The following is a 72089-nucleotide window of genomic DNA, read 5'->3' on the forward strand; positions in this document are numbered from 1 at the left end:
AGATCAATCCAAAAATATTTTTGATCATTTTATATGTATTTAGAAGTGATTTTTATCGCTCTTTGTGTTCATGTTTTGTGCTTACATTGTTTTTTATTGTTTAAACATGTTCTGTGTTGAAAAACAGGTGTCAAAGTTTTTTTCGCAACTTACTCGCGACTCACTGGCAACTGACTTGCTAGTCGCGAAAGTTTTGGCGACTCGCCAATCACGAAACTCCAGTCACAAGTTTCATCTAGAAGCTTTGGCGACTCACTCGTGACTCGCGAAAATTTTCGCGACTGAAATTCGCGACTCGCCTAATCGCGAAACGCCCAAAAACAGCTTGTTAAAGGGCTTTTCGTGGAAAATTGTTTTAAACCTCTCCCATCCACTTTTAAACCCCTCTTTCAATATTTTTACATCAAAACTCAATCAATTTGAATGGTTTTTCATTCCATTAACATCTCTAAGGTAAATTTAAACTCTTTTCATTGTTTTGGATCCTTGGATTATGTTTTTTTGAGATTTGTGCTCTTGGTTGGGTTTTTCATCATAGGGGTTAGGAAAACTTATTTTTTGTCAATTTTTTGTATGGAATTGGTTTCTTTTGTTGATTTGCTTTGGATGTTGGCCCCTTATGGCAAAAAAAGCATGTATTAAGGGTGAATTTCATGATGCTCATGCATTGTTTCACATTGTTGTTTATAGTGTGCATACTAGGTGTTTGATAAAATGTCTCTTAGGCATTTTCTCGCTTGTTTGGACTCCGATGAGTACCAAACCTTGGGGTTTCTCATGTTTCCTCATTAGGAACATGTTGGGTTCTTTGGTTATGTATTTAACACACCTAGCCCCGCATGTACATTTTCCATGCATTGGTCATACATTGCACTTTACCACCTCTTGCACACACCTTACTACCCTTGTCGTGCATTGGTCTATACCTTGTTTCTTCATCCTAGCATGTCATGTTTATTTTATACTTTGTAGCAATTTATTTTTTCTTAGGTTTGAGCTTCATTTTCTCATTCATCTCACACCCCTCATGCATCATTATCCTCGTTCATGCCTTCTGATACTTCCCAAGAAATTCTGATAGATTCAAAGGAATTCTAAAGAGTCAGTGGGCTGGAATGTCTCCGGATGTTCTTGATCTAGTAAGAAGAGTCCTGAGAAAACAGAGAAAGTCAGCGGAGAAGACCAGTGGTGGCCGGCCTTTGATTCTCCGATGGTAAAGTTAGAAAACTGGAGGATAGGAAAACTGTGTTTTTACGTTTCTCAAATTCTCTCCGGAGAAAGAAAAAGGAAAAGATCCCCTTACCTTTGCAGAGACAGGCCTTTATATAGCAGTAGAAATCAGTTACTTCTACCAATCGTTGTAGAGTTTGGAGGATTCAGTGTATAACTTCCATAACTGCCACAAGGGTTACCTCTTCAGATCTGCGTTGAGACTTAAGCGATACAACTTTTGGTTGAAAGGGTGTTTAGTCCGTCTGTGAATTGACCTCGTCCGTCATTAATGATGGACGAGGTCTAGCTCTATTACCCATCTCGTCCGTCATTACTGAAGGACGAGATATGCAGCCTGCTCGTCCTACACTGGACGAGCGTACATGGGCATTAGTGGTAACGGAGGGACGAGGGTATTAAGCACAGCTGAGCACTGAGGTGGACGACCATAAGGACGAGTGTTTGAACTTGGATGTTTTCTGGCACCATCACCTTCATCTCTTGCCCTCATTTCTTTTTGACCCTTTGTCTATTCCTGACAAAAAGAGGGAAAGTATACTCTAGAGAGTATATTGGAGAGTTTTTGTCATTTCTGTATGACCCTTGTGCACATTCTTAGGGAGAGAGTCTATTTCTCGTGCATATTTGTAGGGGAAGAGATATTCCATAGAGGAGATGCATATACCAAGGGGGAGAAGACTTTGAGCTAATAAGAAAATTTTGTTTTGGTGTTTGATGTTTGATCAAGTTACTCACATGTTTCACATCATGATTACTTGATCGTAATTTACCTGTTACATTATACTTGTCCTTTTATGACTTGCTTTACCTTGAGGGTCTAATACGTTTTGTGCAAGTGTTTCAGGTTACAGGTACATATGTTACAAGTGCATCACAGCTTCTCATCAATTTGAAGGGGAGAAACTTTAAACACTTTTAGTTTATTTAAAATACTTTATAGTTTGTACCCATATTGCTTTTGTGAGCTTTTAGGGTGTTTCTATCCATATGTGTAGGCTTTTATGATTTGTACCATACTTATGCAGCCTTTATGCTATGTTGCTTTGTACTTCAAGCTAAATGTTATGTATTTTCCTTAAGTACTCTCACTCTTGTGCCCTTACAGGATTTTATTCCTAAATGCATATACTTCATGTATTGTGCATTGGTTGAGTATTGGTCATTCAAGTGATTTGCTTTGTACTTATCAGCTTGAATGTCCTGATATTCATTCCAAGTGAGAATGAACATTGTGGTCACTATCTTACAGTGATTGCTTGGTCAAACCATGATTTATTACTTTATTCCATTTTACTTGATCGCATTATGCTTGTTCCATATGCATTACAAGTTTTCTGCATACAATGATATTATTGTGTTATTGTGTTTCAGAAGATGTTTTGGTTTTATGGTTCAAGAGCTTTACAGATTCTAGAGTTAGGTGTGAGTGAGTTTTCCAACTGTTCCCAATTCACGCGTTAAGTCTAGAGTTTGTTTTAGGTTTTTGTCACGGAATAGCCAAAGGGGGAGATTGTAAGGTTGAATTTAATCAACCATCTTGTTAACATTATTCCGTACCAAATTTGCTTGTATTTTAGCATTTAGTAACCATGTATTTAGGTGGGAATCTTGTAAGGGTAGTGAGTGAAAGAGTGTAAAGAAATGCTCAAGATTGTGCAAAGAAACAGGGACTCACGACTGGATCTCTCGAGTGCCTCGTAGCTTGCAAGTCGCCAGAAGTTGCACACGTGCCAAGCATGCCAAAAGCTGAAGAGTCACGTCAGCTGTTGCACTACAGGACAAAAGTCCCAAGCTGGTCAGGCCGTTAGCTCGCGACTCAACCCAATCGCGAGGTCAAGTCGCCAGAACACTCTGTTTTGAAAAACCTAACGTTTCACATTCCATTCTCACCCTAGTATAAATACCCCTCATTCCAACGAAATGTAGAGAGCTTCTAGAGAGAATTTTGAGAGAGAAACTCTAGAGAAAAACAAGGTTGCCTCATCCATAATGTTCACCCGAGAGACTTTTCAAATTCCTCTACTCTCTTCCTCTCCATTGATACATCCTTGAGAGGTTCTTGACCAAATCATTTTCTCACCATACTCACGTCTGTGAGAAGGTTCTTTTAGTGCTAAGGGAAGCAGTTTGGAAGGGACCAATAGTTATTGGTCGATGCTATGGGCTATAGCGGAATCCGGTAAGCTAGAGAAGAAAAAGGTTCGGAGCAACCACGTTAGAGCAAAAAGTTTGGAGGGTTTAGGTACCTGGGTAGATTAGACTTGGAGGGTCTATTGCTGTTCATGTATCCCAACTACATTTTCTAGTGGATTATTGACCGCTTGGAAGGTGGCGAAGAGGTTTTACACCGAGGGCTTCGGTTTCCTCTTCGATAACACATCGTGTGTTGTCCTTGTATTCGCATCTCTCTTCCCTTTATCTTTACCATTTAATTACTACTATGATTGTGATTATTTATGGTTTAGATTGTTTATCAATTCTGTTATAAGCTTGTTATCATTTTCCGCACATACATTGTTTGATATAAAGCTTGAATTGGTAATTTGTTGTTTGAGGGTCTAAACATTCATAGTGTTTTCAACGCTATTTGAACTATCATTGTCAGTTGAGCTAACTAGAACCCACGTATAGATAGTATCAGATAAATATGACTAGTTACAAAATTTCAAATAACACTAGGGAATTAATGTCAAGTGTTATTTGGGTGCAAGGAAAAAAGCCAAACAGCAAGAAGGAACCATCGATAACCATTGAGACCTCAAGTATAAATTGAAGACCCATTTTTTAGGAAGAGACCTCTTACCACTCACTCAATTTATGCATCTCTCACTTGCTAGTTGTTATATTATTTCCTTTGTTTCTAGTTTAAGGATTTAAGATTCAATGTAAGAAGTTAATGCAAATAAGTAGTCTGATTACAATCATTACTCTTTCTTTTTCTTTTTTCTTTTTTCTTTTTCTTTTTTGGTTAACCATGATAATTGCATAAAACTAAGAATTAACAAGTCTATTACAACACATAGAAGCTTTGTCAAAAGCCAAGAGGCTTGCCACCACAAGAATCATTACTCTTTCATTTATGAAGCATTGTCATATTGTTAAATTTGTAGTTCATTAGATCCTTTAAATCCTTAGTTCTTTTTTTTTTTTTTAGAAGAATGCCTGTAAAACTTAAATTGAAAAAAAATTAGTCATAATCGTCTAAAAGAACAGCATGTAGATATGGAGAAACTTCCTTCAACCACATCTCTAAACCTCTAACCATGATTTTAAAAACCAAACCAGTCCGAACAATTCAATTAGGAATCAGATATCAATCCAGTCTAGTAAAAAAGCCCAAAACTGACCAAACCAGTCAAAAACAGGGAAAAATCAAGAAGCGGAAACCAATCCGGTTTTGCGCCTGGTCTGGTTTCTAAAACCATGCCTCTAACATATCTAGCATGTTTAGTTAGGGTATGAACTACAACATTACCTAGTCTACGAGTATGAGTGACAGAGATACTGATAAAGGCATTTATAGTAGGTTTCATTAACTCCAGTAGATGACCAAAGGAGTCTAGAGATTCATTCGTAGTATTCACTATTCAAAGCATTTATGACCACCTGGGTCACCCTCCAAGATAAGAGCAAACAAGTCAAGATCCTGAGCAAAATGAATTGCTCGTACCGCTACTAGTGCTTCCGCATCGTCGAAGGAAGGGGGAAGATTAATTTTTTTAGATAGTGACGCCTTGACTCTACCCTTACTATCTTGAATAACAACTCCAAGGCCTGCTACATTTAAGTCTCTGAAGGTTGCTCCATTGAAATTAACCTTTAAAAGCAAAGCAATGGAAGGGTGCCAACAAACACAAGCTGGAGGTTGAGTCAAATATTGAGTCGGTTCTTGGATTATGATGGAGAAACTCAGCCAGAGCCTAGGAAGCTGATGGAATGACATGAGAGATCGGGTACTCACAGGAGCTTCGTAGCTGGTTTCTACGGTACCAGGTTCTCCAAACCATGCTTTTAAAAAAAGGGTCCGGTCCAACTAGTTCAACTGGGAACTAGGTACCACTCCGATCCGAAAAAAATTCCCAAAACCGGTTAAAAACCAGGAACTAGAGGCAAATTCGATTTTGCTCCCGGTTAGGTTTTTAAAACCATGATCCAAACCAACATAGAGAATAACTTCAACTCTTTTCCTTCAACCTTGATGTACCAAAATAAATCCACTAATTTGTCAAAGATTCTAGTTTGGCAGAACAACCGAATTGAAGAAGAATCCCGTATCGGCGTGAGAGCTGGACAGTTCTAGAGAGTATGTAAAACATCCTCATAAGAGTCCTCCACTAGAATTCTACGTCGACTCAACATCCTTAGTTTAATTGTAATTCACTATTTCTCATTAATACATAATGGTAGTTTCCTAGACTACTAGATTTTTAAATCCTTCAACTTTTCAACAAACTTGTAGCTTCATAGATTTCTCAAATCCATAGTTCAATTGCAACTTATGGCTTTCAATTCTAAATGGTTTTAAAAAATTAAATATTGGTGATTTTTTTTTTAACAATTTATTTGCCTTGAGTAGTTTGAGTATTTTTTTTTTCCCCCCGACAATTTCCTATGAAATCTCTCTAATTTGATAAAACGGTACTACTTTTAGTTAATATCATATTTTATTTCAAAACAATTGTTTGGCTAATCTCTAAAATCAAGATTACAAGGGATATGCTTCCTATAGTTATCCAATCGAAGAGACAAGTGTAAGATTCCTATCCTGACACGATGCGCACTCTTGGAGACAATATGCTATATGCATGCTCATGACATAGCATTATTGTAATGAAAAATTGTTAGGTATTTACGAAAAAATTATGCTCATTCTTTTCACATTCATGATGAATCCCACCATGAATTTAATGAGTGGACTCTACCATAAATATAAGAAGAAAAAGAACAATTCTCCATATTCTAAAAATACCTAAAAATTTCTCAATGATACTGTAAATTAAACAAAATTAAGGTTTCATGCTTTTATTTTTCTAATAGATTTATTTCAGCGTAAAATGTTTTTATTGTGTAATTCTTTAAATTAAACAAAATTAAGATTAGGCGTATTTCATATGGAGCTACACGTACTTCTCTCTGCTATGAAGTCTTGAAGTAAAGCTTCATTCATGGCATTTGTCATCATCGGATCTACAACATTTGTGACTGTGACTTCATTTATTCCAACTGTTCTCTTGCTTCGAAGTTTGAAGAGGCCATGAAAGAAACCAACTACTTCCTTTGCTATTTCTGACCTACTTTCCAAGGACTTCAATAGTTGGATCAGTCCATTGTCCAATTGTACTAGATCCATCCTGACACCCAACAATGGACATATGGCATCATCCGGATGGGTTTGGTGCAACTGGATAGTGGACTCAACCCTTATTCACTTTTCAAATATCCAAATACTTATTATTCTATCCACAATGGTCATTGACCTCATTTCTCAAGTGTCTATGAGCAGGGACGAAGCAGGAATTCTGATCAACATCCTTTACAACACCGGTCTTAATTCTTGTAATCTTTGAGGGGAGTCAAGTATAGAACTCATGCCGAGTTGCCGACAGGTCACCAGTTGGTTATTACCATTATATTTATCCTTTAAATATAAAGTAATATAATTCAAAAGTGAAATAAGATAAAATGTGGTGTGGTGTAGCTATGACATAAAGCATTTAAGCAACAATGAGAGATTTTATAGTAAATAAACCTATGAGTCTAGTAAAGTGACAACCAACAACACTAATATTAATTGTTACCTGCTACAATGGTGTCTAAGAATACCATGTACCATGTAGCTTTTGGTGACAAGTACGATTACAAATGTAACATATCCACCAACATTTTTGAATGAATAAGTCCAACAAACTAATTAAAAAAATCGAGTAATGTTAAACAAACATATTTAGCAAATTAAAGTAAAGAGAGTTTAACAAGGTTAAGAGTACATGTTCAACAATGACAAAATAAAATAGTTTTAATAATCAAGTAAGAAGTGTCCAGCAATGAAAATTAAAGAGATTAACACATTAACACAAATATCTACAGCACAATAACATAAACTTCAACAGTGAAATAAAATATTAATGATGAATATCAGAGAAAAGATAATAAGCTAAATTTTAATAATTGGACGGAGAGGAGGAGAACATCGCTATGGTAATGCATGCCAATAGCAGATAAGTTATTCTGTCAATTCTTTTTGCAAAAAGCATATATCATTTTGTGTAGATAATGACCAATAGCTAATTAGTCAAGAGTGATGGAGAATGAAGCAAATAGTGAGCTATGATTATTAGAAATTTGCTTATTGTGAAGTTATGGAGCTACTAAAACATTTTAATGATGGTGCTAGAAGCATAAGAAATGTTCTTATGTGGAATTGGTTAACAAAATTGAAGCTTTTGGTGATGGATAAAAGAATTTTAAGAAGAAGAATGAAGAGAGAATCAAAGGTCTGAGATTTGCTAGCTTGGAAAAACAAATATGATCTTCCTCCTACTAAAGATGTTGTTGAAAGGCCAACTTGCTTGTGAGAAAATGAAATGTGAGAGTTTTGTGTTAGGTAATAGGTAGTGAACACGTATGGATGTGTGAGCTACTTATGATTTTTGCTTGAATTAGAGGATTAGTTATGTTAATCTAATCCCCTAAAGTGTGGGCCTTGAAGTTCAACCCAAGTTGGAAATAAGATATACGACAAGGCCCAACCCTTGTGGTGAAGTAACATGGGTCATAAGCCCAATAACTTATGGAGAAAAATAAATGGGTTTATACTTGTTTGGGCCAATATTTTATACCCAATATTGTTTGTATTTTTTAGTCCACTATAAAACAAAGGCCGAAAAAATAACCCTTAACAAAATTCCTTTTAACTAAAATAATAGATAGATTATATAATCATCAACCTTTAATATCTCTTTTTTTGTTGTTGTGAGGAAACCTTTGATATCTCTTTAACTAGCATTGACATTGTGATAGAGGAGTCACTCGTACATGAGGAAGTGGTATTTGTCATTAGATGCAGCCTAAGCAAAATTTATCGCATGAGATTAAAATAATTCTCCATATGTGTTTTTGCAAAGAAATATGAATAAAACAATTAAAAGAATATCTTAAATTCCAAAGGTTTTTTGGGCCCCACCCATGTCCACGGAGTGAAGTAATGTCGGCCAAAAGCCCAATAACTTACAAAGAAAAATAAATTGACTAATACTTATTCGGGCCCAATAATTTATACCCAATACTTGTTTGTATTTTGTAGCTCAATATGAAACAAAAGGCTAAAAAAAAAATTCCTCAACAAATGTCTTTTTAAATAAAAAGATAGATAAACTATAGAATCACGTTAAATTATTTAAACCAACCCTTAATATCTATTTAACTAGCACATGAAATTGTGTTGCTTTCAAAAAAAAAAAAAAAAAAGAAAAGAAAAAAAAGAAAGAAATTGTGTTAAAGGAGTCACTTGTAAATAATAAACATAAACATGCGGAAGTGGTATTTGATTTTGATCTAACTTAAGAGAAATTTTATCACGTCTGATTCAAATAATCCACCTATGTTATTTGGAAAAAAAAATCAAATAATTAAAAGAATCAAATTCTTTTTTCTTTTTTCTCTTTTTGGCATTATTTCACATTATCAATAAGAGGGTCAAAATCATATGATGCATGACCCATTCAAGTAAATAAATTAAACAACGTTGGTCCGAGAATTTTTCTTTTTCATAGCCAAGTAGCGTAGGACCTTTTTCTTTTTTTTTTTTTCTTTTTTTTTTTAATGGGAGTCATGTAGACCTTTAGCTTAAGCTAAACGCAAAAATTAGAAATATGAAATCATACATGTTTGATACGACCGTTGTATTAGAATCTATCATAATTGATAGGACCGTACTCTTCTCACCAAAAAAAAAAAAACAAAGATAGGACCGTTCAATATTATCCTCACAACTCATCTGGGACCCAAAAGTTTTAAAAAAATAATGAATTTTTTCTTTTTATGGTAACTCCGCAATCTTTGGGTTAATATACAATGCTAGCACTACCCCAAAAAAAAAAGTCCACAACTTTTTTTTTTTTTAATTTATTTGTTACTGAAAATGATAACAACGTCATTTCGTTTATTTGATTATTCAATTCAATCATTTGGTTTAATTCCATTAAAAAACTTAAGGTAGAATTACAATAACTATACTTAAATTTTACTCTATAAAAATAATTTTGCACCAACTAGTAAAGTCTCTTATGGTCAGAAGGGGCAGGGGGGCACCTGCCCCCTCTGAACTTTCAAATTTTTTTGACTAATAATAACTTGAAATACCTTATTCCCCCCCCCCCCGGGCGGCGCACAAAAGATAAAAAAAATATCTATGAACACAAAAACAATTCACGTTACCTTTCTAGCTCCTAGTAGTAGTAGACTTCTACTCCTAGTACAATTCTATATATAAAATCAATGAGTCCCACTTAGTAATGATTTTTAAAAAAAATAATAAAATAAAATAAAATAAAAAACTCTGCATTGATGCATTGAATAGTAGTCTGAACACAAAAACTTGATGGACTAAACAAAAACGTACTACAATTTTACAACTATAAAATAAGAAAAATTCTGGTGCCACGCTCAATTACACAACTTTGTTCACAACTCGTCCATGTGGCGAGTTTTGGTTAGTGGAGAGGTGTCTTCATATGGACCCACCATCACCCTTCTACCAACCACAACTTGCCACATGGGCAGTTGTGGGTAAGGTTGTGTAATTAGGTGTGGCACCAAAATTTCTCATAATATAAAAATGCAGGTACCACTTGGTAATGATTAAAAAAAAAAAAAAAAAAAACAACTTTGCTAGAATAGAAATCAGTACTAGCATAGAACTCTGGGAAAAAAAAGTATATATAATGCAAACAAAGCATGCCTCCCATCAAAAAGAAAAAAAATTCTTTTCATACCATCCTCTTTCTTTGGATCTCAGAGTTTCTATGGAGTTTTTAAAAGCATTCAAGTTGGGCTTTTAAATCACACATTCAAATATTCATAGATATGCATACTCTTAATACTTTTGCTTTGATTTATTTATTTATTTAATTTTTTGAAGAATCAAATTATATGTTTAAACTATTTATATTTAGATGGATCTCTTGATTTGACTATTATTAACCATAAATTTATAATCCAAATTATATGTTTAAACTCTTTGTATTTATAATGATCTCTTAATTTGATTATTCTTAACCATAAATTGTATTTATTTTGTTATTAATATTGATTAATTTTTTTAGATTAATTTTTTACTTCCAATCTTGTCTTTTAATCTTGCCCCCCCTGACCTAAATTTCTGGCTCCGCCACTGCTTATGGTTGTATAAGATATTTGAAGTTCAATTCTCGCCTACACCAAAAACTAATTGGTGTCTTGGTCTGATGATAAATAACTATCATTAGAAGCGGACGCCATAAGTTGAAACTCTCAAAAAAAAATGATTTTTTTTTTTTTTTGAGAAACAAACACACGCACAAGGGAGAAAGAAAAATGTTCTAACATAAAGGCACATCACAACTCCACATGAATATGGATTCGAATCTCACATACACAATATATATATATATATATATATTGTTTGGTTGTATTATCTCAAATGGTTGCAAAAAAAAAGATTTTCAGATGTTTTTTATGACGTAAAATGCAAACATTTTCTTATTTCACAACCTAATCAATCACCATGTAAAACTCCCGAGGTTGGTGCTAACCCAATTGGATTCACCCAAAACTATATAAAACTTGATTAGCGCAACAACCACCATATTGGGGCGTACAACCATTATAATTTCAAACTGTTGTTTTTCAAGGATGATAACCATTGTTAGCATTTGACATTGTGACCCGGGATCCATATGTGAGAGAAAGAGAGACAGGAGGGATGGAGGGTTTGTACAAGCCAAGTTAAAAGACGTTAATGAAAACGTTTTCTTATCTCACAACTCACAAGGTTAGTATAAACCCCGATCGAATTTACCAAAAAAAAAATGTCAACTAGTGCAACAAGCACTATATCGGAGTACACTACCACTATAATTACAAAACCATCATTAACATGTGACATTCAGAAATTGTGCCCCTAGAATCCTTATGTAAGAGAAAGAAAGATAGAAGAGATGGAGGGTTTGTGCGAGCCAAATTAGGAGAGAGAGAGAGAGAGAGAGAGAGAGAGAGAGAGTTTGTGCAAGCCAAGATTAAAAAATATTTTTCAAAATTCTATTGAAATAAAACATTTTACAACTTTTTATACCCAAATTTTTCGGTCAATAAAAAAAATATTATCAGATTTGACCTAGAATTTACAACGAAGCTTTAGAGGTAAAATTTTTTTTTTTTTTTTTTTTTTTTTTTTTTTTTTTTTTTTTTTTTTTTTTAAAAACAGAAAAGAAAAAGAAGAAGCGACCACGTTTCCACATGTACGGTAGAAGATGGAGATCTAACATTGATAGAAAAAAGCAGTCTCTTTTTGAGAACGTGAACGGCACTCATTCAATCATGCCTGTAAAACGTAGGGCTGAGATTACATCACCGACTGGTCCTAATCATAACGGTCCTCTTAAGTGGGCCCCACACCATATTCTCTCTCTACCAATCGCCCCTTCCGTTCTCACTATTTATACCTTTCTCCTTTAAACCAAAATAACCCTGCAGCTCACTCTAGAGAGAGAGAGAGATAAGAGAATTTTGAAACTTTAAAAAAAAAATTAATTAATTAATTAAGAAAGAAATCAACGGTGAGGATTTGATTTTTGAGATTGAAAAGATGTCGTGGCAGACCTACGTTGATGATCATCTGATGTGCGACATCGAGGGTCAGCATCTCACCGCCGCGGCCATCATCGGCCACGACGGCAGCGTCTGGGCCCAGAGCGCCACCTTCCCTCAGGTCCTCTCTCTCTCTCTCTCTCTCTCTCTAATCTTTCAGATTTTTTTGGTTTTGATTTTCAGAATTCGGTTAGATCTGGTTGTTTCAGTTGTTCGATTTTTATTTTTCTGAATTTTTTTTTTCTTTTTTTTATTTTTAAATTGATCTATGTGGAGGATTGGTGTTTTTGAATCTGTTTGTTTTCTCGGTAAATTTTATCAGGAAAATGTTTTATACCTTGATCCGTCTCATTTCTTGAGGATCTGGATGTCACTGTAGTTCCGCAATTGATTTGGATGGAATAAATGTGATTTGATTTTGAATCTGTTGAAATTTTAGGTTTTGGATTCGGGATTTTTCGGTGAAATTCGTTGGATTGGAGAGGAAAATTTTGAATTTTACGATTTTGTTTTTTTCTTTGTATTGATTTGGTCCCCGATAATGGATTGGTTGACTAAACTGGTTTGACCGTCGAATTAAGCTTAGTTGCGTGGATGAACAAGTAATATGAATGACTAGATCAAAGGCATTAGGGAATGCTTTTATTCGCGATTGATTTGTATGAAAATACACGCAGATTCATATGAAATTAATGCAGTTTTGGACGAATCAATGAGTTTGCTATGGTAATGTCGATAATTACCACATTGATTTGCTTTTGGACTTTGTATTAGTTTATCTACGAGTTGGGTATCTCTTTATGGCCTGGAAAATTTTACTTTCATGTGAACGACCCAATTAATCTATTAAGAGTCCATAGCTGACCCCGTTGTTTTTGGACTAAGGATTTGTTGTTGGTGATAAAAATCGGATGGTGATATTGGTTTCTGATTCAAAATTGATTCTGAGTTGTACCATTTAAGCTTCCATGTTTTTATTGCTGGATTCGCGACCTTTTTGGTAACTTTTTATGCATGAAAGGGCTTAGAATAGAGAGATTAAAGTCGGTTTTACATTTCAAGCATATTTTATACTTTTAGGATATGCTTTCTTTTCTTCTATTGTAAAATCTAGATGTAGCTGCAAACTAACGGTGAGTTTTTTTGCAGTTCAAGCCGGAAGAAGTTGCTGCCATCATAAAAGATTTTGATGAACCTGGCTCTCTTGCCCCAACTGGGCTACATCTTGGTGGCACAAAGTACATGGTTATTCAGGGAGAGCCTGGAGCTGTTATTCGTGGGAAGAAGGTGTTTTTTTAAGCTCTATTAATCCTCCCGTTTTTCTTTCATTGTTTCTTTTACATTTGTTTATGATTGATGGTTTTACCTTAATTCTTTTGTTGATCTTGAGGCAGTAGCTGTTATTCATGAAAGGTGTTGTATGCTCTTTTCATTCTTTTTACCCCCCTTTCATTTTTATGTTTCTCTTACGGTGGTTGATAATTGATGATAATAATGTTATTATTGTTTGAGCTATTTTGTATAAAATCTTCATATAGTAGCTGTATAAGATTAGTTGTTAAAAGTATGCAGAAACATTAGGGGCATCTTAGCGCATACCGTAGTTCCACACCCATGTTATGTGACACTCGGAAATAATGTAGACCTTATAAAATATTGGCAATAGGGGTTAAGTACTCTATAAGATATATTATGTAGGAACTTGCCTTTCCTTGATGCATAGATGAAATAAAATTGGATGCTTCAAATAAATTTCCTTGCCATGCTACAAGATTGGGATTGGAAAGCCTCAACTCCTGAGCCCATGCTTGCACACAACACTTGTATCTTGAGTCCTTGTAGTATGTTTTCATATATTGTAATCTGCCAATTAGTCATAATAATTACATTGTTGAGATCCCTAACTGATTCCTTGATAATACCCAGGTTCATTACCCGTAGACAATGCTTAGTTGATTTTTACTTTGCTCTGTGTGTCTTAATATGTTTTTAGGTATCTTTTTTTTTTTTGGTATTGGCCTTTTATTGGATTCTCATTACTCTGGCTGTTCTGGATTTCTATCTTTTCCCAATATTAGTTGTTCGTTTAATAATCCAATGAGCTCTATCTCAACCAGCACCTCCTCCCCTTATATAAGTGCTTGGTGGAGGGTGAGGTGGTGGTTCAAGACCCATTGAAACATTATTGATAAAATCTTACCTATTCTTCTGTTTTCATTTATTGAGTGTATAATGATTTTTCAATGTGTGGCTAAGGTTATACAATTTCTTATACGAACTTGGTCATAATTACTGTGCCTCATGGACTCATGGTTGTTTCACCTTTTGACTTTCAAATTATTATATGGACCCCTTACATGCACCTTGTCATGGACTCTTGACTTCTTATGCAACTTTTGACTTATAATTTCTTATATGCACCCCGTAATGTCCCTGAAAGACTCAATTGAGAGCTTTATCTTCTACTTTAAGGTTATTGTGAACCATCAATCATGTACCTGGCTACCCCTTAAAACAATAATAATAGAGCAAATGAATCTCATATGTGGGACCATCTCTATTATTCCTAGTCATCGTTGCTCACAATTTGCTAGTCCCTGTCAATAACAGTCTCTTGTGCAGACAGACAAGGACACCACACCAACACATTGAATTCAAATTGCTTTTGCTTTACTTTCATAAAGCAAGAGCAAGTTCTTTGAAGACATGAGTTGTCCTTGAGTACTATTGGATCTATAAACATGTCCTGATTTCCTTTTTCATTTTTCTTTTGATGATGAAGTTTGCATAATCAGTCCACAAGGGCGGCGGCCCCATTCATAAGTGAGTACCAAACCCCATGCCTTTTACAAAAAGGATTCCTCATAATCCTATTTCAAAGCCCCACCACTTTCCAAATTGGATTCCTAATGAAGGGTGAAATTTCTAATAATACTGAGAAAAAGTTGCTGAATAAAATCTTTATGAGAAATAGTTTACAATCCAGAATTTTCACTAGCATTTTTAATTCTTTTCGTGGGGTGACTTTGCTTGTCATATTTAGTTTGATGCATGCCAGCTAAATTTCACATTAAGTAATGGTTCATGTGGTCGCATTCAATTATAAGTGCTTCCTCTCCTTTATTCTTATTCTTGCTTTGGCCAAAATTATATATTTTTATTGTTGCATTTTTATATATATATTTATAGTTTTGTTGGTCAATTTGCTATGCAGGGTGCTGGTGGTATCACTGTGAAGAAAACCGGCCAAGCTTTGATTTTTGGTATATATGATGAACCTTTGACCCCTGGACAGTGTAACATAATTGTCGAGAGGTTGGGGGATTACCTGATTGATCAGGGCCTGTAGGTTGCTATTTGCTTCATGGTTCCATATTGTGGTATTTGGTTTTGGGCTTGCATCTTCTTACTTCAGTCATGAACTGGCAGTGGAATTGTTTCTGAAAATAACCGTGTGAGAAACAGAACAGTGATTTTTGGTGCATTAGGCTCATTTCTATTTCTCCAATTCCCATGTTTTCTTAACTTATGTGTATGTATTTCACAACTGTTTTGTGCGTATTGAGTCTGCCTTTTTATAGTATCGAATATCCATGGATTTCTTTTATATCATGATATGAAAAGATTTAATTTTTTGGATTCTTAAATGTGTGATTTGGAATATGTCTTTGGCTTGCAAAGGAATATTTGAGGCATGCTTGTAAAGAGTTTCTTCTTCCTCAATAATAGAATTCGTTTAATGCTTAAAATTTTAGGCAACCTTACAGGCTTTTTAGGCTTTAATTTTCAGTCATGGTTGAAGTGTGTATTACATGATTTATGACTTAAAATTAGATGATGAGACTTTCTGTGTACACCCACTACTACCTATGTTCCGATAAGGGGTAAAGATAACTCCGCTAACCACCACAGTCCAATAAAACTGTGCTTCTTTATGGTATGTTCTGAAGAAAGGTGAAGGTAGCCGCATTTAGTTTGCTTTTAGAAAGATGGAGGTAGAGGATACTGTTTTATTACCGTGGCAGCAATCCTTTTATGAAAATCCTCTTGAAATTTTGGATTTGTTATGAAAACTAACATTATATAGAAAAGAAACAAACATTTTATAAAAATGGATCTTGCTTTCAAATGTTACGTTTACGTTTTTTCTTCCATGAAAAAAGATCCCCTCCAATTGATAACCAAGAATTGAATTATTTTTAATACTTTATACTTGAACTTTTCCATCTTATAATTGGAATCGGCAAAGTGTTCATATAATAATAATAATAATAATAATAATAATAATAATAATAATAATAATAATTGTATGGGTCAAAAATTCAAGACCCAAAAGATGATTGGGCTTGGATCAATGTTCATCACAATTAATTTGTAGAGATGAGTTTTTGGACCAACTCTTGGACTCCTAAAAAGGTAGATTTTGATTCAAAGATAAATAAATTTAAATTTTAAATTTAAATTTTTTTTTTTAAAAAAAACAATATAATTGGGTTTAAACTAGTTTTTTAAGGATAATATGTTTGATTTATCTTCCTTAGAATGGCCGAAGAGCTTTTTACACTTGATAGATTACAAATATAAGTATTTTCTCTCTCTGATAGTAGGGATCTGATCCCTGTTCATTGGAGATCTCTTATCTTTTATAGTGCTTCTGCTTCGATCTTGATCTTTCACATAGAGGGTTGTTGACCCTCCTTCAGAATACTTGTTCCATTCTTCCTTTTGAGGCCATGTTAAGTAGATTACATTCTTTGTTGGCACTGTTTAAGTGTCATTTAGCCATTAATGCGACTAGTATGATTGGTGCAGTGCATTTAATGTGAAAGTGATAGATGCTTTTTTGAGAAACTTCCCCTTGACCTTATCCATTCTAGTCATTATTGTCTCCCTCGAGTCACATGCCCCAACCTCATATAGTTTTCATCTTGCTTTCTTCGAGTGATCTTCGTCCAAGCACCTCCCGGGGCAAAAATGCCCTTCAGCTAAAGGCTTCTCCTTCGGTCCTCTTGGGCCTACTTGTGTCAATTTAGTTGGTAATTGGGTCTTTATGTTGCTTGGACCAGGCCCAATGGTACCAATTCTACTGACCTCCCACAACAACAGCCACTACGACAACAATAATAATAATAATTAAAAATAAATAAATTGGCAAAGCTTTCACTTCCCTGTACTCACCAAAAATACCCCAATATATATTTCTAATATTCACTTCATCCTCTAATTCGTGGGAGATTAAGAGACATAGTCATAATGGGGTGCACTACTCATATAATAAGTGCATAAAGCCATTTCGTCAACAAAACAAAAAAATTGCATAAACCCATAAACTAATATTTTGTTTTTTACTTCTTCTTTTCTTTTTCTTTTTTTTTTAAGGGAATTAATATAAAATAATACTTTAATGTACAACCATTCCTTGAAAAATTTCCACATATTTAAAGTTCAACATATTTTAAAGAAGTAAACTAGTGTATTGATGCATTTGCTAAGTTAAGAACTAACCAATCTAATGACTATTTGTATTTTGATAACCTACCGCATGTGGTGGAGAACTTGCTGGTTTTTTATGAGACTATGCTAGTAGCTTTTTTGTAACAGACTCATTTACAATTACTCAATATTTGCAAAGCCATATTACCAATAATAATAATAATAATAATTTCCCAAAAATAAAATTAAAATGTAAAAAATAAGCCCGGAAACATTTTAAGCAGGCCGAGTCAAAGTCCAAGCCCATTCTTGCCCGCTCCAATAAAAAAATGACCACAGAAAAGGGTACTTTAGTAATTACCTCCTCATGCTCCATAACACACAAAACCCTAATCGTAGCTTATCCCTTCACCTATCTATATATACCCCAAACACTCACTCAGCCTCTTAGGTCTCTCTCTGTCTCTCTCTATTTTCTGTGTTATGGGTTTTGCTTCAAATGTCTGTTTTAATGTTTAATCTTAGTTTGTATATAAATAAAACACAAAGGTTTTGTTGTTTTAGTTAAAGCAGGGATTGTGTGTATCGGCGTTGTGCAACAAAAAGTGCACTGTGTCCGAAAGAGTTCTCTGCAACATTGATCTGGGGAAGGTGGGCAGTTGTGTTTCATCTTTACCGTTGATATTTTCAACAATCATCTTCCCCACATGGCCTTTTTTTTTTTTTTTTAATTATATCTTTATTTTCCCTTTGATTTTTTTTATAGGCCCATTTATTTATTTTAAATGTTTATTTCGGAGCAATCATTTAACATTATATTTGAAATTGTTCTTTAATTGTTTAATCTCCTTTTTGGATTGTCTAAAAGATTTAGTTTTTTTTTTTAATAATAGAAGCTGCATTGCACATTTCATATAATAAATTGCTAGGGATAATATGCTTGATTTTTTCCTGATTGATTTGTATAATTGGGAAACTTAACTCTTGTTTCCAAACCCCTCGTTTAGTTAAAATCCCCCCAAACTGGGGGAATTTGAAAAGGGAAGAAAGTGGAGGATTTAATATGTATTAAAAAAAAAAATTAATTGTGAATTTTGTGATGTCAATTTATATATATATATTTTTTGAAAGGGAAATGTTAATTGATTATATGAGCTATATTTCTAGAACAATAAATGCAGTTTATATATTTCAGGACCCGTTTGGTATATGCATATTTAAATAATAGCTTTTAAATTTTTTGTGAAAAAAAATATATATAAAAATACTTTGTTTAAAAATTAAAAATATGTGTTTGATCTCTCGTATCATACAAGCCTCTTATTAACAAGAATTACAAGATCCTTTGTTAACATGATTCTTTTTAAAATTAATAAAAAAAATATTATAATTGGTAGTTTATCCTAATCATTTTCCTTTTGAAATGAAAATTAATGATAATTGAGGAACCAAATGAGAGAAAAGAAAATAAGTTAAATTTAATTAAAAAAATCTATTACTTGCACCCATTTTTTTTCCTTTATACTTTTTCTCCTCTCTTCTATTCCCTTTCCTCAAACTATTGTAGAACGGATGTGTCAGATGCTTTTCTTAGGGATGAATTAGATTGACTTAGTTGGGTTGAGACAATTTTGTTATAAAAATTGAGTTTTAATTTAACTATGTTGATTTAATATGCGTTAAATAATTACAATTTAATCAATTGATCATATATTTACTCAATTGATCATATTTCAACCTCATCAAAGTTAACTCTCAAAATGTAAAAATAAATTGGATTAATGAATTGTTTAGAATCTCAAAATCTAATATAAATTCAATTGATTTAAGTCATTTGGATTGAAAATCTTGTCTATCCCGAGCTTTCAAAAAATTTAGAACCCAATCAAAGCACACATGGAATCGGATTGGTTGACCTGTTGAGTTCAGATGGATTTATTGGTTAAGTGAGATTTATCAGACTTTATTGGGTTCTCAATAAATAACCGGACTTTTATGTGTTCCCTTTGCGACAACCTCAACTCCTCTAGGCCATTATAGAATCTGTTTCTTGTTAAAATAATTTATTTTCAATTGCAATTTTTTTTTTTTTTGGAGAAGAATTTTCAATTGCAAAGTTCATTTGAAGTCTTGGATGAATGCTCTATTTAAGCATTTATATGATGGAAGATATGCGAAAGAAATTTTAAGAATAAAAATGTTTTTTTTTTTGGTTATAATTTACACTTTATTCACAAGTTAAACTTTACAATGAAGTGAAGGACCTTATAGTTTAATTGATGCTTCTTTGCATTTCTATTCAAGTTTAAAATTCCTTCACTCTAATATTGAATTTAAAAAATAAATAAACTTAGAACCTAAAATCTAACTCAAAAAACATATAACAGCATTATGCTAGTGAGCACCCAAATCAGAATATATAACATGATCAATAATGCAATAGTGAAATTTGTTGTGGAAAAAAAAATGGTGGCCATTGATATTACATGATTTGTTTATCAATTGAATCATTTTTGGGGCATCTACTTCTTATGATTAAGTTTTATAATTTTTTTTAAATTAAAAACATAGGTTCTTATAATCAAGTTATGGCAAGTGTTTTGTGTGGCAACATTAAGTTTCTGAAAACATCATCAAGAGATTCTAGTTGAACTATAAGACTCTTGGCAACCCTCAACCTGCTTTTTTGTGAAAACTCTTAAGGTAACCCTCTAATTTTGAACAACCCTCACTTATTTAGGATATATTCATTCTTAATTTTCCTTGTGCTAGTATTTTAAGAGCAATATATTGGGAACAATTTGTTCTCGTTATAATTGTGTTTATTTCTTGATTTTCTTTAATACTTTGGAATGCTTTTGAAATTTTCTAGCTAAGAACCTTAGCTATTATTAGTCTTTGATCAATGACAACATATAAATGGAGGTAAATTGGAAGTAGTAGTGCAACCATAATTTTGTTTAAAACTACTCATCTGCTTTTGCTTTAATTTAATGTCATTAAAGGTCCTTTTATGACACTTTTTTTCCTAGATTTTCAAGCAATTCTATACTCGTGGATATAGGAGCAACAAAGGAAGACAGAGGTGGTATTTTGTGTAAAGCAAGAAATGGCAGACCTCTTTACTCGGCTGTGACTTTAGCTAGACTTATCTCATAAAACAACGATCATTCTGCTTGCTGTGAGAGAAGCTTCATTTAGCCTTAAGGAGCTTTGGATTTAAGTAGACATCCTTTTGACTAGTTGGAGTGAAGTATTTTTGTTCTGAAGCTATATGAGAAAAAGTAACTAGGGAAGGAATGCAATAGTGATCTTAACAAGTTATGTAAAGCTACTGCTCTTTTTTGAAGATTTGCAGATCCTACCTATTATTGTGGCAGAGCAAAGAAAGTTGGCATCAGAGGAGGCCTCTTGGTCTTTTGTAGATAGATTTGTTTTGTTGTGTTCTCTTTTTTATCTTGTTTTGTGTACCGATGTGTTTGAACTTTCCTTCGTTTAAATAAAATTTTCTTGATACCCAATTGTTTGAATAAATTATTGCTCTTCATATGAATTCATTGGATTTTTTTCCCCTTAAGTGTAGAATGATTTTGTTGTATAAAACCTGTGATACAATCAGAATGAATCATTTTGTTGGATAAAGAAAGGACTAAACCATTTCGAATTTCAGGAATCAGATTCAATCTCATAAAGTGAGACAATTGTGTAGTGGGATGAAGAAGTTTACTGATTGTAATCATAATGACCATGATAATGACAACAAACTTTTCACATCTAACAAATATATCTCATGTACCATAAGAAGGCTTTGTCTGATTGGAACTCTCCCTTATATATAACTTTTTAAACCTGTTATGTACTGCATAGAAAGTATTATATGCTGAAATTATCTTCTCACTGCTGAAGAATTGAATAGGTTTGTAACAAATTAGCTGGACAGTGGACAGTAACATAGTGGACAGCAAGAAGTTTTACTGATATAATGAAGGGATTGGGGACCAATAGGAAGATTGTGAACCCATTACAAGTAGAGTACCTTCTCTATGATTAGGAAAATGAGGTCCAATAAGGAAAATAATGGACATGATATATAAAAACCTGGGTATCATAAAATGACACTAAACAATAGCATCCATTCAAATTTGTTGGCAATCATCCATATCTTTTGGCATTAAGAAGTACCAAATTGCAAATACAATAAGGAAAATATAAATGACAAAAAAAAAAAAAAAAAACCTTGGGTATAGTAGAACATAACTGAAAATAAATAAAATTCCAACATGTCTACAAAATGAACATATTTCATGATTAGCCACGACTTCCTTTCTTTCCATTCTCACTTTCTCTCCTAAATGATGGTGGTGCATCAACTGATTCCTGACTACCAAGTATGTTGAATGTCTCCCTATACCTTGCAGTTTGACTAGCAGCCATCAATGTTTCTTTGGTTATAGAAGAGTTTCTTTTCCATGAAGGTGGTGGACCCCATATTTCTGGAAGTGGTACATTGCTGACCCAAGGCTTTATTTTGCCCACAGGTGTATCAATTGCTTTTCTCCTAGGCTTCTTCAGCTTTTTACCTCATGGTAGTGGATCTGACTGACTATTTTCAGCATTGGTAGATGTTGTGGCTGTAGCAATTGCAGTTGATTGTGCATTTGCACCACCTTCCGAATGTGCTTGCGCACTTGTTGCTAAATGTGGTGGTATTATTGACTGTAAAGGCTGATTTTCATATGCACTTGCATGTGCATTTATGCTTGCATCAGCACTAGCACCAGCACCAACACCAGCACTTGCACTTGCACTTGCACCCTCACCCTATCAAAGCAATAAAAGACAAATATCACAGTATATCATAGTTTGAATTTTTTTTAAAGATAGTAAGAATGGCAAATATCACTTTTATGTAGTAACTAAAATTATACCATAGTAGGCTATGTGAAATTACTCTGTTGTTGACTAGTAGGCTGCCTTTGATTGCCACCAACTTTTCCTTTGCATGTCCTCTTGTTATGACCAACCTCTTTACAATATTGACACTTCATAACTAGACGCCTTCTTAGTTTTGAAGATTATGGCCTCTACTCATTAGCATCTTTCTTTCTACGCTTGTTAGGCCTACCTGGAGGTCTCTGTTTACGTGGAAGTCCCACAGGTTCAAACCCAGCATCTTCCCACATATCTGGCCCATTCATAGGCATGACCATTGGCTCATAACATGCATGGAAGTCCCACAGGTTCAAACCCAGCATCTTCCCACATATCTGGCCCATTCATAGGCATGACCATTGGCTCATAACATGCTGCATAAGTTTGCATCTTAAGGCACTGGTTGACATAGAGCTCCACATGCTCTTTTTTGTAAAAAATACAACTGATTGCATGACAACAAGGCACTCCAGTCAAGTCCCACCTCCTACAAGTGCAAGATTTATCTGCCAAGACAACAATAAATTGCATTGCACCATAATGCACCTCAAACTTGTCATCTCCAGCCCATGTTGACATCCAATTACCACTATCATTTATGTTCTTCTCTAACTTCGTTCTAGTTACTTTACACAACTTATCTTTAGATTTTATCATCTGATCCTTGCATGATTGGAATTTTCTCATTAGATACAATCTTAAATCTTCAACCAAATGAATGACTGGCTTCTCTCTAGAATCTAAAATAACTAAGTTGAATGATTCACACATGCTATTAGTCAATGAATCACACTTAGATACACACTAAAAGCATGTTTACACCACTATGAAGGTGAATGACCACTAACCCATTCAAATGCTTGCGTGCTAACTGATTTCATCTCTTTCATTGCCCTGTCCCATTGCTTATAATAAGTTGCAGTAGTTATCCTCCAAAAAATATCCCTTAAGATCAAGCCAAAATATTTCTTCTTAAAGTTGTTGTACAAATGTCTAACACATAGTCTATGGTCCACCCCAGGCATCAACTCCTTAAATATGGGTATTAAACCCTACATAACCAAGATAAACACATATCAACAACAAATAAATAATGGACAAACTATGAATAAACAAACATCATTAAAAGTAAGTTAAATTTTGGACAAACCTTTTGTTGATCAGAGATGAATGTCAATCTACACTGTGAACCAGTGTTAACATCACTTATAAGCTTTAATATAAACTAAGTCCACGAGTCCTTCGTCTCAACTTCTACAACGGCAAATGCTAAAGGGAACAATTGATCGTTAGGGTCTGTAACCACAGCAGTCATGAGTTAGCCACCATAGTGTCCCTTCAAATGGCATGCATCCACACCAATAAAAGGCCTACATGCAACAAAGCCCTTCTTACATGCATCTAAACAGACATACAACCTCTGAAATTGTGGACATAATGTCCTCCCAGGCCTCTCAATCTCCTCAATAGGTAAGTTAGCTGTAACCACATTCAATAGGACTGAACTACCTCTATTTGTCCTCAACAACTCAGCACAATATTCGCGAATGTTGATAAAATGTGTTGTTTGGTTGCCAGTAATCATGTCTTGTGCACAAACCTTTGCCCTATGTGCTTTGCTCCTTGAAATGTGAACAACATATTTTTCTTGAGCTCCTTTTATAATTGTGGAACTTGTCATGTTTGGGTGGTCACTCAACTCGCCCACCAATTTCTTCCCCAACCATTTACTAGTGCATCTCATATTCTTAAAAGTCCTAGTACAAGTATGTCGACCATAGTATGTTCTCATCTGAAATGTCATTTCGTCCCTCATCTTTGCAACATATGCTATCCACTTACACCCATCTTGACAAACTACCCTCACTTGAATTTTTTCATTTTTTTTTTTAAATCGAATACCCCAGCCCCCATGAACTGCATAATCAGTTACAGCATTCTTAAATTGTTCAAGTGAAATAAACAACGTTCCCTTTACAAAGTACGTATGTTTTGGGTTTGTAGGAGGTATGAACACAGGATAAGGAGGTATAGCATTGTTGTCTTCATCATCGTCCATACTTAGAAGCAACTCAGATTCCTAAGGCTGGTCATTGTCACTAAGACTAGTTATGATCTTGGCATTTGACCCCGTCGCCATGTTACTATCTCGTTCTTCGCTTGCTTGGCCTAAATCAACTTGTCAAAAGCATCATCATCACTACCACTTGAGTCTTTAGAATTGTCAGAAATGTTTATATCATCACCCTCATCCATATCACAATCATATCCCTTAAACACATCATCAAAAGATGCATCACAACCAACCCCACCAATAGCTGCAACAGATTGAGTGAAATTTCCCACATCATCAATTATGTTAGGCACGTCCAGACAATGCTCTACATACAACTCTATCACCTTATGGCCTTGAACAGCATCTACCATTCCTATAGCCAAATCATCATTGTCAGTAGTTATAGGCCTAAGCCCACCATCCTCCAAGCTCACCATAGGCATCCTATACCACAACTTACCATAACTCATATATCCTAACCTCCCAACCATATTTCTCAATTCTTGGGCAGACCAATAATCACGATCATAGCCATCAAAATAATTTATAGCAACCCCCTCATACCTAATTGGATTGTTCAGAAGTTTCCCACCATGATGAACTTCCACAGAAAATTTATCCATTCTTGCACACAAAAAAAAAAAAAAGAAGAAGATACATCCACATTAATTATATTTCATAATTTTATTAATGTGTGGTATTTTTGAAACATACCAAAATAAATTAAGGACACATGATATTATGCAGCGAGTGTAAACATTGAAAAGCCAGAAAATTTATTCAATGGACAAATCAAAAACTGTTAACAAATCAAACACTCAAGCAATAACAATGAAAACAGCACAATACGAAACTACCACTTTCAAAAAACGTAATAAAAAATTTTGTTTTTTCTCAATACCCAACATATTGAATGGATATTTTATATCATGAAAGACAATTTTGTGATGAAACTATGGAGTAGAGAAATGGGTATAGGGAATTGTGGAGGAAGAATTAGGGGTTTGGGAATGTTTTATTGTTATTTGGATTACTCAGAGACAGAGAGAGATGGACGAACCTGAAGCCACTGGAATAGAGAAGGGAGGAGAAGAGATTTTGAATTTTAGGGAGAGTGTTTTACATGGGATTGTGACTGTCCCTGTTTAATGAAATAAACAAAATTCTGAATCAAATTAAAAAGATTTGATTTGGGTTTTTTTTTTTTTTTTTTTTAAATTGACGTGTTCTCTACCCAAAAAAAAAAAAAAAAAAAAAAAACTAATATGTTAGACCAAGTGGTGGTTGATGTGGCAAATTTTTTTTTTTTTTTTTTTTTATTTAGGCTATTTGACACGTTAGATTTTTTCATTCAAGAGATAATAGCAGAGATAAAATTGACACACCATTGAAAAGCTAGGGACCAAATTAACACAATAGAAAAATTATAGACTAAATTAAAAAATAATGTAAAAGATAGGAACCAAATATGTAATTTATCCAATCTTTTTTCATTCTTCTCAAGATTTTAAAAAACTTCGTTGAAATACAGTATAAAAAAAGGAAAATGAAAAAAACATATATTTTTGTAGACATACATACAGGTATATTACAAATTTGAACGAAAAATTCGGGACTAAAGAATGGTTATATTGTTAAGTTATTTCTTATATTATATTTTGATTTAGTAGTGTACTTATATTATTTTAAAATAATTTAATAAATTTAGTGTATATTTTTCTTCAAATTCTAGTTGTGTATATAACAAGTGAGTGAAGGGCATAATGTTTAATATAAGGGTCATCAAATAGCTCATGGCCCACAGCCTGACCCAGAAACCCGACAGCCCACCGGGCTAATAGGCGGCCCAGCCCGTTGTTATTGAGGCCCATGGGTAGCCCACTAGCCCAGTGGGTCAGGCCATGTGCTAGTTTTTATGCCCATGGGTACCCGGTGGGCTAGCCCAGTAGCCCAACCCGTTGCCCAGCTCGTTGGCCTAACCTATTAGCCTAGTTTAATAACTCATAATTCATAACAAAAATATATAGGAAGTGTATGAAGGATTGATCTTGAGATATCATAGAGGAATTTCTTAAAAGAACTCCCTCAACCACTAAGATATCCAAAGTAATTGTGCTAAACTTAGTTTACTAAATATATATTTTTCTAGTAGTCTATCAAATTTGAATTAACCATTTGACATATTTTTTTTATTAAAGATAAAAAATAAAAATAAAAAACTATTTAAAGCCTTAATAAATAAAAAATTAAATAGGTTTTCATCAACAAAACAAAAATTTAAATAGATTTGACTGTAAAAAATTTGTAATTAAGTATTAAATTATTTAATTCTTTCCTTTAAAAAAATAGATTGATTGTTTCCTTATAAAAAATTGATTCTTTCTTTATAAAAATAATAAAATAATATGCTAACACAAGTCCATGGGTGACCCATTAGGCCCAACTCGATAGCCCAACTCGCTAAAAACAAAATGGGCATTGTCCATGGGCAGGGTCATGGGCTAAGGTTTTCTCTTTCGGCCTAACCCGACCCGGCCCATTAATTAGTTAATAGCCTATTATGCCCAGCCCATTGTGCCTATGTGCCAAGTAAAAATGGGCCGGGCCGGCCCGACCCGGCCCATTGACGACCCTTAGTTTAATATATTCTTTCATGCAGTAACTTAATAGGGAAAAAAAATTATTTATTTTCTCATGTTACTACAATTTCAAAATAATATTATTTTTTGTTTATTTTATATCCAGCATATAGATTATATCAATAAGATCTAATAACTCAAATTATAGAAACATATTTACAAATGAAAATTTTTCAAGAGTATAATAAAAGCATGAAAATGTTGATGTTTAATATAAATAATAAAATATAGAACTAAAAAAATATGAATTTTGATATTTTAATTATTATACATAATGGCATGTCTTAACAAAATAAACAATTATACTCTCAATAAAGGTATTGAAATTAAATTAAGTTGAAATATTTTTGTATAAGTATAATACAGGAAATGTTTAATACGTTTAATTATATATATAAAAAATAAAAAATAAAAACATGTACTTTTCATGGTATTTTTGTTTTATACAATAAACAAGAGTTTTTATTAACAAATTCATAGTTATGTGTAATATATGATACTAACCTCAAAGCACACACATTGTATGTGCTCAGATGTTTTTCTATTTTTTTGGATAAAAGTTACATTTATTATAATTTGATTTTTTTAAAAAAAAATTTTCAAACAAATAAAAATGATAAATTTTAGAGATATTTTGAACTTGTATTTGAAAGTGGTGTATTGAGATAGAGAAAAGTTTGAATAAGAAAAATAAGATAAACTTGAGGGGGAAAGAAGGCTAAGTTTGAAAACATAGTTTTTTATATTTTTATTTTTTAAAATTGGGGTGTTTTACTTTTATTCAAATGAAAAATGAATAAAAAATGCTAAATTTTAGGGAATAAAAAAATGTACGGGGAAGAAAAAAATCTTAAATTTTAGGAGTTTTTTTTAAAAAAAAAAAATTCAAAATGAAGTTTGTTATTTGATATTTATAACCCTATTTCTAAGAAAAGTTACCCTTCATTAATGAGAGGAGAGAAGAGTAGCGGGGAGGAGAGTACAGGGAATGGTTATTCTCCACCTTATTTAGTGTTTTTAAAATTAAATAAGGAGAAGGGGAATAATTAGTTTTTTCATAGTTTGTTATTTTATTAATATAATAAGAGTAAATTTGGTAATTCATTTGGTCAAGCATTTCTATGTTCTACTCTCCCTCCAAATCTTTCCTATTTAGGGGAATTAAAAATGAGGGGTTAGAAGTAGTTAGAATCCCTCCCCCTCCTCCCATAAAAAATATTCAAATAAAGTAATTTAACTTACTCTTCATTTCTCTCCTCTATTCCCCACTACTCCTCATCCATCCAAACAAGCTATTAGGTTTTTTTTTTTTTTTTTTTAAAAAAAATTTTAAATTGAGGTGTTTTACTTTTATTTAGATGAAAAATTAATAAAAAACGCTAAATTTTAGATAATAAAAAAATGAACATGAAATTTTTTTTAAAAAAAAAATCTTAAATTTTAGGAGTTTTCTTTTTGAATTCGAAATGAAATTTGTTATTTAACATTTTTAACCTTATGTAGGGGCCAAATTGGTGGACTCAAGCCCAACAAGTCCAATACAATAAATTTATAGAGAGTGGGTAGAAAAATTGGACTTTAAAGAGTGTAACAACAGTTGAAGGTGATTTAAGGAACGAATAAGTAAAACAAGTATGGATTTGGGCAAGTAATTCAATCATCGGCACTAGTCCGAGGAGCTTTCACTTCTTATTTCTTGACTGATAGTGACAATGGTTACAAAGTTAGCTCAGGTTGCTATGACGTTTCTCTGGTCAAAATTTCGATCCATTTTCTCAGAGCTCATTCGTTTTTATATACTACTTTCCTCTTTCATCTCTACCATACACGTGCATGTCAGATTTACTGTTGTTGATCTTTGTAACATCTCTTCCCAAAGCTCTTAGGTAATAACTGTGAGTCTAAAAAGCTACTGCTCCAGTATGACTTCCACATTTAATGCGGCTAGAGTGTTAATTGTAAAGCATTTAATGTGAAAGCTGTGACTTTTCCTAGAATTGCTCTGCCGCCATGCTCCATAGTGTTTGCTTGTTGTATTTATATTCTTCCCTTGGGTACTTTGGAAGACTATTTTTGTCGATAAGTCTCTTTATATCAGTCTCAACCTTCGCTAGTCGAGGACAAAATTGTCCTCGGCTCGGTTCCCTGGGCAGCCATGATTACTATTGCCTTCCTCATATGCGACTATGGGCCTCATCATGGACTTCAGGCCTCAGTATTGAGGGTGGACGCATATTTTTGGGTTTTATGACCTCACACCTTATTTCTAAGATAAGTTACTCTTTATCAGTGAGAGTATTTTTAAACATTATAAAGTTCAGCCTAAAAATGAGGACCCTCTAATAAATGGTATAAATAAAGGCATATTTTACTAAGTATGCTAGACAGAACCAGAAGTCTGAACTTAGTCTATGGATTCAACCAGTCGCATGCAATATTTTTCTTTTAAGCTGAGTCATCCTTTAGCATAGTGGTCCTCGTGTCACTCCTATGCTTTTTTCTTTTTTTTTTTCTTTTTTTTTCCTTAATAATAATTGATAATTGATAAGCTGTTACTGTTAGGTACCTTAGGGGACAATATAAAATTTATGGGTGTGGATAAGATTTGATGTCTAAGGCCTAACCTACAGCTACAGCCGTCAGGTGATGTGAGAGGGCAGAGGTGAACTTGTCTATCAAACACCAAATATAATGACACACACCTTCAAGTCAACTCCCTATTAATCTCCCAACCAATTCCAAATTCTCTCTCTTTTGCACCCAGTCTTTCTTTTCTTTTTCTTTTTATAATCCAGACCTTCGTTAACACCAAAAAAAAAAAAAAAAAACAGCAGAAGAACAATTGCACCCAGACCTTTTAAAAAAAAAAAAAAAAAAAAAAAAACAGCAGAAGAACAATTGCACACAGACCTTTTAAGTTCCAACAGAACATCGGATTGAGATATGGACCATATGGTATTGCATTGTGTTGAATTGCTCTCAATTTGAGAGTTTAAAAAAAAAAAAAAAGTAATATTCAATTAGAACATTTCAATGAAAAAATTAAAAGAGAAAAGTAAAAAAAATTGGTGAAAGGAATGAGAGTAATTGCACCCTAATTTTAATTTACTTTTAAAAAAACCCAATTATTAAATTTCGAAAATACTTTTAACATCTAGACTTGCCTAGACTCGGTTTTTACATTTTAGGATTTAATTAGCACTGCGTTATTGAAGGAAAATCTCCAACAATAAATTTTATTACTCAAGCAAATAGTCTCCATTTGAGTACAAAAGTGCTTATACTTTGACTTAACCCTAATTTTAATATAATTTTAAAGAAACTCAATTATTAAATTTCGAAAATACTTTTAACTCTAAAAAAAATACTAATAGCCTAATTAACTAATAACACATAAAATAAAATATATAATTGACTTCTAAAATAAAAATAAAAAATATTTCTGCACTTCTCGCATAAGGGTTGGAGCTTGGAGTGATGCCTGGATAGGTCACGAGGGTGGATTGGGTAGGTGGGTAAAATCAACACATATTCAAACAAAATTTTGTTTTCTTTTCTAATTTTTTTCAAACGCGAAATAAAATTTTCTTTTCAAAACCAACCAAAAAAATAAATAAAAAAGATTTTTGTTCTCATCTGTGAAAATCAATTTGCAATAATTAGTATCCGTATAGGGGAATGGGAATTCAAATCCTAATCCAAAAACTTATGAGTGCTCTAGCTCTAGGCATAACTTTTCAAAAACCAATGAAACTAAATACTCTTACAATCCCAAAATTGTCCTAAAATTATTTTCTTAAGGACAAAATTTAGTTACAAAATCGATTGTAGTCTAAAATTACAATTTAAAAAAAAAAATTAGTATTCTTACATATTTTGAAAATCTAATCGTTAGATTGAATGTTCTTTACGCTCTTGACACATGTCAATTTTTATGACAATCAGATGTTATTTACTATATAATCCATAATATTATTTTTATGCATAATTGTAGACTATAAAAACTTACAATCTAAATAATTGATTTATGACATAACTATTGATATTTAATTTTTTGAAAATTTTGCAAGGATATAATATGAAAATTTACGTAATCCAATAATAGATTTGTCAAAATTCATATTCAATAAAAAAATATTGAATAAAGTTGTAGCCAAACTTTGTCCTTTTTTTTAATAGACCTAGATTTATATGTTTATCTTTACTTTTTGTGAATCACCGCACACTCTTGGTGTGATAGTCGTGTGCGGTGATTTACTCTACAAGTATAAATACTTGTGGGGTATGGGGGGTAAGGGATGAGGTTCAAGTCTCCAAGAGAGAGTTTCACATACATATACACTTAGATTAGGATAGAGTAAAATTTTTATCTTGTATAAATAAAAAGAAAAATAAAATTACTTTTTGTGGGTAAGAATTGTTTATATCCAAAAAGTTAATGAATGCTCTAAATTTATTGATTTAAAAAATATTTTTTTAAACTTTTTATAAGAAAAGAAAAGATCAATTAATTTTTTTGACAATTTTTTATATTTATCATTAAAATGTTATCAAAACTTTCCTAAAATAGTTTATTAAGAGTATCTGTAGCAGATATTGCAAAAAACAAATCATTTGACACATCAAAAGCCTACTTTATTATTTTACCACATCATTTTACAATATTTCATTTATCAGATGTTCTATCATTCCATTCTATACATTAAAATAATATTTATTACTCATTAAAATAATATATTATCTTCTCCTTTCATCACCATCATCCACAATAACGACACATCCACCACAACCGCAACAACAGCCACCAACAACCACTAACTGATAGCCATCATCAACACAAACACAACAAACCACCAAGACCCACCACCAAAAACCCAGCAAAACACCAAGACCCACCACCATTCACCACCATTCACATAGAAAAATACCGAGAACCACTCTAAAAACCCATACCAAACCAACCGAACCACCACCATAGCACCGCCAAACATCACATGATTCACAACAAACCACCAAACCCACGATCAATGACCAACCACCGCAGAGTATCGCAACAAACCAAAAAACTCAAAATATCAACCAAAACCCATTGATCCAAACCACGATCAACCACAGACCCAAACCACAAAACGCACAAAATCAACCAAAACTCACTGACCCAAACCTCAGACCACCAGACCCAAACCTCAATCCCACAACCATCAAACCACCACCACGTGAACTACTAGCCAACCAAACAACTAGCTACCACCGATTCTCAAACCAGAACCCAGTAACTCAGCAACACGAAACTCAAACCCAAAACCCCCGGGTGAGATCGAGCATGGCTGATTGAGCGTGGTGGAGTGCGCTGTCGTCGTCGGAGCTGCACCATCGTCGCTACTGGTGAACATTCCGGACTGGTAGAAGAGAGAGGAAACCAGTACAGGGAAAAGAGAGAAGGAACCGATGAGGGAGAGGGAAGAGAAAAGAAAAAATGAAGAGAAAGGAGAGAGAAAAGAGAATATAAAACAATAAAATTTTTGCAACGTCTGTCCGTACCGTTGCAAATTTGCAACGGTACTATAGCCATGTTGTATAATTTTTGAGATTTGACACATCTCATAAATCTCTATTTTTGTGTTTGGTGTAACAAATTTGCTAAATATTTGACTCATAAACCTCTATTTTTGTGTTTGGTGTAACAAATGTGCTAAATATTTGACATATTTAGCACATTTGCTACACTTGCTTTGGATTACTATCAATTACCTTAATAACATCCCACTAACAGGACTCAAAAACGCGTTTTCTATGTATAATTAATTTATGCGGGCCATATCTAGCACTGAAAAAGTCTATTAACGTGTATTGCATGGACATTCAATTCTACATTATCCCGTGGTCCATTTGTATTCTTCTTCAGCATATTCTCTCGCTTTCGTGCTCATCCTTAACACGTTCATGATTATCATTATGAATAGAAATAGATGCTCCTATAAATATGTGTTGTGGCAAACAAACTTTAACTTGCACTCAATTTTTTCAAGAGCGATGCTTATCTATGTTTCAAACATTTTTTTCAGTAAGAAACATGATTATCTTTATTTATTAATAATATAACTCTAAAACCTAGCTAATAAACGATGATTGAATGAATAAATGAACCTAAATAAAAGTATTAAAAGAGTTCTTTCCAATGTTTTAAAGGCATTGATTTAGAAAAATATATATAATGAATTTAACGGAGGTTCTAAAATCATTAATTTAGAAAACATTTTTTTAAAATTTTTATGAGAAAGAAAAAAAAATTAATTTTTTTAACAATTTTTTATATTTTTCATGAAAGTGTGATGTCAAAACTTTTATAAAATAATTTATCAACAATTAATTGTTAACTGAACCCATATATACTGTCTTGTAAAATTAATTTTTGCAGGCCATATATATATATATATATATAAGAGATTTGGAGTTCAATTTTCACCTATACCAAAAATTGATTGATATCTTAATCTGATAATAAAGAGTTATCATCAGAAATAAACACTATAATTAAAAAATTTCCAAAAAAAAAACTTATAAAAAAAAAAAAGTGTCAAAGAACACTTTTGTTCACGTTGATTCAACCATTTAGTTATTTATTAAATTTTTATAAGAAAAAAATGGTCAAAATACTAATATGAATAAGTAGTTGTCTCCTATGGTTCTAGCTGAGCAAGGCAACCTAATAAATGCTGGAAATAGTCAGTACCTACATAACCTTTGCCTCCTTAAGGTATCCTAGTTCTTCTACATCTAGAAGTGCTTCTTTGACGCAATATTGACAAAGTGATCCTTAAAATATTAATTAAAATAGATAATATGGTAGAGATAGATAGTGACACATAAGGATGGCTTCAATTCCATAGAGCTTATCCTCTTTTCTCCAAGTACAATCAACAATGGGGCGTGGTCAATGAACTCATACCATAAGAGAAGATAATGTCGAATCTAAGATAATGCAATGAATGAAAAAGAAAAAGACAAACCGTAGAAATAAATAATGAATATGAGAACCTTGCTAGACTAACACTTAAGTGCATGGAATTTGTATGCCTCCGGTCGCTATTAGACACTTTTACCAATAAAGATAAAGGAAATATTGCCAATTAGTTTTTCTTTATCTACATTAATCTTTTTCTTTGTTTCCTTGTAGGTTATAACAAGTGAGATAAATGATAATTCAAAGCCAAATTTGTTTTGAGTAAAATAACTAATTAAATAAGGCTTTCACATCTTGGCTCATTATGTCAAAGATATTGATAATTTTGTAGTTTGAATAAAGGAAACTCCAAATATAATTAAGTTAGTTTTTGCTCATGATGTATTGTATTTATCTTATTTTTAATAAAAGTTATGATATTCTTATAAATTTTTTTTTAAAATTCAAGTTTAACCAAAACCAATTCATTACCATTTTCAAAAAAAAAAAAAAAACCAATTCACTAACTATAATTATTATTCTTTTTATTTTATTTTATTGGTTTTTCTTTTTTGTTATTGGGTGGGGGGTCACGTTTCTACTTATACAGAGAACATGCATTGTACATGTGGTGCTACTTTACCCTCAAAATTATGGGATTTCTGTGCACCTAGATGTCATGGCACCTAATTTCCCAAAAGTAGCCATCTAATCCACGTACTCTTCTAACATGTGAAAGTTCTATATATATCCATATGTATATGGTCCCTAAGAAGTGCCCTAAAGTTCATGCGTGCAAGATATATGGGCTTGGTATTTGAAAATTGAAAACCATTAATATTCATATATGCAACTTTATCCTCCCAAGATCATTTTGCTATCAATGAGTGAAGGTGGAAAAGAAATGATTCAAGATCAAATTAAGCTATACAAAGAGCTTCATGCCAAAGATAAAGATGAAGGCAGCTGGGTGATCATGGAAGGTGGTCATGATAATAATGATGATAGTAATATGGAATCATCAACATCCTCCCTTGAAGATTCAAGGATTTCTAGTGGATCAGCATCATCATCAGACATGGTGGATGATGCATCTTCATCAACTTCATATTCTTTATCCTCCTCACATTCTAGTGGACCTTTGTATGAATTGTCAGAACTCATGGCCCAATTACCCATCAAGTAAGTCGCTTGAACAAACTCTAGGAAAAGTTTTTTGTGATAAGCTTTTTTGGAGCTAGAAACTCCTTTCTGGGTTGGCATGAATGCTTGATAAAATTTTCAACCATTACCTTTTTTGTCAAAGTAGCAATTATTATTCGAATTTATCACTATGATTTTTTCTAGATTCGGTTTTTAGTAGAAATAAAGGAGAATATATTGAAACTTAAAAGATATTGTCCATAGATTTTTTTAAAAGAAAAACCAGCAGCCTTTGTTCCAAATCTAAAAATATATTTGCATAGATTCTGAAAGGATAGAAATTCTTGTTAAAATATTGGAGTATTAGGCTAATATAAGTTCTAATGTATGCAGGAGAGGACTTTCCAAGTACTTTCAAGGCAAGTCTCAGTCTTTTACATCTCTCTCAAGGGTTATGAGCATAGAAGACCTTGCAAAAAAGGAAACTCCTTATAGAAGGAAAATGAAATCATGCAAGAGCTATGGAGGAGGATTGGATGCCCAGAAACCATACACCCTTCCCAAGGCTACCATCTATAAGAAGAGTAGAGGTTCTTTGTCATCTTTATCTTTATCCGGTAGAAGAGGAAGTTTTTTGAGTATTAGTAGGCCTCCTCCAATTCCTGTACAGAAGAACCTTTAACCTGTAAACTTATCAAGACTTGATGAAACATACATGTTTTTTTCAGGTAGAGTTGTAAGGGTGAGAGCATGTTTTTTTCCGGTAGAGTTGTAAGGGTAAAGAGCAAGTGAATACAAACTTTATGATCATGTATTCAGAAAAGTATATATCACTTTCTTTCTTTTTTTTTCTTTTTTTCTTTTTCTGGGCATCTGCAGATTTGTATTATCTCCCAATACCCAGATTCAAAATTTTGATTGTTATGCACTCCAGCACTAGTCCTTTTTTTTTTTTTTTAATCTAGAGAGTACGTTTGTGAATGATATTCTAAAATGAATGCAACTGAGAAATGTACAACTTCAAAAAAATTGGACAATAACTGAAACGAGCATCTTCAGTTTCTGGAATTAGAGGGTGTTTTCAAATGAATCCACTTGACTAATTAGGACTCAAAAAATAAAATAATATCCTAGGAGTTGAACAAGTTCATCTGTGTTGTTAAGAACTGTCAAAATGAGCCATTTACGATTTCATTAGACATGTCAGGCCAGTATGAATCCACATAGATCAGAAGCTATTTTAGAAATCATTCTGCACATAGTGATACCAACATATGAAGCTGGAGAAGGACCACTTTTTGAGTCTGCTCAGGCAAATCCCTATAAATCTGTGTCTGCCATGAGAAGTTATATGTGCCACTTTTTGAGTCTGCTCAGGCAAATCCCTATAAATCTGTGTCTGCCATAAGAAGTTATATTGTATCTGTCTAGAACTTTTCTTTTCACTGACTAGTAAAGATCATAATTCAATAGCCAAATAGGAGCATCAATGGACATAATGAAGACAGCACAATTCCTCTACTTTATTAACATAGAAATCATATACTTTGGAATATTTTTTCTCTGAACGCTTCTGTCAAGAAATTTGAAGATCCACTTTAAAATATTTCACTGAAGTTAGCATAACATTTATATATCAAATCTCATACTAAAGTTTTTGGAGTTGCACCTAACATGTGTTGCAGTATCTCAATTATATCTACTTGCTAATGTACTTTCCACTTCATTCCAACAACTTGACTCAACATTAGCAGCTTGTACAATGCACTGTGGCCAATATTATAATTACCATGGGAAGAGGACAAGCAACCTCAATATGTTAGTGACAAAGTACCATTAGCATATTGATAGAGATAAGACAAGAAAGAAAAGAAAGATAGAAGAAACATATATATATGAGATAGATTAGTTGGTGTCAAAGGTGCGTGAATGTAATCATAAGTTCAATTTCATTCAACCACAATCCAACTACAAAAGAATCAATGCCTAAGATTAACAACTGCTCAGCTTTTTTTATAGACTACAGTCAAAGATGTTAAACAGCCTAACTCCTCAGAAGTTTTACAATGGAAGAAGGCTGAAATTTGAAACAACAGAGGACGCTGTTCCAACTGGTGCACATCAGCAAAACAAAAAACGTGACAGCAGTTCATGGAGACATGACTGAGCGATTTCGGATTCTGCTTGATCGCCTCACTGGAGTTGTAATTTCCTGCACTTCTCCATCTCTGACCTCCTATTTTGACACCAAAAAAAATTGGCATAAAATGCTTGCTAATAATTAAAATGATAAGCACTAGAATTATAAAAATTTCATTCCTTCAATGCATTGCAGTTCAAAGAAGAAAAATGGTAAGTCATTATCCTTGGAACTTAAATGTGTTGTGGCATTTTTCTTTTTCTTTTTTCTTTTTTAAAGAATTTGATAGTTACATCACCGTGTCATTATTGTGTTTAGAGAAATGATATGTCTACAATATTTTTACAACAAATCCTAAGTGGCAGGTTGTTACTGGTTGTTTTTGTTGAAGCAAAAAAGTAATCTTATTGTTAATTTCAAATTTGAACCAATAACAACTAACCACCTGTGATTTTTTGTAAAAATGTTGTAGAAATGTTGTAGACATAGCATCTCTCTTGTGTTTATACTCATGCTAGCTAAATTGGGGGAAATAGAATTAATTGGTAGGTCCAATTTTACATCATATGTATGCATATAACTAGTGCTAAATGGATGTGATATATACGTATGAACGCATTTAGCCACATAAATAAATGTTCATTCATCTGTTAAGACAAATAAATGATGATACAGGAATGAACAGATGCATGCGGAATCACTACAATTATGCTAAACATGCTGTATGCACCACTTCTATCTCTCAAAAATCATAATGTTACCTTGGTGTCAAGTTATTAATAAAACAATACTAAGATAATTAATCAAAAGCCATTTTGATTCAAACTAAAACTAAAACAATCATAGGAAAAAATGATTAGTAAATTGTAAACATATTATAAAACCAAATATTTCTTACCTTCACAATCTTCCTCTCAGCAGTAAATCTTCCATATGAATGAGATTCTCCGGCAGAGAACTCTGAAAAGGTCGACTGGGACTGAACAGGAATTGGATGAGCCTTGCTCCCTGATTTCTTCTCCGTGGAAACAGAATACTTGCTGCTCTCTTCAATTTCCATCCTCCTGTTTTTCACACCACTGCTTCTCAGAGAACTGCTTACTTCTCCAACCTCAAACTCACCAAGCAACTCAACTGATGGTGCTCGGCTTTCATAATCATGTTTGGGAACTTCCTCCATTGGATGAAAAGATGGATGACTCCTAAAAGACTCACCAAGCAGCTCTGAGCTACATTTGTCTCCCATGCCAGATTCAGTACAAGGCTTAACAATGAAAGAATCCTTTCTGGTAGTTTTGTTCTTCTCTATTGGTATCAAAGAAGAATCCTTTTTCTCCTTCTCTACTATCAAAACTTCAGAACAAGGCTTTGCTATTAGAGACGAATCCTTCCTCAAAGCTTTCTTACGCTTAAAGTGAAAACCCAAGACCAAAAAGGCAACAATCATAGAAAATACTGAAACCCCAATAACCAGTTTCAGTAATGAATCAGTTTCCAACTGCTTCTTTAGCCCCTCCTCCAATTCTTCCTCCACCTCAAAATTGAGAATTTCAGTGTCTGTATCACCATTGTTGATTACTTCACCAGCCTTGATAGTGACATTTTCCATTCCCTCCATTTTTCTTTCAACCATTTCTTCATCTCCAGCTTTCTCATTGACAACTTCTTCAGCTTCCTTCACCCAAACATCATTTTCTTCTTCAAGAACATTTGAGATATCAGACTCCATGATGTGGTGATCTACCCCATCAGACAAGGATGGGGCCTTATAATCCTGGAAAGCTTCAAACTTTTCTACATTTCCAGCATTCTGCAATTCAGAATTCTCATCTATCTGACCAGAAATCTCGCTTGTAAACATCCTTTGATGATCAAAATTAGCTTCAATAGCTTCAGCCTGTAGATCTAACACCTCACCCAACTCACCAACCACTCCCTTTTTTCCATCTTCATCCACCTCTATAGCTTCACTTTCTCCACCCTCTACTAACTTGATCACTTCACCAAACTCCTCAGCAATGTCGACTCCCCCCATTTTAACATCTTGAACCATTTCTTCTTCCTTTATCCAGTCATCATCAGCTTTCTGGCTTACTTGATCCAAAGCCATTTGTAATTCGTCTCTTTGATCCCAGATGTTACTTCCACTTTCAACTTTCTTAGCCATGAAAGCTTCCAGTGTACGGTTCTGAATCTCACAGTACCCATATTTAGGGCCCTCAAAAGATTGTAAACTAGGTGAAGGTTCTGGAGAATTCACGGAAGATATATATAAGGTAGAAATCACCAAAAGCACAAACCAAAACAAAGACTCCAACACTCTTTTCACACTCCAGACTTTCTCCTCCTCTACCTCCTCATTTTCCCCATCACTTTCCTCAATTTCTTCATGTTCTTGTGGTCTGGAGCCTTCTTGAGTAGAAGAAATCAAAGAGCCATGACCGCTACCCGAGTCAGATTCTTCATCACTGACTTTCTGGGATTCAGAAGAACCACTTGTACTGCTTAGCCCATCTTTTCCTTCTGGAATTTCATTTTCTAGGCGATGGAGAATCTCTTGACGCCTATTCGGCTTGTACCGGAGAAACTTAGGCCTTGGAGAAAGATAATTCGTTAATGGGTCATAAGGCCTCAAAGAACCATCAGCAACAACATTCTCCTCATTGCCATTGGGTTCAAAACCCTGAGGTGAAGCTATATCAGATTTGACCATTACCGGGTTTGAAGAAGTGGTTTTTGATTCAAGATTTGAGGTCTTTTGGACAACGGGTTCCGAGAAAATAGATTCTGAGGCTTCATTCCTTTCAGCTAAGATTTTCTTTTTTGGGATTATGGCCTTGGAAGCTGCAGATATGGTTGGGGACATGTAATGCTTTTGGGTTAATTTCTTTGGGTTTGGCGAGTTAGGACCCATTTGTTGATGGCTTTGATCGTTCTCATCTGAAATTACAAGGAAACAAACTTTCTTGGTACAAATTTGAAACTGGAAACAAGCTTTTAAAGAACCAAGAAAAAGGAACTAGAACCAAGAAAAAGAAAAAGAAAGATTGAAGCTTTATTACATAGCTATTCTTAAATCTTAATCATGATCTCACCTTCAATTATCAAAGAAACAAACTTTCTCATCACGAATTAAACCAAAACATATGTAGTGAATTAGTGAATTCAAAAACTATTCGAAGTCTCATAAAAAAAATAAAAAAATAAAAACTATTAGAAGAAATCTCCAAAACCCTTGTTTGGTTACTGGGAAAATAATGGGAAAAAAGTAAACATAATATGTAAAATGAATTATGGCTTCATAAAAATAACTTCAACCCCTTACTAGACTGCAAGTTTTTCTTTCAATGTTTTCCTATACTTTCTTGGCAACCAAACATATAAAACAGAGAAAAAGAGTGAAAAAAAAGGGTTACCTGTTGCTGAGGCTCTTGGAATTTCAGAGGCTTTGATTGGCGTTGATGATGATACATACTTATCAGGATCGTTCATTTCTTTCACCATTCTTGCCCACAATGTTTTAAACCCTTTTCACACAAGAAGATATATTCTCTATTTCACAAATTCACTCAACGAATTATAAAGAGTTTTTCTTCTTTTCTTCTGAGTTTGTGATCTATCTGGATGCAAGTTTTGAACGAAGAGAGAAAATGGCAAACTGCTGTACTGAATGATGGAGAAAGAAAAGGAAGATAGTGGAGATATGACCGTTGGGCAACCGGATAAGTATTAGAAATTTTAAATTTTTTGACCGTTGGGGTGCCAGTTGGCATTTACTCAAACGGCACAATTCATTCATTATACAGCCTATTAGAAATGGCACATAATGTTAAAAATGCGAGATTTTTTTTATTTTTTCTTAAAATTTTTACCTAAGAGTGTGATTTTTACTAGTCTATTTGGTGGATTTGAGGCGTAAATCCAATGTTTTGGATTTTTTTTTTTTTTTCTTTTGAAACGGGTTCCGAGAAAATAGATTCTGAGGCTTCATTCCTTTCAGCTAAGATTTTCTTTTTTGGGATTATGGCCTTGGAAGCTGCAGATATGGTTGGGGACATGTAATGCTTTTGGGTTAATTTCTTTGGGTTTGGCGAGTTAGGACCCATTTGTTGATGGCTTTGATCGTTCTCATCTGAAATTACAAGGAAACAAACTTTCTTGGTACAAATTTGAAACTGGAAACAAGCTTTTAAAGAACCAAGAAAAAGGAACTAGAACCAAGAAAAAGAAAAAGAAAGATTGAAGCTCTATTACATAGCTATTCTTAAATCTTAATCATGATCTCACCTTCAATTATCAAAGAAACAAACTTTCTCATCACGAATTAAACCAAAACATATGTAGTGAATTAGTGAATTCAAAAACTATTCGAAGTCTCATAAAAAAAATAAAAAAATAAAAACTATTAGAAGAAATCTCCAAAACCCTTGTTTGGTTACTGGGAAAATAATGGGAAAAAAGTAAACATAATATGTAAAATGAATTATGGCTTCATAAAAATAACTTCAACCCCTTACTAGACTGCAAGTTTTTCTTTCAATGTTTTCCTATACTTTCTTGGCAACCAAACATATAAAACAGAGAAAAAGAGTGAAAAAAAAGGGTTACCTGTTGCTGAGGCTCTTGGAATTTCAGAGGCTTTGATTGGCGTTGATGATGATACATACTTATCAGGATCGTTCATTTCTTTCACCATTCTTGCCCACAATGTTTTAAACCCTTTTCACACAAGAAGATATATTCTCTATTTCACAAATTCACTCAACGAATTATAAAGAGTTTTTCTTCTTTTCTTCTGAGTTTGTGATCTATCTGGATGCAAGTTTTGAACGAAGAGAGAAAATGGCAAACTGCTGTACTGAATGATGGAGAAAGAAAAGGAAGATAGTGGAGATATGACCGTTGGGCAACCGGATAAGTATTAGAAATTTTAAATTTTTTGACCGTTGGGGTGCCAGTTGGCATTTACTCAAACGGCACAATTCATTCATTATACAGCCTATTAGAAATGGCACATAATGTTAAAAATGCGAGATTTTTTTTATTTTTTCTTAAAATTTTTACCTAAGAGTGTGATTTTTACTAGTCTATTTGGTGGATTTGAGGCGTAAATCCAATGTTTTGGATTTTTTTTTTTTTTTCTTTTGAGGCGTAAGTCCAAATTTTTTACCTAGGCATATATTTTGGATTTTTTTTCTTTTTCTTTTTCTTTTTTTGGAGGAGAGGGGGAAGATAGGTCGAACTCCCAAAGAAGGGGTGGGTGCCAATCAAGATACAATTCTGTTGACCGCTTTGTTGTTTGTGACATTAAAAATATGAACATTTTCTCGAGCAATTTAAAAATTATCATCAATTTTTTTTTTCCTTTAGCTAAATACTAGCCTTTTTCTTTTCTTTCTTTCTTTTTTTTTTTTTTTTTTAAAAAAAAACTTTGGTAAAAGTTGCAAACAAATTCTAAAAAAATTGATGCTATGATGAACGAAGTTTTTCTCCAAATAGTTATAAAAACTATATCAGTGGTTGATTCGACTGAAGAATTGGTTCACTGATTCATTGGTCGAATTGTAGATTTATTAATTGAGCAAGACTTAAGCGTTGTTCCTTAAGTTCTTTTTTTAAGATTCTGCCATGTGGATTTTTTCTCATGAGATGGAAGTGTATTTTTTAGTTAAGTAGCCATGTAAAAGAGAAACCTAAGAAATAACACCTAAAGTACTGTACCTAAGTTTTTTTCTTATTAATTTATTAAATTATATATTTTATAATTATAAAAAGCAAATAAAATAAAATAAAAACACTCCATTTAGGTAAATTAATAAATTATAACAATAAAAAAAATTGCACCATATGACATAAACTAAGAGAGTATAAAAAAATAAAAATAAACACATCATTCACATAAATCATCCGATTTGAATAACATCTGATTTAAGAAAACCAAAGATCAATTGCTATGTTATCAAACAAATGTTTAAATTTCAAGTTTTTGTGATATAAAATTATTCATAAAAAATAAGTTTATTGATCGAATAATAAATAACATCTGTCACACCCCAAACCCCAAAGGGTCCAAAGCATGAAAAAGACATCTCAAAGAACTTGTAGATTTTCCTTTTTGACAATCCAATCCACATAAATCATATCAAATACCAACATTAAGAATTATCATAATAATTTCATTAAATATGCTCTCAAGGTAAGTCAGAGCTCTAAGCAATAATTACAAGGACCATTGGTCACAAAAGAATAAAGGTCTGAATAATTAATTACATATCATCAACTTGTCCCATCAGTGGAAATAGCGTCACAACCACTTTAATATACAAAAGAATGAGTCAAGCCTATTCTAAGATGTACACCATCAAATATACCCATTACAAAAGTTTCAGCCTCCGTCAGTAGTTAGTCTAATTACTGTTAGCCACCAAAAGGCTGTCTCAAAAGACTGTTGTCTACTCTGAAAATGTTATAAAATAATGGGATGAGACAGAACCCACTAAGTAGCATATTTAATAGGGATTGGGGAAATGCAAGTTTCATCTACTATAATAATAGTAATATGACAAGAATGATTTAATAATGAAATAGAAGTTCCTCAAAGTAAATATCTTGAAACCACATGCTATAATCTGTGAGCAATAATAATATAATTCCAAAGCCATAAAATCTAACATATGGTAATTTATCTCAAATATACCACACTACCACATAGACCAGTCAGGGGATCCACCCATTCACAATTGGCATGATATTGTCCTCTCTGGTATGCAGACTCTTGGCCCTATGGACAGCAGCCTCACCCATACCCTCAAGATTTTTCTCTTCCCCCATGGGCAGCAAAGAGAGTGCGCCAAATAGGACCTCTCTTGCATGTGGTCTCTTGGCCCTATGGGCAGCAGCCTCACCCACACACAATCAAGAAATCCTCTTCCCCCCATGGACAACAGGGAAGAACGCGTCATCCAAAGTGAAAGGACACTGACCTAAACTTGATTCCGTTGTTACAAAGACCACGAAAACCAAATCAGGTGATCACTAGGAAATCACACATGGCATGGTGTTAAAACAACATAAACTTACAGGTTACACTACTTTGAAACACATAGTTCATACCCAAGTAATTTCAGAAAACCTTAAATAATCTAATTTCTACAAAGTTTGTAAGGTTTTCAACTTCATTCTTGTCAAATGATTTTCTATCAATTTCCCAAATAATACAAGACAAGATAAGCATCTCTAAATTTTTCAATATACCATAAAATCAATGATTTTCTTATCAAAGATTAAATAAAAGATGCTCATTCTTCCATATCAACAATTCATGCATTTTCCCAAACGCAATACCAAATATGATGCATTTTCATATATAATCATATATATATATATATATTAAGGTTATGACACAGTAGTTTTTAGGAAAATATAGTTTCCATAAGTAATTTCCAAAAACTTGTCTAACCCAAAAACAACATTTATGTTATTTTTCAAAATCCCATTAAAATGTTACTTACCTTACAACCGCAAAATCCTAATTCTCCAAGCTCCAAGGAGTTTAGCTAGAACCTAAACAATATCAAGTAAACCTATCACAATAAGTATAGAGCTTGAAATTGCATCTAGCCACAATTTAGGAATTGCCAAATAATCACTTAATTAGGCAAGCCTAGTATTTAACTTTATCAATAATAATATATCCCACTTCCAAAGTTTCTCAACAAATTGATTCACAAGGCATAAACTCCAATATATAAAGTTAACCCATTTAATATCATCTCCAACATAATGACTAACTTCTATAAAATTTATACTATATCAATAAGAAACCCATGAAAGCAAAATCAAAATATTCTCGAAGACAAGAAATTTAGAACTTCAGCTAACTCCAAATAAACCCAATGGCAAAGGAAAAATTAAATTCACCAACCATCACATGTTATAACTTAAAACCTCTAAATTTTTCCACCATAAATAAACCTTAAGTAGCCATAAATAGCACAAAATATATACCCACTCATCAAATAATTCCCCCAATACAAAACCCATACATAAAAACACATAAATATCACTTCCAATGCTTATAAATCACATGGGTATCATTATTAAAGCTTAGATAAAATAACCTCAAGCAAAAGTACAAAACCCACCAAAAAGATGAGAAATTTTTACCTCAAAAAAAGGATGTGAAGGTGTTTATGGGTTCCCAAAAATTTTTCTTGTGATCTTGCCAGAAAAAATGATGGTGGAGATATTGATTTGGAGATGCCAGCAAGAGAGTTTGAAGGAGTGAAAAGGAGTTCTACCGAAATAAAAAAGAAGAAAAAGAAAGAAAGGAGAAGTGAGGGAGTGAGCCGGCCAAAGTAGAGATAAGAGGGAGTGGATTGTGTGATAGGTAGTGGGGCTAGGTGGAGGGCACGTGAGAGCTAAAACAATCTGATCCTCTCCTCTCTTTTTTTTTTAACTAATGGGACGTTACAACATTTTATTTGAACTAAATTTGATATGCATGTTAAGAACGTAAGGGTGGGGGGCACGTGAGAGCTAAAACAATCTGATCCTCTCCTCTTTTTTTTTTTTTAACTGATGGAACGTTACAACACTCTATTTAAACTAAATTTGATATGCATGTTAAGAACGTAAGGAACATGTTCAACAGTTATATTTTCAAAATTCACACAAAAAAAAGAGATATATAAGAAGTTTGAAAATTTTATATCTAAATTAGTTTGGAAAAAAACTTTGTTATGCATTATCATTAATTGATCAATCTTCTAAGTTACTTATGCAAATGTAGCTTTTAGTCCATTTCCTCTAAAGCCCAAAGATATAGAACAAAGTTTCTCTACAAACTTTATAGGCTAATAGCTTTTCCATCTTAAGGGCTTATTGGTTTTACAAAGAAAAATGTCAAAGGCTTTAAATTACGTTATTGAGAAGTTTTAGATTAGTTCAAGACATGCAAACCAGCTAATATATATATATATATATATATATATAATATTATACTTACTAAGAAAAACCTTTTATTTTGTACTGGGTTTCTTAGAGAAGGTATCCATGGACCATGTCATAGCCTAGAGTGGTAGTACGGTAGAGGTTTGGACTTTGGAGTCTTAACTCTTAACTGTTTAACCCCACCCATGGCTACGAAATTTGTGATATACAAACTGGGTATATATGAAATGGGCCAGGAGTTAATATATGACCCAAAAAAAGTTTGACCAACAATTTGGGCCTAATTACAACCAGTTTCAAGTTCCTTGCAAATTTAGGCGGGCTGACTATTCAGAACCATGCAAGTAAATCTATTTACATAATACAAAAATTAAATTATTACATCAATAAATTGTTCAAACCTTATGTAGAGGCCTGAGGTGGTCTTGATTTCCATGTCAAGGTTGTAAAGAATTTGTATTACTATTACATAATTTACATTAAATTTCATAGGGATTTTTTTTTTTTTTTTTAGAGAGTTTCAACCTATGGCATCCGCTCCTAATGATAGTTCTTTATTATCAGACCAAGACACCAATTAGTTTTTGGTATAAGCAGGAATTGAACCCCAGATCTCTTATACAACCATCAAAGACTTTACCAATTGAGCTAACTGGAACCCACAATTTCATAGGGAATTAGTTTAATTGGATATAGAACTAGATTCTTTCAAATAATATTTTATATTATTAAATACGGAATTTTCCCTCAAACCCAATTTTTTTTTTCTTTTATGAAGAACCCTTGAACCCCACATTAAAATATAAATCTTACAGCATTTACTTCTTGTTATAAAAATATACAATAAATTATTAAACTGGAATAAGTGGACTCCTAGCTATTACCATTTGCCAAAGAAGACTATTGCACAGAATGACACATTGGATCACAGTAAAATGTATGAAAGTTTGTGAGAGAATCAATTTAATTGACATCAGAGGTAGGTTTTTAAAATGGGTCATATTAACGAGTGCCATAAAGTATTGATTAACAATCCAATTAAAAAAAGTTTTTATGGAAAAAAAAAACAATTAATGTTTTGACAGCTTTTTTTATTTCCCATAAAAGTAATATCAAAACTTTCTTAAAATGGATTCTTAACCAATGCTCAGACGGCACTCGTTAACATTTCCCTTTTAAAATAGCATTTATATTGATTGATTTGTTGAACAGGAAATGATTAAACTGGGTTATGACTTAAGAGAGCTTGCTTACCTAAAGAAATATGCCGAGAATGACAACTTACATCAAATGTATTAAGTGTTGGGTTTTGTGGAGCCTAATTGTGTTTGATCCAAATTATGAGTTGACCCAAAATAATATTGTTATGGTTTTTAATGGGAGATTTTTTGAGAATAATGAAATCCTTGCAACATCATAGACGTAGGCAAATTACTGAACCACTTAAATATTGTCTTGTATGATTTTTTTTCTTTGGAGCATATTTTTTTTCTATTTTTGCATCTCACAAATCTAGAAATTTCATAAATATTCCCCTTCATTAGGGATATGCACAAAATGACAATTTGGATCGTAAATCAAATGCATGAGAGTTTATGAGCAAGTTAACTCAACTGATATGAGGGATAGCTTTTCAAAATTCATTTGTTAAACAACTCCTACCTATATTGTAAATTGTAATATGGCTGAACCTACCCTTCTTGTAATAGTGTGTTCTTCACTTCTTCTTTTTCTTTTTTAATGAATCGACAAAAGTATTATTGCCAATAAAGTATTTACAGTGAGTATTTATATATATTAGTAAAACACTGTCTCTCAGCGAAAAATAGTAAACATGTAAAATGTCATCAAAAAACTTGTTGCTCTAATTAAGAATTTAAGATCCAAAAAAGATGATGCAAATAAGCTGTACTTTTTGAGTCAAACATTTGAGGAGGAAAGAACGACAGCCAACAAAGGCAGATAAAAATGCTCCAAACACGAGAAACCCACAAAGGCAGACTCTAGATCTACAGAGGTAAGAGACCTAAAAACAAGACAGAAAGATTCTCAAACAAGATGGCACATGGCTCCTTGAGGAGGCTCTATAAGGGCCCATAAACGGAGGAAGCATACACCCGAAATAGGGTGTATTTTTCCCCCTTAAAAGTGAAGCAAAAGAACAACGCTTGCAATGATGGCCAATAGAGGCTCCATTACACATTAGCACCTTTTTACAATAATGTCTACCAAGCAATTCATGAAGATTGAAGAGTCCAAGTGATGCAAGCATGTTTAAGAGCCTATTTATTTGTTAGAATCATCCTACAACTATTACAATTTTTACATCACAAATCTTATAAATTGTTATGTCAACTTTTAAGAATAAAATAAAATTAGAAAAAGTTATTTAGAAGCAAAGAATCTTGTAGCTTAGTGGCGTTGCCTTCTTCTCTTTATGAAAAGAACCAAGATTTGAATCTCCCCTTCTTTTTATTACAATTATCAAATTATTAAAAAAAAGTTATTTAAAAATTTATATTTTATGATATTGATGTTGTAAGGCCCTGTATCAATTACATTTATTAGCAAGTTAATGTTTTGCATGTATGTAATCATTTTTATTTCCAGTGGATTTAAAACTGTCTAAATTAAGAGAAATTTACAAGAAATTCATACTTGAGTAATGAAAATCATAATTTATTATTTACACTACTATATATAATATTTATAATGGAAAATTTTATATCTTCAAAAGGTTGATGCTTGGTGAATGATAAAAATTTTCATCAAAAATATAGAAATATATATAGATTGCATTTGGATACTTGAATTTGAATTTGGATTTGGATTTGGATTTTTAAATCAAGGGATTTGAAATTCCTTGATTCCAAATCTTTAAAATTTAAAATTCCTTGTTTGGATGTGTTTTATACATAGTTTTAAAAACCAGATTGGACCGGCCAGTTTACTAGTTGAATTGGGAAGCAAGCACTAATCCAATCCGGTAAAAAGCTCCAAAACCGAGTAAAACTAGGAACTGAGATCAAAACCGGTTCTTTGACCATACTGATTTTTAAACCATGGTTTTATATCTAAGATGATTTGAGATTATAAAATTTAAAATCTATTGAAGTATGTCTTAATGATTTCTAAAATTCCATGGCATTTTAAGTTATCTACATATACTACTCCATAAAACTGAAACCTTTGTTTTTTTTGTTGATCACTTTATGATATGTTAACACATAAACTTTGGAAACCTCACAAATTTCCACATCGTCAATTATTTTATTTATTAATAAAGAATACGCTGAAAAACAATCGATAAAAGTAAAACACACAAAACCCAAAACCTATATCAATAGAGCCGACTACTATTCACTCTCATCCAAGCCTCTTCCCTACAGTATCAAGATTTGATGAAGAAAGGGCATTATGATATCTATTGTTGGCATTCTCTCTCAGCGCAAGACCAGATCCCTTTTAGAGACCACAATCCTATCTACAGCTCTTTTACTAGAATATTCATCCATGAATAGGGAGGTGTACATTTCAAATCTGCTAAAAGAGAAAAAACAGGTGTTTAGAATCACTGGAACTTCCACTAGGTCAGTATTAACATGAAGAACAAAATTGCTTGCACAAAAATATTTCATAATTACAGTTTCAGGGGACCTAAAGTAGGGAAAATCAAGCAAAATCAATTGCCCTAACAATATGAGCACTACGCATAGGAATTAATAATATTAAAGCTTTGGCTAATTAAAGCAAAACATACAATTGCTATAGCTATCTTCACCAACGCTGGCATGGATTATTTTTTTTGGAGGCTAACCAATCTTTCACTTATATTTTTTTTGTTTTGTAGTCATATATTTCTCTAGGCTCTAGATCTTCTAATTTGCTAATTTTTATGGCATTGTAAAAGTTATAAAAAAGTTTTGGTTCATTTTTTGCAATATTTGAATCTGTGTGCTAGCTATAACCATGGATTATTCTCTCGAGAGTACCTTATGTTTCTCTTAGAATTATTTGCAGTGTAGTCTTATACATTTTGTTTTGTACCTTATCTCCTATATTCCTCTATTGTGTAGTCATATATATATATATATATATTTGTTAATTATTGGCTTTGAGTCATCTAATTCTTTATTATTTTTTTTTTGGAAGTTTGACATCTGATTGTTTGATTTTCCACTTTTTTTTCCTCAAAATCTGATATTTTTGGCCTTTTGAAAGTTTTAACATATGAATTTTTGTGAAAAAAAAAAAAAAAAAAAAAAATTTTTTTCACAATAACTGAACCTGTCAACTATAGCCATGGAGTATACATGATATATTATACATTTATGTAAAGTTTTCCAGTGTATTGTATGAGATTAAGAAACATGAATTAAACTTAGTATAATGTAATAGATTTTACTTCTACTTATGTCATGTGTTAGTAATTTGGCCAAATTTGACTTGATCCATGGCCACATCATTGACGCTTATTTATTAAAAAGTATTAATTAATATATATATCATTTTTTTAATAAAAAAAACTTATTAAATTTGTTTCATAATACATTATACATGTATGCAAAGTTTTTCCTTACATCGCACGAGTTAGCGACTAGCTTAAAATATATCCAAGGCTTTCAAGACTTTAAAACCTTTGGTGGATTTGTTAAATCCAAATCCTTAACTTTTTAAAATTATTTCAAAAAGATATTTGAATTTTAATAATCCAAATCTAAGTCCACTTGCCCAAATTTTATCATCCAAATGCACCATTAAAGTTATCTAGGAATTTCATATGCTTTAATAAGTAGGTGGTTCATGAATGATGACACCTTTCTCTTTTCATAATGAATATAAAACTAAAAATATATATATCTTTACGTAGTCATGAAGCAAAAATGATGATTCCTTATACCGCTAGATGCTAGTTACTTTCTTCAATGTTTTCTTATGCGACAGACTAATATTTGTCTGGTTGTTTTCCAGGACCACCTCTGCAACCACAAAAACCAACCTCTGCAACCACACAAAAAAATTAATCATTAATCTCCTTATCCATACTCTTACAAGTAGGCTTTGGTAACATCATATTGGACATGTCCACTTATGCAATAATAACTCAATGTACTTTGTACTTACTGGGTTCATGCATTTTAGGACCACATTTTTTTTTTCCTTTTTTTTTTAATAATTCGTTATTTGGGGATGAAAATTTGAATCCGGGTCATTTACATTGAAAACATCAAAAAATACTAGTTGAACTACGTAACTGATGACTCATGACTCTAGTTAAGACCATTCTTTAAGAATTCTATATTATAATTATTTGGTATGAGTGAGACATAAATACTACACACATTTAGAGGATTAGCCAATAAAAAAACACAATCTCTCATGTCCTTGAAGGTTAGAATACTCCTTTTAAAGTTAGTTTTATGACAGTCAAGAGTTTTATAGTCTAATCGACACATTCCAATGCACAAAGTGTTTGAGAATTTGAAAAATAGATGAATGCATTAAAAATGCTAAAAAAATGCTAGTTGAACTACATGAGTCTTGACCTTAGTTAGAATCATCCTTTTAAGAATTCTATCTTATAATTACTTAGTATAAGTGGGACATAAATACTATACACATTTAGAGGATTAGCCAAACGAAAAAGCACAAAGTCTCAATCCTTGGAGGTTAGAATACTCTTTTTAATGTTAGTTTTAGGACAGCCAGGCCTAAGAGTCTTATAGTTTTATTGGCACCTCCCAATATACAAAGTAGTTGATGTCTAGAGGAAAAATGATTCAAACTGTGACATTAGTAAATATCTATAAAAATAAATAAATAAATAAATAAAAAGTTATTTTTAGGACAGATATCATTCATTTCCTTCATTTTGTTTTTTAGTTATTAAATAATATAAAAATTAAATTAAAAATAAAAAACCCCTCAGTCTCCTAATTTGCTTTTATTTTTTACTGCATTTTTGTTTTCATAGAAAAGTTAAACTATATATTCGAATATAATAAAACCCAGATTTTTATTTTTAGTTAAGTGATGGTCCAAAGAATAGTGAGTAGACTTGGGTCCACAAGAGAATTGTTAGGGTTTCAGGCCTTGTTTTAGGGTTTTTTTAACACTTAATAATTGACAGTCCAAAAACAATAGTGAGCAGAAAGACTTGGCTCCACAAGAGAATGGCCAGGGTTTTCAGGCCTTGTTTTTTTCCCCCCGTCAAATAATGATCCAAATTCCAAACAATAGTGAACAGATCGGTAAACAATAATAGTGGCTAAAGCCTAAAGGTTTCAAATCTGATACCTTAAAAAATTCTCAAGAAGAACCTTTTTACCATACCGACAAGAGGTTGGTGTTGAAGTGATTATTGTAAAATAATGACCATTTTGAATAGTGCTTAGCACATGATAGGCCAACTTAGCTAAAATATAAACCATAATTTAGGCCATTCACACTTTGTTATTTTCCCTAGAATACCGATAATGTCCCCATTCTCTCAAGGCTTAGAGCCACATTCCAAGATGGTCAAAGAGGGACTTTTTTGGAGGCAATTTTTCAATGTTGTAGTTTCCCCATCTAAATAGAAATTTGTAGAGAGTAGTTAATGCATAATTTGACAATTAATAACCACTTTTATTTTTCTATAATTTTGGTTTTGAACTTTTAATCAAATCCATGCACCTTCTCTTTTTCAAAATTCAAAGTTTCAAAAGTACATAGCTCTCTAGGGAACTGACCCTAAACTTGCTTTAATATAATCAATGTCTGAAGAATTTAATACAAGAACCTTAATCTTGATTATGTAAGTGCTTGTGTCAAAGGCATAAGAATTTTTATTTTTTTTCAAAACACAGAGACATGACGAAAGCATAGCCTGGTCGACCTCCATCCTGCCTTAAATAGCACTTTTTCAATAAACAATTTGGCTTAAAAAATTATGGGGTTTCAGTGTTTGAATCAGAAGAGACATAATTGTTAATTAGGGAAACAAAGTCTTAATTCTTTGTTTAGTCCTCAACGTCTCTTTTTTCCTGTTCAAAGTTTCGAACAATAGGATCTTCTTATTGATTTATTTGCATGTGATTTACAGTGTAGTGGCATATTCTGCTATATATGTAAATGCAATTAATAAACAAATGAGCAAAAGAAAGGTGAAAATTTTATAGAAAGCTTTTAAAAAACTTTAGAAGTTTTTGGTGATGATATATTCACGTGTGACTTGAATAGCTTTATCTGGAATCTTGCTACATAATTATGTCAAAAAGTGTCAAAAGCTTTTGCCTTTCTCTTCATACATTACAACCTTTACCACCAAGATTGTGATAGATAACGTAAATTAGTCAAACAATTCAACGTGTAAAAAGAAACTCATGAGTGAAAGTATTTTACTGATTTTTCTATATGTTTCAAATCCAATGGTTTGAAAAACAATAATCTAGTGTGACTACTGAGTTGTTATTACGAGGTGAATCACGCTTATTTATTTTTTAAAGATCTTATAACTAAATTGACACTTTTTTATGCACAAAATATTGAGGGATTTAGAGGAGAAAAAAAATTCGAATGATAAGATTACCAACATAGTGCAGTTATCTTTTCTTTTAAAAAAAAAAATCTATTCCCCACAAATTAGACACATAAAATAACTTAATTTTAAAAATTATACATTATACTACTGTTACAAAAAAGAAAGTCTAATTATAACAGAATTATCAAAAACATAACTTTTCATTTTCATTGAACATAATTGCCACTACCGTTTTATCTTTTTGTCTAATCATATACATTTTTTTTTTTTTTGATAACAGAAAAATGTCTAATCATATACACTTTTGTCATGGTCTTGCATTACCCTTTACCAATTGGCTTGTTAGAATGGTCGTGTTTTTTAAATGGAGTTGCATATCAGTCAACGTACTAGTCTGTGACTATCATAAAATAAGCTGCATTTCCTATATATTCAATTTTCACACTATCACTAAAATAAGATATCTTTTTTTAGTGATGTATATTATAATAAATTTTACTATTTTATGTGTTGCCAATCAAAATAAAATAATTCAAATATTCATTATTTAGGTTATTGAAGTCTATTAATTATATTCATTATCTAATTAATTTGTAAATATTTTTATAGTAAAATTTATAATAATTTTTACTTTTTTTAGTAAATCAATTTTTTTTTTTTTTGATAACAGAAAAATGTCTAATCATATACACTTTTGTCATGGTCTTGCATTACCCTTTACCAATTGGCTTGTTAGAATGGTCGTGTTTTTTAAATGGAGTTGCATATCAGTCAACGTACTAGTCTGTGACTATCATAAAATAAGCTGCATTTCCTATATATTCAATTTTCACACTATCACTAAAATAAGATATCTTTTTTTAGTGATGTATATTATAATAAATTTTACTATTTTATGTGTTGCCAATCAAAATAAAATAATTCAAATATTCATTATTTAGGTTATTGAAGTCTATTAATTATATTCATTATCTAATTAATTTGTAAATATTTTTATAGTAAAATTTATAATAATTTTTACTTTTTTTAGTAAATCAATAATTTTTACATTTTTCCACAAAAAAATAAAATTCTATTGTTCTTTACAAAAGCTAATAATTTCGACTATATTTCACATAAAATTTACAACGTTCATGGACACATAAACAATCACCAAACAGACACTAAAGATTTGGTATAAAAGTTATGTATAGTTTTATTTTTAAGAAAATGTTAAAAAGAAATTCTTTAAACTCCTTTTATATCTTTTGATTAGATATGAAATTTAAAAATCTAACCGTTAAATTACATTTTTTTTTATATATATCTTTCATGCTTACAAAATTTTAAAAAGAAAAAAAAAATCAATTAAATGTTTAAATTTTAAATTTTTTTAGTGTAAAATTATGCATAAAAAAAATAAGTTTATTAATCAAATAATAAATAATATCAAATTTAAACAAAATTTGATACTTATATTAAAAATAAATAAATAAAATACAATCTAACAGGTAAATTTTTAAAATTCACAGACCAATAAAAAAAATTGTACTAATTTTTACCGCGTGCAAAAAGATGTTTGGAACAAACATTTTCACCATCCACCTATTTTTGTCCCTAAAATGTGAGTGAGTGGAGCAACCGCATCAGCTCATACAAACTTTCCATTTATTTTACCCAAAAATTACTTTTTTTATTTTACACACTCATTTTTACAAAACACCATATCAGTCTAACTACTCTACACATCTATTTAATAAAATATTTATTCTTTTATAATTTTTTATTATTTCCTCACTTACTATCCCTCTCTTTCTAAAATTCATGGTATACTTTCTCCTCTCACAAACCCAATGCTACCAAAAAATACAAAAAAATATTAAATATATGAGCTACTGTAATTATATATATATATATACACGATTACTATATTACTTGGATATTTATGCATAATTTACACTTATTATTAGGGTTTTTATTTTATTTTTAATTTAAATAGTATAAAATAGACTGTTTTTTGTATCTTGCAAAGTTATGCATGCTGTTGCTAATGTGTCATCAAGAGAAAGGCACGAGGGCAACTATGGGATGATGATTAATGTCGAAGACAAAACTGGTAAGGAGCTCATGGACACACTGCACGAAATGAGCAAAAGGATACGGATGATGTATGGCTTAAGGGGATAATAATTCAGTCAAACACCGGCTCAATTTCCCAAATTGCCCCTGGTAATGATGAAATGTAACTATTTGCTTTTTACCAGAAAGCATGTGAGCTATCATATACATGCTGATGCAAGCAGAGCCCAGAAACCCATCAATCAAATCAAAGCTCTAATCATTGCTGATAAGAAATTTAAGATCTATTAAAGGGTCCACAAATTGGCTTTCCCTCCATTTTTGGGTGGATCCTGTTCCCACATCGAGGCTGTACCATCAAATATTGAGAAATTTCCTCCAAAAAAAAAAAAAATTTTAAATATTGAGAAAGCAGAAAAATAAAAATAAAAATCATTTCATATATACCCAATTTAAATTAAGTAGACTAATTTTAGAAATTAGTGATATTTTTTTTTTGATAAGAAATTAGTGATATTTTATTTCATAAAGAGTTGAATTTTTTTTTTAAATGAACCAATGATTTAAGACGTGGGACTAATAAAAAAAACAAAGCCTTTTATTTTATCACCTTTGTCGTAAAAATGAAGCTCTGTATTTTTTTTTATTTTTTTTAAGAATAAAAAAAAGCTGATATAAAATTAGCCCCACTTTAATCATTGTGATTTTCTTACATGATCCATAATAGGAAGGTTGGAAGGTGACTTGTAAAGTTTTTAAATTTTTTTATGGTTACCTTCTGAAAAAATTGAGCTGGTTGCCAGTCAACATTTGATGATGATTCATTGAGATTTGAACCATCAGCCTAAAATTGAAATTTGAGAGCACATAACTGTTTTGACATTATTGTTTTTGCTACTTATGGAAAATCTTCTTTTCCCATTAAAAAGGGATAAATATTAGATGAAAGTTAAAAGTAAAAATTTATGGAAACAGATTTACTTAAGGAGTGATTTCAATGGAAACAAGACCCAGATTTTTATCTCAGCAAAAACAAAAAGACCCAAATCCAATATCTTTCTATTTATGTAATGAGAGAGATAAACTCATAAACCAATTCAGTGGCCAGTGTAAATCAAGCTGGATAGAGCTGGATCAGTGGAAATTACAGGGAAGCTTCACGGGATTCAAAATGGGACCAGGTTCACAATGGGAAATAATGTAAACAAACAACTTCTAACTGAGAAGTTGTGCTAGAAAATTTAAAACTTTCAGAAATGGCTTGGCCATACTATGTGGTACAACAAGGCCTCCAATTCTTTATTAGAGGCAATCTCTTTCCCATTTCTGCATTATTTGTTTTTTTTCCCTTAAATACATTGGTGAAGAACTAAATTGCACTCCTGCTTCAGTTTATAGAACCACCCTCTTAGAATATATGGGATCTACATAAGATGGATCTAGAATTTCTAGTATAAAAAGATAACCAATTTAAAAAGGTGACATAAGTAATATGAAGAATTTAGAGTCATCCATTTATTAATTGAAAATGTTAAGTTGTTAACTAGCAAAAGTTCAACTATTGAAAAGTTTAAGGAGTTATCGTCTCTGTTGAAGACATTAGTAGGTGTCAGTTGAGATATAAGATCTTAACCAAACTTCATAGATTTCTTGGATCCTCCTAAGTATAGATCCCATATACTGTGAGATAAATGGGAATCAAGGAACCTTGCAGCTCCTCTTGCTTGTCATTGTCCAAACAGATATTCTAAATAAACAGAAGTTGCTCAATCTTCAGACATGTAATATGCTACAAAGGCAATCTCATTCTCGCATTATTCAATCTAAGTTTTTTTTTTTAAGACATAAAAAATTCAACCCATCTTTTTATTTTCAGATCCAGAAGAAATCGAAAACATTATAAAAAATAAAAATAAAAGCTATTTAATTTCCATAAGGCATGATTCAATAAGAACTGTTTTAGAAGAATTTACATAAGACTCTATGCTCTCTATCCTATTTGCTGTTGATACTAAAAGTGGTAAATCAAGCTTAGAGAATCATTTAAAACTGAAATCCTTTACTGGTTCTCTCTAACAAACACAGAGGACCTCTTGATAACAATTTGTCAAAAATCTTCTTCTTCAACTAGGGACGGAGACCGCTGCATTCTAACACTGCTGATGCTATTTCTTGCTGCCAGAATTTCATTCAATGAGAGCCTCTTCTTTTGCCCTGGTTCTGGTCTTTGCTTCGGGGCACTGTGAGACCTCAACTTGGCCTTAAAAGATTGTGTGCTTGCCATATAGTTAGGGTAGTTCAAGTAAGACCTAAAGAAGCTGTCTCCGCAAACGCTCTTGGCCGGTGTAGTTGGGGCATTGGACTGCAATGAATTACCAAACCTTGGAGTGCTTTGAGCAGTAGGGAACTTACATTCTTCACCAGTGAAGTACCATTCAAAGTCTTGAAGGTTTCGGCAATCAGGTATGGATATACGAGGAGGAATTGGACATGGGAGAGGCGATGAGATTGTTTGATAAGGCAGGTCTTCACCACATTCAGATAACACATTGTTGATTCGTCTAGACCTTGGTCTGGGTTTGTATGTATCAATTTCGACAATTTTTGGGCTGTCATCAAAGGCATTCATTGAAGCTTCATAAGATGCAGACAGCCTCTTACTATGAAATTCACTTCTTGTTTCATCAAATCTTTCCTGAAAATCATAAACACATTTCAATTAGACCAACTCTTAGACCACATAGAAAATATGACCAATTATGAGGAGCAGATTCTTACCACGGACATTCTTGGTCGAATCTCATGATGAAATCTGTTCTCTTTGTTGAGAGAACGACGAGCACGCTGTGATCGAACGGCAGTCTGTGCTCTTATAAGAGCTTGCATACTATGAAGAGTTGCAGTAGCCCGTTTTCGGACAAGATAGCCTCTAACAAGAGCTTGTAACTTAACCAGTCCTTTTAGTGCTCGAAGTGCTTTTCGGGCCTGACATTGGACCAAAATTTTCAGAAAAAGATTACAAAAAATTCTGTAGCAGTATAAAGTGCAACATGTGGGTGATTTCATACATAATGCCACATTTTCATACATAGAGATAGCTTTGTAAATGGGAAAAGGCACCTAAAAATTAGAGCAACATTTATGTAGTAGCCCAAGGACTTCATGTAGAACATAAAAAAGCAACTCCAAATACACAGTACTACCAAAAGCAGGAAGGCCCATATTAGAACCACCAAAAGATAATCATCAAAGGAATAGACCCCAAAATTTACTCATGAAAAGCAGCATGAAGACCCAAAAATGACGCAAATCGGAGAAACATACTTTCAAATTTCAAATTTTAAGATTCAAAAAAAACGTAGGGGCCCAAAAGAGAAAAGGTTGAAGAAAAACTGAATGATTAGTCAAGTCAACAATAATGTGAGACACAAATGTACAATCTTATTGACCCAAAAACACATGTACTGTTCCATTGGCATTTTGAAACTAGTTATCCAGCTTTTGAAAGCAGACATAAACGTAAGAATTAAGAAAAGTACTTCCGTTAGACCAACCAAACATTAGTTACAGCAAAGATGTGTGTGAGACTGCAACAGACATGTCTAGAAACATTTCATCACAATCTCAAAAAAAACAAAAACAGAAAACCAAACAAGAGAACAGTCACAGTATGTTTGTATACTGATTTTAAGCCAATTAACTTCTCAGATCAAATATGAAGCAACAAGGAATAAGAAAAATCAACAAAATTGAAAACCCACTTACCAAATAGCCTCTAAAAACAGTCTGAATCTTCACAGCACCCCACCTCTCCCTCCCACCACCGAACATAGTTCCCCTCCCATTGCTTGTCAGCCTCACAACCGCCACCGCCGCTTGCGCTGCAGCCACGGCAGCATCAGCAGCAGCTGCCGTGGCGGCAGCCACCGCAATTGCGTGCTTGTTCTGCTCCTTCTCTGTCTCAGCAATGTAGGATCTGAGCCAAGCAGCATCAGTGGCTGGCATATTAGCTGCATTGCTCACTGGAGATTGACCAACTGTTCTGGAGTCCTTTACTGACTTGCCAAAACTCCACCTTTTCTTCTCTTTCTTCTCCCCAGAAATTGGACCTGAATTCTCCACAAGATTCTTCTCCTTCTTCATCCCCAACAAGCCCTTAAACCACCTTGCAGCTTTTCCCATATTTGCTCTATCTCTATTGCTTTAGAGTGACAAACTAGAGAGAGATAAATAAATAGACAAAAGAGTGAGAAAGAAGCAAAGTCAAAGACCCAAGTTAAATTTATTGAGGGAAACACCCTCACAACTACCAAGCCCCCATTTTTTTCCCTCTCAAGAATTTGAACTGAAAACTAGAGAGAGAAAAACAAAGACCCAACAAATCCTAGAGAAAGAACAAACGCTATAACCTATGTCATATGTGGTACTTATTGAGAAAATTCTATCCCCTAAAAACAATCCCTTCAATGAGATAGAAGCTAATAGAAGAGGAGGTACCTATCTAAGACATTAAAAAAAAAAAAGACTTTTAAGTGGGAGAGACTAAAAATATTTCAAAACCTATGGGTCTATGACCAAAACCCAGGTGTTGTTTATTAAGAAGAAACAATATGTAAGATCTTATCTTTACAGATTTCAAGCAGAGAAGTGATGTGAGCACTGAGCAAAGTGAGGAGCATAAGATTAACAAACAAAAAGTATCCAAACCTTAAAAATAGCTTAGATGAAGATTGGATTTTTTTTTTTTAATTTGAAAAGAAATTCTGACACCACCTCGTGAAGAACTGCATTACAAGACAAAAAGATGTCCCAGAAAGATACAGAGAGCGCAAACCCATTAAAATATACATCTTCAAAAACTAACCCCATGTAAACAAACAAGAATTACAGACAAAAGGCATAAAAAGTGAAACCTTATTGGAAAGAAAGTAATAAACAGAGAAAGAAAAATAAAATTAAAAAACACACATAAACAAACTCACCTCCACCTTCTCAAATTCAAAAACAGCGCCGAATTCACAGCCCCACTAGTCTAAAACTACAAAAAGCACAACCCAGCTCCCTTTTCTCTCTCTCAAAGAAAGAAAAAGAAAATTTTTCTCTTATTTTCTCTCTCTTTCTCTTTGCTTTTCTGGAGCAACGTGTACTACCCCAAATGAAAGATACTCACTGACAATCCCGTGAATCTTTCAGTATTTTATGCTTCACTTTCAAAACCCCTTTTGAGTGTTTTTCCTCTCTCTCTGTCTCTCTGACTCTTTGCTATATCTTCTACAGCTCCTATATCAATGACACTTTCAAAGCCATAATTTTCTCACTCTGATCTCTCCCTCCTGTCTTTTTTATGTTGTACGAGTACACTGAACAGCCATTTAAGTTTATTATACCCGCTAAAAGAGCTATTTTCTATAGTTTCTCTTTGTCCCAAACAAAGAGCCACAAAAAAGGCTGAGACTTCGCTTTCTTTCTTGGGTTAGAGAAGATCTTTCAGTCTCCGTATCACTCATAGTGTAAGATTCCCAGAAAATTTTTTCCGACTGTACCTTCCACTTCCATCACGATTCCTATATCTCGAATCTATCTGCCATATTGTTTCTGCTGCAAAATCTCTGAATCAGTATGCCTTTTGGGTTCAAAAAAGTTTCTGTCACTAATGGGGTCTTGTAATTGAAATAAGATCAAAATTGAGTTTTATAGAAATAAAAGCATTAATAATAAATGTTGGGTTTTCATTTTCATAATTCTCGGGATACCCAAAATTTTGGTTATCAAAACTAATATTGATGGTACTAATTGTATAGTAGAAATGATAAATGTTTCATTGACAGTGGTTGATTAGCTGATATGAAAGGGATTTGATGTGATTTGATTTATTTATTTATATATTTTTAAAATTTTGAAATCAAGACGTTGTTTAACATTATTGTGGTATGAGTTTATGACAGTGATGGCTAGGAAGGTAAGCTAATGGTGTAGGTTATTTGACCTATGGATTGGGTGACTATAGGTCGAACATTTTCCCTGGAATGTGTCAATTCAACTTCAAATCCTTTAACTTGTAACGGCTTAATTACAATGCGGGAAAACCAGAAGACATTGTTGTCATTATTTTTCTACAATGTTAGTTGAAATTTGCCATTTTGCTAATTTTATGTTTTCTAGTTGGGCATTTTGATAAAGTTAATAGGCTATTCTTTTTTTCTTTTTTTGAAAAAAAGTACCATTTTATTAGAAACGATTAACCATAATTGGCTAAGGGAATAAAATTTAATTGTGAAGGAATATTCTTCATTCATATACTAAGACCGATAACATATCTAGTAAGATAATGAGTTACAAAATTTCATTGTCTACAAATATGAGAAAAAGTGAAAAATGAAGCAAACAGAAAGATCCTAACAATATCTTATCCTAGCTACAAGGTGACCTTATAATAAGAAGGATTCATCTTTAGTGTAAAGAACTTTGATGATATTCTCAGAATCACCTTTTAAAATAATTGAGGAAAATTTAAGTTAATAGACTATTCAAGGGTGGGAAAAAATAATAGAATGTGAATGAGGGATTGGAACAAGGACTACTCTTTTTTTTTTTTTCCTTTTTTTTTAAAATCAAGACGTTGTTTAACATTATTGTGGTATGAGTTTATGACAGTGATGGCTAGGAAGGTAAGCTAATGGTGTAGGTTATTTGACCTATGGATTGGGTGACTATAGGTCGAACATTTTCCCTGGAATGTGTCAATTCAACTTCAAATCCTTTAACTTGTAACGGCTTAATTACAATGCGGGAAAACCAGAAGACATTGTTGTCATTATTTTTCTACAATGTTAGTTGAAATTTGCCATTTTGCTAATTTTATGTTTTCTAGTTGGGCATTTTGATAAAGTTAATAGGCTATTCTTTTTTTCTTTTTTTGAAAAAAAGTACCATTTTATTAGAAACGATTAACCATAATTGGCTAAGGGAATAAAATTTAATTGTGAAGGAATATTCTTCATTCATATACTAAGACCGATAACATATCTAGTAAGATAATGAGTTACAAAATTTCATTGTCTACAAATATGAGAAAAAGTGAAAAATGAAGCAAACAGAAAGATCCTAACAATATCTTATCCTAGCTACAAGGTGACCTTATAATAAGAAGGATTCATCTTTAGTGTAAAGAACTTTGATGATATTCTCAGAATCACCTTTTAAAATAATTGAGGAAAATTTAAGTTAATAGACTATTCAAGGGTGGGAAAAAATAATAGAATGTGAATGAGGGATTGGAACAAGGACTACTCTTTTTTTTTTTTTCCTTTTTTTTTGCATTTAGCATCATTTTTGTAATATTTTAGTTAGTTGTTTAGTCTACAAAACCATTCAGCAAACTAGTATCTCGAGTGTCCAAAACTCAAGTTCTAAGATAGAGCTCGAGTTTCTAAGATGATCTGGAGTTTTGAAGAAGAATAGAGGAAGACGGTCTGGCCGGAGTCTTAAAATATTGTCATGTAGGTGAATCTCACCTACATCACAAAATAAATTCATTAGTCTCTAAACTTGAAACTAAAGAGTAGGGTTGTCCAGACCCGACCAAAACCCGACAACTCGGCCAAACCGCCCGACGCCGACCCGATTCCAGCCCAAACCGAAGGTCCAGTCGGTCGGCGACGGATTTCCATTCTCAAAAACCGACACCGGCGGTTTGAGTGGCAGGTTTGCATCTCCAAAACCCAAGCAACCCGAACCCGACTAAAGCTACAAAAAAATCTAGTCAAATTTGCAAAAACAATCTAGATTCGGCGAGATTTCAACCAGATCTAGCGAGATCTTGACCAGATTCGGCTAGATCTGGTGGGATTTAGCCAAATTCGGCCAAATTCCAGCAACTTCTAACCAAAAAAAATGCAGATTTCATAAAAAAAATCCAGTTGCCGGTAAGATTTTTCCAGTTTCCGGCGACTCTTTTCTTTTTCTTTTTTTTCCAGATTTCAATGCCTTTTTTAATTCCGGCAATCGACCCGGCCCGACTGACGCTAACCATCACCGGAAACCAAACCGACTGATTTTTCTGACGGTCGGTTTTGAGTTCCTTTACCCCTCTGCTCGACGCCGGCAAGTCGAGTCCGAGTTGGGTCCAAAACCGTCGCAGCCCAACCTATGAACAGCTCTACTAAAGAGTAAAGAGTAGTCGTCATGAAGCAAATCCTATCAGTTTCAAATGTTACCTTATCTAAAAGTAATTCAAAAATAAATGAAATCCTAACCAAAGTGAATATTTGTTTCCACAGTATATTTGTTACTGGAAGTTTTTCTAAATTTTTATACCTTTTTCTAATTGATTTGAATTTTTCCCAAGTAAGTTTAAAAATGGAAAGAGAAAGTTTAACAATAAATTGTTTGAAAGTTTTCGTTTATGGTTTTAGGCATTATCATTTGTGCTCGTATATGACTTCTATATTATAGACAGATTCAGGCAAGTGTGTTCAAGTTTTTTTTTTTTTTTTTGGATACAGTGATTTTCAAGTTTTTGGTTGGCTTAATTGTACGTAAGAAAACAAAACATTACTGAATGTATGAGAATAATAACATAAAGCAAGCCATTTTCTTATCCAAATAGTTAAATACTGCTATTTTAAAAATTATTTGGTAAATAGCATTGTTTTAAACTTAATATCCAAGAGATGAAATCCACATCATGTTGACATGGCTAATGATAACTTAGAAACGTCTTTTTTAAATAAGAGTCTCCCTTAAAACAACGAGACTCATTTTTTCTAAAAACAAATACACTTGGATTCACATTCAATCAGCATGATGACTGAGTAGGACACATGCTGAATGGACTAGTTCAATGCTTGAACGAAACAAATAGAAATGGAATCCTATTTAGAGATTAGAAATTATTGAATCCTATATGCAAAATAATTTTACAACATTATTATTTTAGCAAATAATTTTTAAAAATGTACTATTTAATAAAAAGGGCCCATGAAAGCATGTTATGTAAATTAATTATTTAAAAAAAAAAGTTTTGAGACAAGTATCAACAATTTCTATCATCACAACTCCAACATTGGATACGATAGCTAGAGGTAACCACTATTCCCTGTGGTTCTCATAGAAATGAAATTAATTTTGACCTACCAAAATAGTTCTCAAAGATTCATTTGTTTTTTCATATCCAAATCCTCAACCAAACGGCCTTACATCTTAAATATGCATAGTAAGCACCATTCCTAATGGGTCCTCCAAGAAATTAAACTAGAATTGACCTCCCAAAAAATAGTTCTCAAATATGCGTTCGTTTTCATTTCCAAATGGACCACTCCACCAAATTGTCCTAATCTTGACAGATTGGGTCCGAATTACTATTTGGGAACTTGGATTTTAATGCCCTAAAACATTGATATTTGAGTGCAAGTAGGGTAATTGGACCCACATAATAACTTGGCATTAATCCATAATTAGGACCATTTCCATGTTGGCATAGCATAGTCCTTTAGTCCCAAAAGTCGAAAAGACCTCTTTTACTGTGGGCCCAGGCCCAGGGTTACTACTCATATTTTTATTTATGTGTGTTGTGACTTTGAGAGTGACCAGGCATGAGTTGGGTCACCAACAAGGCTTGGGCCTAGTAAATCCCAAATGCATCCGTAAAGAATTCAGGCTAGCCCGGCTGGTCCACTGTACAAAATCATTCTCTCACTCTAAAATTTGGATCTATTCTGTGCCTAGGCCCCAGTCCTTGAAAATTATCAAACCTACTGTTTCTAAATTCTCAAGTTTGTATATATGACAAAAGGAAACATTACAGCACAGAAAACAAAAATTGCAGCCAAAAAATAATACACACACATATATCAGTCAAATATATATATATAGAGAGAGAGAGAGAGAGAGAAATTAATGTTAGGGACACAATCTTTTTCTCAACTGTTAACATGATTCAAATTAAATTTTTTTTTTTTGAGAATGATTCAAATTAATTGATTGGGCAAAAAATCACTTTTGTGATTAATGTTCTTTCCTATTTCCTAATTGAATTATGATTTTATTTCCCTTTTCTAGTTGATTTAGGATCTTATGTTTTTTTTTTTTAGGAAAAAATTAGGATCTTATGTTGTTTGTCTTTATCTAGTTATGTTGGTTTACTTTCTTTAGTAGAAGTAAGATTTTGTGATTTATTTTTTTAAAGAAATCTCTTCCTATACATACTCTTTATAGGGAACTAAAAGTGGTGATTTATTAAATTGTTATTGATAAAAGGTTTTTTTTTTATAGGCATTACAATGAGTATTGACTATTATTGAGTATCGAGTAACAAAATATAATGCAAAATTTGAAACCAAGAAAAGTCCGCATGGGGGGATGTGCCCTTGTTTGGATGCATGGTGTCTAGCATCTATAACCGATGCTTTTGAGTTTTGACAAAGAGTTGGGCTCATTGCCAGATTGCCTCATTCTCTATGGACCTCTTTTGTTATTTGCTTTTGGGCTTTTATCATTTTATTTATCTAAGTTTACGGATCAATTTATAAATTGCGAGACCGTGAGTCTTTAATTTTTTTTCTTCTTTTTTTTCCTGCTGAACTTTAGTTTTCTTCCATAAAAAAAGAAAAAGAAAAAAAGAGAGAGAGGCAAACAAGATAAACCGCTTATTTCTTTATAATAAATAAATAAATAAAAGAAAGATAAACCACTTCCCCGCTAGTTTGTTTGTTTGTTATTATTATTATTATTATTTTGATAGGAAGTATATCAACTTTATTTAAGAAGAAAATAAGTGTAATAGGTCTTGAATCACAGCCTCCACGTCTTGGGGTCACCTCCAAAGAATTCATCTTGTCAGGATCTTGGGGCACCTTAGGACGGTGCTAAAACTTAGAGTTAGGAGTAGTGGCTTTGCTATGGATTATATGCAATAATTTCAACCTTTGACTGTGCTGCTACTTAGCCTTGGAGGTTCTTTTTTTTTTTTTTTTTTTTTATTTTTTGGTATTTGACTTGTGCACTGCTAGGTAAAAAAAAAATTATTTTGTTCAAAATTTTTTAAAGAACCAGGTTGTTTGTTTTTTATCAAATTGGTTGACTAGGCTTAACTTTTTTAGTTTTGCTATTCGTAATTTTTGTTATTAAACTAATATTTTTGGGCTTGTATATTTTGTTTTAGAGTTTAGATTTATAACTTTTTTTATAGTCTTTAAAATGAGGAAAATGCTAAAGTTACAAAAGTTTTTTACAAATTACTAATGTGATGAGTGTTTATTGGTAAGTAATAAAATAATGTAAGGGCCCAAATGCAAATCAATAAAAATTTGTTACTTTAGCAGTTTGAAAAATGTTGTAGAAAAATTTGTGACTATAATAATACTGTTAAAAGAATCAATGATATTGTTAAGAGGCAAAAGCATAATTTTACAAAACAAAATTGCCCAAATTAGTACCCATATATAATAATATTTATTAAAAAAAAAATAGGGAGAGGGGGTCCAACCATGGCTCCGTTCATGAGGCCACCTCCAAGAGATTCCTACTTTTAATTAATTGGTGTGTGTGGGATGGGGGACTATACATGCCCAAGAGAATAGTCAAATACTCAGAGGTTTGGACACTCTTATTATAAAATAAAAAATAAAAATTCATGCGTCTATACAAATATTAGCTTCATGGTAGATGTGCTTGAGCCATACTTGCCAAAGTCTTGCAAACGGGTCTTTGTATAGTCACAAACCAAGATCTAGAGATAATGGAGAACAATCAAAACAATATAATAATACCAAAATGATATCCCCAATAGCCCTCAAAATAGGCTAATTGGAGACCTTTACAAATGGCTTAAAGTTTTGCTTAGACAATTAGTTTTGACTTGTAAGTTTTGCTTGGACAATTAGTTTTGAATTGTGATTCTCAGATGTAAATAAAAACCAATTATCTAATTTTTGTTATGATCTCGCAAGAACGGGGTCCTTTTAGACATTCACAATTGGCCTTGCAAATGGCATATGTAAGCAAATTTTAGCATTAAAGTACTAAAAGACTCCAACATTTGGCCTTGTATTGGTATGGTGTCCTAAAAAAATTTGCAATACTACTACAGTATTGCAATGTATCTCTTCTTTCTCTTAACAATCCAAGTCTCTCTCTCACGGTGGTGGTTTTTTTTGGCGTGGGCTTGGTGGAAGCATGGTCTGGTGGTGGCGTGGCGTGGCATGGAGGTTGGCGATGGGCATGGTTGATGGGTCTCTCTCTCACGGTGGTTGACGGGTCTTTCACAGTGATCAGCATGGCATGGAGGTGTGTTGATGGGTTGTTCATGGAGGATCGTGACTAGTGGTTAGTCTTTCCAACCCCAAACTATCAGCCTCTCTCTTCGATCTAGTGCCAAAATTCTTCTAAGCTGCGTAATGCTTATAGACCAGGTGGAGGTTGATCTTGCCGTGGCTGTGGTGGTGAGTACTATATGCTGTGTTTGGTGGTGTTAAATCTTGTGGTGGTGGTGGGTCTTGCATTGGTGGGTATTTGTTGTGTTTGTGGGTGAAGATCAAGTGGGTTAGTGGTGGAAATCATGGCAGATCGGTGGTGGGTTTATTTGGTGACGTGGTTTAGGTGGTGGGTTTTGTTTGGCGTAGGTCAGGTGGGTTGTGGTGTGGAGATTGTTGTTCGGTGTGGTGGAAATCGACATGTGGAAAATCGGCATGGAGTTGTGTGTGTGGCTCTGTTGTTGGTTTTGATGGTGGCTCTGTTAGTGGTTTTGCTTTTGGTTTGATGATCCGGTGGTGCTGCTAGGATATATGGGGGGTGGCAGTGTGTCCACTGTGTTGTTATGGTTGTTTGGCAGTTGTTTGGTGGTAAGAGAGAAATAGTAAAAAATAAAAATAAAAAAATAAAATTTAAATAAAGTAGCAAAAAATATAGAGTTAGGATTGTTAGGTGTATTGTAAAATTGTATGATATAATTGATAAAATAGCTTTTTGAGATAGTAAAATATAATAAGATATAATTTCCAGTTGTGAATGTTCTTTGCACTTCCAATAATATTGAGCTTCACATTGGAAGATATAGAATATAACCATGAAATTCAAACATTTTTTTTTTCAAAGAAAAATAAATTCTAGTTCAACATTATCATATGATGAAGTGATATACGAAGGCTTTTTCATTTGATTTATTACAGTGTTTAGTTATCAATGTTTATTTATTTTTTTAAGTAACAAGTTGAATTTTTTTTTTTTTTTGGGTGAAGTAAAAAGGGTTATTGAATGGGATGCAATACCTTAAAAATAACATGGGATCTAAATCTAATTTATTTATTTATTCATTATTATATATTTTTTTTATGGAAAGGCATGTGTATATTAGTTTAGTTTATCAATAGCTCAGCTTTATCAAAACTCAGCAGGTTCTCCATCATAGGCAGTGATTTTCAATTGTGTAGTGTGTTGTGCTGTCAAAGCTTGCCTGATTTGGAAATTAATTAGGGTAATTGCTGATGTGGCAATGGTTGTTAGTTGTAGTTACTGTAGCAATGGTAGTTAGTTATAGGTAGTTAGATCCAACAATTCATAATTGATTGTATAACTGATTTAGGGGACTAGCTTTTTTATAAGATGCTAGGATCACTTGTAAAGAATCATCTTGGAAAATACTGTGCTAATACTATCTCTGATCTTTACTCTCTCTCTCTCTCTCTCTCTCTCTCTCTCTCTCTCTCTCTCTCTCTCTCTCTCTCTCTCTCTCTCTCTCTCTTTCTCTCTCTCTCTCTCTCTCTCTCTGACTTTATAAGCCTTAGTTCCCTCGAAGAACTACCCAAACTATCTCAATTCTATAAGAACCAATGGGCTCTTATCAATTGGTATCAAAGTTATTTGATTTTGAAATAGCAAGCTTGAGGTAGCAATCATGGAAGTGAATTCAGCCTTGTAGCAAGTTCCATAAGTTGTCATAAGCAAGTTTAGTAGCAAAATATGGGTAAGAACCAAAATTGTAGTTCTAAGATACATATTCTTTGAAACCCTAGAGATCAAAAGTACCTTTCCTCATTCTTACCTAGCCTATGGCTCACTTAATCTCACAAAACCAGACCACAATCAATTCCAAAAAAAAAATCTAACCTTACTCTATTACAAACTCAATTGACCCAATTGAGTTTGTTCGTTGTTCCTCCTAATTGATAAATTGACTACTTTGATAGAGTCTAGACCTCCAAAGTGAATATTCACTCAATAATAATATTTTTCAGCTTGCTTTATTAATCAACATCAAGCCATATAAATAGATGACTTTACAAGATAAAGCTAACATTTAAATTCAAAAGAAACCTAATCTTTATCTACAATAAGTAGATAAGATTTATTCAAATACTAAACTAACAATTTATCCTATTCATTATTTGATTACCCAAGTCCTAGTAACAAAAATAAAATCTTAAATAATTAAATAAAAACTAAGCACGTAACATCCCTCCTCCCTTGAAATTAGGTCCTCAAGGGTTTAATTTGAAAATGATTGTTGCATAAGAGGTCAATCTTCCCAAGTTGGTTCTCCCCTACTGGATCACTTTTTGGGCTTAAAAGGATGTTATAACCGTGTATTTGCAAAGGTGGAAAGCTATTTGGTGCTGCAAAACTATCTTTAACCTGATTAAAAGTTGTTGCATGCTTGAATAGTGTGAAGGTGGAATGATTTGATTTTGTGGAGCTCTAATGGCCTTCTCATCTTCAAGTTTGCATTGCCCATCATTTTTGTTAGTTAGCTTCTCTTCTTCATATCTAGCCAAATGCAAGAACTTGCATATCACTTGCATTTTTTTGATACTTTCAACTGCTAGAGATTGCATCTCTTTCAGTTTGTCCATGCATTTCAACAATTGTTCCTCCATGCTTGGCTCTGATACCAATTGTTACAAACCCAAAGCAAGACCTCCTAATTGATAAAATAAATAGACTACTTTAAGGGAGTCTAAACCTCCAAAGTGAATATTCACTCAATAATATTTTTAAGCTTGCTTTATTACTCAACATCAAGCCATATGAATAGATGACTTTACAAGATAAAGCTAACATTTAAATTCAAAAGAAACCTAATCTTTATCTACAACAAGTAGATAAGATTTATTTAAATACTAAGCTAACAATTTATCCTATTCATTATCCCAACTCCTAATAACAAAAATAAAATCTTAAATAATTAAATAAAAACTAAGCACATAACATACTAAAAAAAAAAAAAAACCCTCAAAAGCAGATTTTGCAGAATATGTCTTCTAAAAACTTAATTGTGATCTCCATTAAAGCCCTCTAACTCAACCATTTAGCTCAAAGATTTGTTGTCCACGCATTGTACCTTATTCCCTAGTATTCTTACTCTAGAAAACCAACTCAAAATGCTTAAAGCTGATGGGAAAAAAAACCAAGAATCTCTGTAGAATATCTCCAAACTTACTATTATGCAATAATTTTCATTCGTACGTCCAAGGTTCTCTCCTACTTCAACCATAATCATTCCTAAACTTACAAACCTTTGTTCTTACCCCACAACCTGACGTTAGAACCTTAACAAATATTCAACTAACTTAACTTGTGACCTTGAAAACTGTTCACCAAAAATTACACAACATCATTTTTTCCATAACCTAACCACTACTCATTTTAATACAAAACACTATGTGCATAAAAAAGACCCAAGTCATGGACAACTTTGCCCTGTTCCTTAAGTTCAATGGGACATTTCCCAATTGTTAGATTCACCATGCCAATTGTTTCTTCACCCATCACAAAACTCCTTGGTACTAGAAGGTATTTATAAAACATTGCAAGTGCGTCTACACACTTGTTGGCTTTTCAATACACATGTTCAATCGGCTTGTCTGGGTTAGCTCTCAAGAAGTTCCTACAATTAGTAGGTAGAGGTTCCACTAGAGGTTAGATGAATAATTACCTGTTAATTGAACCACACTCAACGCATCAAGTTCCCCTATGAGACTTGCGATGCCAAGCTTTAGCAAAAAAGAGAAGGCCATCTTTAAAAGCCCAAAGTTCCACCTAAATTCTGCTTTTGAGGCCAAGAGATTGCACAAATTATTTGACCAGTTCCTTTCGTGATTTGTATTCAGGCCTCCCCCACCTACTCGAATCTCTGTAAGAGATCAGACAAAACCTTATTAATCTTCAAATGCCACATTCTCTCTCAATTTTGTGCATGT

General features: G+C 32.8%; 5 protein-coding genes, 2 long non-coding RNA genes and 1 other non-coding gene across 11 annotated transcripts; 3 read left to right on the forward strand and 5 right to left on the reverse strand.

Annotated features, from left to right (window-relative positions):
- Positions 1-11936: 11936 nt before the first annotated feature.
- LOC111996905 (profilin-4) lies at positions 11937-15725 on the forward strand. The gene is made up of 3 exons (XM_024028947.2): positions 11937-12199; positions 13228-13365; positions 15293-15725. Exons 1-3 carry the CDS (start codon positions 12077-12079, stop codon positions 15425-15427), a joined length of 396 nt encoding a protein of 131 aa, XP_023884715.1. The 5' UTR covers positions 11937-12076; the 3' UTR covers positions 15428-15725.
- Positions 15726-18077: 2352 nt separating this feature from the next.
- Positions 18078-18222, forward strand: LOC111988349 (small nucleolar RNA snoR135). The gene has a single exon (XR_002880418.2). It is a non-coding gene; the product is annotated as a small nucleolar RNA snoR135 (small nucleolar RNA).
- A 3236-nt stretch (positions 18223-21458) lies between these two features.
- On the reverse strand, positions 21459-22730 carry LOC136064077 (uncharacterized). The gene is made up of 2 exons (XR_010625730.1): positions 22440-22730; positions 21459-22332 (listed from the first exon to the last, which is right to left on the reverse strand). It is a non-coding gene; the product is annotated as an uncharacterized LOC136064077 (long non-coding RNA).
- A 13-nt stretch (positions 22731-22743) lies between these two features.
- LOC111996924 (uncharacterized) lies at positions 22744-25695 on the reverse strand. 2 transcript variants are annotated; one of them, XM_065765314.1, is made up of 3 exons: positions 25560-25695; positions 23594-25123; positions 22744-23495 (listed from the first exon to the last, which is right to left on the reverse strand). In XM_065765314.1, exon 2 carries the CDS (start codon positions 25120-25122, stop codon positions 24613-24615), a length of 510 nt encoding a protein of 169 aa, XP_065621386.1. In that variant the 5' UTR covers position 25123; positions 25560-25695; the 3' UTR covers positions 22744-23495; positions 23594-24612. The 2 variants fall into 2 exon arrangements, with proteins under 2 accessions (XP_065621386.1, XP_065621383.1); XM_065765311.1 differs by having other exon boundaries at positions 23594-25695.
- A 9141-nt stretch (positions 25696-34836) lies between these two features.
- On the forward strand, positions 34837-36074 carry LOC111988275 (protein OXIDATIVE STRESS 3). Its single transcript, XM_024020064.2, has 2 exons — positions 34837-35263; positions 35618-36074. The coding sequence occupies exons 1-2, from the start codon at positions 34929-34931 to the stop codon at positions 35904-35906; spliced, it is 624 nt and encodes a 207-aa protein (XP_023875832.1). The 5' UTR covers positions 34837-34928; the 3' UTR covers positions 35907-36074.
- A 1076-nt stretch (positions 36075-37150) lies between these two features.
- On the reverse strand, positions 37151-41192 carry LOC111988278 (uncharacterized). Its single transcript, XM_065765322.1, has 3 exons — positions 40781-41192; positions 38263-40304; positions 37151-37460 (listed from the first exon to the last, which is right to left on the reverse strand). Exons 1-3 carry the CDS (start codon positions 40866-40868, stop codon positions 37374-37376), a joined length of 2217 nt encoding a protein of 738 aa, XP_065621394.1. The 5' UTR covers positions 40869-41192; the 3' UTR covers positions 37151-37373.
- Positions 41193-43511: 2319 nt separating this feature from the next.
- Positions 43512-45742, reverse strand: LOC112009734 (uncharacterized). Of its 2 annotated transcripts, none has more exons than XR_010625877.1 (3): positions 45531-45742; positions 44876-44927; positions 43512-43821 (listed from the first exon to the last, which is right to left on the reverse strand). It is a non-coding gene; the product is annotated as an uncharacterized LOC112009734 (long non-coding RNA). The 2 variants fall into 2 exon arrangements; XR_010625876.1 differs by having other exon boundaries at positions 43512-44399.
- A 12051-nt stretch (positions 45743-57793) lies between these two features.
- On the reverse strand, positions 57794-61664 carry LOC136064084 (protein IQ-domain 26-like). 2 transcript variants are annotated; one of them, XM_065765339.1, is made up of 4 exons: positions 60879-61664; positions 59662-60112; positions 58675-58881; positions 57794-58591 (listed from the first exon to the last, which is right to left on the reverse strand). In XM_065765339.1, exons 2-4 carry the CDS (start codon positions 60076-60078, stop codon positions 58004-58006), a joined length of 1212 nt encoding a protein of 403 aa, XP_065621411.1. In that variant the 5' UTR covers positions 60079-60112; positions 60879-61664; the 3' UTR covers positions 57794-58003. The 2 variants fall into 2 exon arrangements, with proteins under 2 accessions (XP_065621411.1, XP_065621422.1); XM_065765350.1 differs by lacking the exon at positions 60879-61664 and having other exon boundaries at positions 59662-60831.
- Between the last annotated feature and the right edge of the window lie 10425 nt (positions 61665-72089).

This window comes from Quercus suber, unplaced genomic scaffold (genome assembly GCF_002906115.3).
Source record: "Quercus suber isolate HL8 unplaced genomic scaffold, Cork oak 2.0 scaffold_23, whole genome shotgun sequence".
Classification (NCBI taxonomy): Eukaryota; Viridiplantae; Streptophyta; class Magnoliopsida; order Fagales; family Fagaceae; genus Quercus; species Quercus suber.

Bases quoted from the DNA above. Each gene is read 5' to 3' on its own strand.
- LOC111996905 (XM_024028947.2), top strand. From the start codon at position 12,077: ATGTCGTGGCAGACCTACGTTGATGATCATCTGATGTGCGACATCGAG. The intron at 12,200-13,227 runs GTCCTCTCTCTC...GTTTTTTTGCAG, and splicing joins AGAGCGCCACCTTCCCTCAG to TTCAAGCCGGAAGAAGTTGC. The intron at 13,366-15,292 runs GTGTTTTTTTAA...TTTGCTATGCAG, and splicing joins CTGTTATTCGTGGGAAGAAG to GGTGCTGGTGGTATCACTGT.
- LOC111996924 (XM_065765314.1), bottom strand. From the start codon at position 25,122: ATGGATAAATTTTCTGTGGAAGTTCATCATGGTGGGAAACTTCTGAAC.
- LOC111988275 (XM_024020064.2), top strand. From the start codon at position 34,929: ATGCAACTTTATCCTCCCAAGATCATTTTGCTATCAATGAGTGAAGGT. The intron at 35,264-35,617 runs GTAAGTCGCTTG...TAATGTATGCAG, and splicing joins ATGGCCCAATTACCCATCAA to GAGAGGACTTTCCAAGTACT.
- LOC111988278 (XM_065765322.1), bottom strand. From the start codon at position 40,868: ATGGTGAAAGAAATGAACGATCCTGATAAGTATGTATCATCATCAACG. The intron at 40,305-40,780 runs GTAACCCTTTTT...TTGTAATTTCAG, and splicing joins TCCAAGAGCCTCAGCAACAG to ATGAGAACGATCAAAGCCAT. The intron at 37,461-38,262 runs GTAAGAAATATT...GTGTCAAAATAG, and splicing joins CTGAGAGGAAGATTGTGAAG to GAGGTCAGAGATGGAGAAGT.
- LOC136064084 (XM_065765339.1), bottom strand. From the start codon at position 60,078: ATGGGAAAAGCTGCAAGGTGGTTTAAGGGCTTGTTGGGGATGAAGAAG. The intron at 58,882-59,661 runs GTAAGTGGGTTT...GTCCAATGTCAG, and splicing joins CTGTTTTTAGAGGCTATTTG to GCCCGAAAAGCACTTCGAGC. The intron at 58,592-58,674 runs GTAAGAATCTGC...TATGATTTTCAG, and splicing joins TTCGACCAAGAATGTCCGTG to GAAAGATTTGATGAAACAAG.